The sequence below is a fragment of the Tympanuchus pallidicinctus genome, unplaced genomic scaffold (genome assembly GCF_026119805.1).
Source record: "Tympanuchus pallidicinctus isolate F22 unplaced genomic scaffold, pur_lepc_1.0 scaffold26, whole genome shotgun sequence".
NCBI classification, from domain to species: domain Eukaryota; kingdom Metazoa; phylum Chordata; class Aves; order Galliformes; family Phasianidae; genus Tympanuchus; species Tympanuchus pallidicinctus.
Window position 1 is genome coordinate 13,257,024 of NW_026294743.1, and position 72,089 is coordinate 13,329,112.

The 72,089-nt window shown below is 42.2% G+C and overlaps 1 protein-coding gene and 1 long non-coding RNA gene across 2 annotated transcripts; one reads left to right on the top strand and one right to left on the bottom strand.

Annotated features, from left to right (window-relative positions):
* Window positions 1-13,075: 13,075 nt before the first annotated feature.
* On the bottom strand, window positions 13,076-52,342 carry LOC128084403 (uncharacterized). Its single transcript, XR_008208519.1, has 3 exons — window positions 50,097-52,342; window positions 16,970-17,143; window positions 13,076-15,240 (listed from the first exon to the last, which is right to left on the bottom strand). It is a non-coding gene; the product is annotated as an uncharacterized LOC128084403 (long non-coding RNA).
* A 2,185-nt stretch (window positions 52,343-54,527) lies between these two features.
* SFRP2 (secreted frizzled related protein 2) lies at window positions 54,528-59,058 on the top strand. The gene is made up of 3 exons (XM_052690402.1): window positions 54,528-55,308; window positions 55,861-55,941; window positions 57,424-59,058. Exons 1-3 carry the CDS (start codon window positions 54,543-54,545, stop codon window positions 57,726-57,728), a joined length of 1,152 nt encoding a protein of 383 aa, XP_052546362.1. The 5' UTR covers window positions 54,528-54,542; the 3' UTR covers window positions 57,729-59,058.
* Window positions 59,059-72,089: the final 13,031 nt, after the last annotated feature.

Here is a 72,089-nt window from a genome sequence, read left to right on the forward strand (position 1 = left end):
CACCAGGGCTGCTGTCATCCACTCAGGCACAAGCCCTCAGGGACAGGGACAGGATGATTGCCGGGATACATTTCTCCAAGCATTTAATGGCATAGCACCAGACTCAGAAATCTCACTTTTTTTTAGTTCTTCAGAAAAGTTATGAGTTTTTCTCCCAGTTCTGACTCAACTTTCTGATCTTCAGCTCATTTTCATACTAGTCTGTCTTTTCCATCTCTTGAGCCTTGCCCCTTTTGCCACAACAAGCAAATAGTGTCTCCAACTAAAGACCTCAGGGTCCTATGTGGGGGAGATGTTTCCCAGCCCAGTTGAGGCTGGACACTTGATCAACCCTCAAGGCTTCTCCCTCATCCATCCTTCTCTTCCTCTTGGTTTCCCTGCCCTCATGCTTCTATTCTCAACCGTCTCAGATTCATCTCCTTGCACAAGAGGTTCCAGCACTCACTCATGCCGGTGGTACTTAGCTCTCTGTCTGTGTGCAGCCATGAATATGTCTTGCAGAAGTAAGAAGAAATATCAGAAGTATTTCTATCAGAGTGATGACTGTACAAGATATACAGTGACTGTACTTTGCAGGGATATACATTCCAAGTATTACTCTCCCAGATGGTCTCATGCATATATAATTTTTTCATCTGGGAGATGCTCTGTCACTGATGTTCACATGAAAGAAGGCAGATGACCCTACAGAAATTCAGTGTGGGATCTAAGGGACACTCTGGAAGGATTTCTGAGTTCAGACACAAACACCATAAAAACTAATGTAAGTTGTCTACCAGCAAGGACTTCCCCACAGTGGCTTGTGATTCATTACCTAGCTATGGTAGGCAGAGGAGCATTCCTGCAATGCTCTATAAGCCTCCCGGGGCTACTGCAAAGCAAGAGAATGAAATTGCTTCACAGCAAAATGCATTTTAGGAATTAAATAACTTATGCCCGTGACCACAGTATAAATATTCTCCCTTCTTTCATTTCCCCATGGTAAGGACAGAGCCAGTAAAATGAAGAGGTCTGTTCAGAGGGTCCACTCCTATGTCGGAAGAGGATGGGATGAGAGCAGACAGCGATGATGGAGAGGTCATGCCCAGTGAAGTGACATGGGAGGACCAGAGGAAGAAAGTGATAGATAACAGGAAACAAAGTGAATTGGACTGGTGATGTTCTGAGTGAACAACCACTTTAACCACAGATGGTCAAACAACTGACTAAGTTAGAAACACTTTGATGAACACCTCTAATATCTGATGTTTAACAAATACTTGCTGAGTATCTATATTCCATATAGCTGGTTTCCACCATCCCCTCTGAGTCACTGTTATCTTTGCAATTCCAATGACAACTACTGAGTATCTTCTGAACATCTGAGCTGCTGAGTCTCACTTTACTCACTCCTATAAGCTGGGTAAAGTCTCACTGTGTTTGGTGTTGGGTGCTATCTCCCCTATTAATGTCTCTTACAGACTCCACTTTTTCTCTAGCCATTAATAATAATGATCATAAACACAAGAATTGGCTCAAGCACCATTCACAGATGGCCTCAGCTCTGGAAGTTGTTCCCTAGCTCTGCTCCATGCCCAAATGCATTCCCAGGCAGCATCAGTAGGGGGTTGAGAATCTTTACAGACAGAATCTCTGTGTAACAGGAGTGACTTTTATTTAATGAAATAATCAGTATTCCCTAACTTAAAAAGGACTTCACTATTCTTTTTTTTTTTTTTTTTTAAATTAGAATGTTATATGTTACCTGTTTCTTTGTACACTGGACCCTTCAGATGTACATACTACCATCTGCAGGTTTTTGTAACGACTATTTACATGGGTTGCTGTTGATCAGACAAGGGGGAATGGTTTTAAACTGAGACAGGGGAGTTTTAGGTTGGATATGAGGAGGAAGTTTTTCACCCAGAGGGTGGTGAGGCACTGGCACAGGTTGCCCAAGGAGGCTGTGGATGCCCCATCCCTGCAGGCATGCAAGGCCAGGCTGGATGTGGCTCTGGGCAGCCTGGGCTGCTGGTTGGTGACCCTGCACACAGCATGGGGTTGGAACTGGATGAGCACTGTGCTCCTTTCAATCCAGGCCATTCTGTGATTCTATGATTTTTAAGACCTCTTGGCTCTGAGATATCTTCTTTCTGTCTTAATCACTAGATGCTTTACTGGTTATAATTACGTCTGAAAACCCCTATGTGCATGTTAGCATAGTTTGAAAACCAACATAGTTTGGTTTTAACTTACTGTCCTCTCAGTGATTATCAAGCTATTTTCACTTGCCCACAACTCCACTAATCTACTTGTAAATGCTCCTCCATATCCTCCATATTGCTTTGCCTTGCCTAGCTTTAACTCATCATGGCTTTCTACTCTCATTTTTTCCTGCTAGCAGTAACTAAGAGAATGTTGTTGTGTAGCTGCCACCTCTGTTTTCCATTTCCAGAACTGGTCATTTGTTAACCTCAGATTTTTAGAGTAGTTCCTTGTGAAGCCACATGTTTTTGCTGTTGGTGTTTTTTTTCTCCTAAAAAAATTTTGATCTGTTGCACCCTAAATTCACATTTCTTACTACTATTCTCCAGCTTGTTTTCACACTCACTGCATTGAGCCCACTAAGATTCTGATTTACTTGTTGCCTTCAGGCTTTTTTCAATCACTGAGGTTTTTTTACATCCTCTATAAAGAAGTAACTTCATGATTTATCATACTGGCATGACAAGCTCTCACACTCTTGCAAAGCAAGACTCTGTACACAGTAGGCAAATTAAAGCTGACTGATAGAGTTTGCATTTGTGGAAGAATCAACTTTAAAGGCCCAAATTTGCATGTTTGTAAGGTTTTGTGTGGACAGAGAGACTTTCCAGAGCCTGTGTGCTCCGACATTGGATACTGCCTTGTTTCTGCACTTAGGTGGATTTTCACCCTCATTAGAAAGTGACACCTACCATGCACACAGAAACATGTTCCCCTGAGATGAAGGAGCTGGCAGAGGCCACATGAGCTGCAAAGATGATGGCCCAGGTTTCCATGCTACCACTCACTGCTCCGCGGGGTGATCTGTTGCCTCCTTTTTTTGAGAGTCAAATGAGCTGTCCTAAAAGAGCAAAGTTCTGATTTGATAGTATAATACTGCGCCAGTGAATTTTTATTTTCACCCCAAACTTTTAAAAAGAGTCATGTTTGCTCTAGTAACAAAATGCAAATTGAGAAGGAATGAAAAGGAAGTGGCAGGACAGGCAGCAAGTCTTTTTATGAGAGAACTTTGCCTTAACAATCAAAGCTGACAAAGTAAGGATAACACTCCAGACTTTTGCACCTTCAGGTAATCAAGGAAGTCTGAGTCCTCACACTCAGTTGCATTCAGTGCTTACAGCTTCTCTCACTGTCTCCTATTAATGTTTTTCTTCTTGGCTAGCTGTTGACTTTGGGTGGAACATGATTTCCAGGCAAGCAGCAGAACAGAATACAGATCTGTTTGAATCTTGGCTTGGCTTGGTATCTTGCTTTTGGCTTGCACAAAGCTTCAGTTTAAATTATTTGGGATTTTTTTGTTGTTGGATTTTTGGGGGAAAGTGTAACTTTGCCTCCTGTTTCAGTATTATCTGTTTAAAATATTGTTCAGCTTGATGCTATCACGCACACTCCAACAGCACTTTAGCACTTTATCATTTAATCCCTTTCAACCAGAAGAGGAACTTTTGTTGGTGTTAATGGAAATGCAGTCAAGGGCTGCACAGGAGAAGAGAGAAGCATGGAGAGGTCAGTCTAAATCAGATCTTGGGTGTAGATTTTTTTTTAAACAAAACTAAAAGACTTTATTAACGGAGGAAATGATTCAGAAGAATCTGCAGGCTATGAAGCAGAGTAATAACCCTCAGATAGGACAATTACCCAGACGATTGGAAAGCCTTTCCCTGTACAATTTAGGATTAGCACTGAAGAGCTGATAACAGTATAGAAGATTACAGATAGGCATGGCACTTCTAGGGAATAAAGAGCAAGCATGTTGCTATCAGCAGACAAACTTGGATAAAGCAATATGTAACATACTAAATAAAGATGTTTAATGTTTCTTCTTAATAAAGCAGAGAAGTCATAAATCACGAAGTACTGAATCCTTCGGGTAGCACAATTCTGCAAGTTTAAAGACAAAGAAAAGATCAAGTTTCATTCTTGTCCTCATTATAATGTGTAGTAACCCTAAGGTCAGAGAGAGAGGTGAGAGCCTATGGAGATAAGCCTCCAGTGGGAAGAAGTGATTTTGGTTTAGATTGCTTTGATTTTTTAGAAGAAGATCCTTCTGAATAATTTTGGAGCATGTTGCCTCAGAGGTCTGAAAGAACAGAGAAATTGTTATGACATTAAGTCATTTGGGGATGATTTTGTAACGGAGAACGCTCTTTAAATTTATCCACTTTCGCTGTAAAACGTTCCTTTCCAAGAACTAATTACTGAGTCATTCTGTTCCCGTGTCATGTAAGTACTCTTTCTTTCCATTGTCAGGGTTTTGGTGTTTGCACAAACCACACGTTCCTCCACACTAACGTGCTTTAGCTGCTAAGAAAAAGGTAGATGGGACGACTCAGTGGCTGGCTATCTTGCGCAAGAAGGGAACTAACAAACTGCAGATAAATGTCCATTTGCTATCTGCTACCTGATCATTTCAAGGTACTTTTGAGCTATTAAAGCTTTACAACATCTCATGTGGTTGGTATTTTTAACCTTCCATATAAAAGATGAACAAACAGCTCAGCAACTGTGCTATAGGTCACACAGGCAGCAGGAGCCCTGAGGCTGATATGGCTGCAGCATTCCAGCCTCTAGACAACATCACCTCCTTCTGCAATGAGAGGTCACCAACAAGATTTTCTGAGGCAGGAAAAAAAATATTTATATATTTAATTAGTGCAATTCTCAATCACAATTGCAACACAGCCTCCTTCTCTGAGAACCAGAAAACATGAACTGAGTTGGGAAATTCACCTCATGAACCCCATGCTGCATATTTCTACATTAAAATGTAAATGATGTGTTTACAAGCTGTTCTAAAAGGTGGGTTCTAAAAGGGACATGTGACAGAAACACTCAGCGTTTGCAGCAGGATCACCGTGAGAAAATGGGTGAGCACATGAGCAAGTTTGGGGCCATTTGTCCACTTGCTGATTTGGTTTCACTGCTCACGGGGCTGCCTCTGCTACCAAGGCCAGCCAGTGTGGCTGTACTGAAGGACACGTGTGTCCTTCCACCTGATGTAAGCCATGGTGAAAAAGGATTTCTGAGAGCACAAACTGAAGGCTGCTTTTGAAGCTTGTATGGGGAGAGAGAAGCCCATCCAAGCATACTGCATCCAGAACCCATGTGTGGAGCTGAGATCATTATAGTGTCGTTCCTATGGTGAAAGGAGTCCAGGCTGTTATTGCATAAGAGTCAAGCATTTTCCTGGCAGTGACTGCAAAGAATATGAAAATGTTGAAACTGAATTTATTCTCAGTTTCAACATCATCTCTGTGAAAGAATCAACCAGCAATGGAATTTCGCAGGGGAAAATGTCCTACAAAACTAATAGCTTTTCACTCTCTCTCTGTCAGCAGATGATTAATTCCTGGTGCTGGAGGTACATTTGAGTGACTTAGAAGAGCTCTGGAAGTCATGAAGAAGCAAGAAAGGTTTTGACAAAGGCTTAATCATTCTATTCTCAGGCCTTGCTCCATCCAAATCTCCACTGAGTGGAAGCCAGCAGGAATTTTTCCTTAATAAAGGCAAAGGAAAATGTCAAGATAATCTGTTTGCCTCTTGGGATCTCACATGAATAAGAAACTAAAGAAAGACAGATTAAAAGTAAATTATTTCTTTTCAAAGTCAGATGTCTGATGTTAAGCACCTAAGTATGTTTTATTGAAATGTGTGTGTGTACTCCCAGTGCCAGAAGGACCTGGCTGACTGGAGCCTCTGAAACATAGGCCACAGCCTGACATATTAATTTAGAGTCATGAGTTAATTAAACTTAAGTTAGTGACTTAAGTTAAAAGGCTTTTGTTAAATAAGTCCTTGGTGATAATGGGAAGAAAAAAAAAAGAAGAAAAAAAGGAGTCCTATTTCTCCCATCTCTCCCTGTTCCTAAGTTCTGAACACAACAGCCAAACATAAAGCCCTTCTGAAACTTCAGCCAATTGCAGCACTTCTGAAAATGCATTTCTCAGCCCTATGTTCACTTGTGGTGGTGGTGACTACGAAGTAGCTTTCAGTATTTGCAATATCCTCCTAAAATACAAAGCTAGAGCAGAGTAACAGAAAGAAGCTGATTCAAACATACTTCCAAAGCAATCAGTGACTTAAAGTACCGTCTAAAAGCATCCTTTGCTAGGGCTGAGAATAAATAAATATAATGCTTTATCACCTTTTTCTTTAAAAATATTAAGAATACAACAGAGATCCAGCACGTATGGACATCAGTGGGATTACTGTGAATTTTTATTATATTTAAATTTTTTTACCATTTTTATTCAACTCCACTTCAAACATCTGGAAATTTTCATTAAAAAAAAAAAAATAGCCATCTTTTTAGCAAGCAGTAGAACAGCCAAAGCTTTCTTGCCAATCAAAACATTCTCAAATACTGATTCAATATTTTCCAAAATTTCATAAATATTTTTGAAAAATCCTCATCATCTTTCTATTTTTTTTCTCCCTCAAATGGAAAAGTTTGGTTTAAGCAACACAGCCATTACAGACAAAGAAAATCCTGTTCATGAGGGATATATTCAGCAGCGTTTCTATGCATTAACCACCACTTTCTGCATTCAAGCACCCTCTGTGTGCTTGAATTTCACAGAACAAAAAGTGGCTCAGAATATGTTATCTAGAGCACGTATGATCAGCTGCATGTGAAATCCAATCTATACATGCCATAACCTGGTTGATATGCTATGGAAAAAATTAACCTAATTAAAGACTGCATAACCATGCGAGCAAACTTCACTCAATGCAGGAGGTTATACTAGCATGGTTTGTCAAAAGTATTTGTCTCCTTTCTTCACCGTGCCATTTGTTGCTATATTTAGTCCGATTTCTGCCCTTCCATCTGCCAGAGCCGCCTGTTTCCCCCACTATATTTCCCAAAAATGATTCTTCAGTCCTACTCTCTGCAAGATAGTGCCTCCAGCTTGTTTCACCAGCCTGTGCTTTTAGCACTCTGTAACTTCAGATGACAAAGCTATCAGCAGGATTACTTAGTGGGAACACTTTGCAGATAGTGCAGGAGCAATGCCACAACTCTTCCTCCAGCTCAGCCCTTGATCTGCAATTTCCTGTATCATATCTCAGACTGTTAAGAGATAAACATCATCCAGACACTATTCCACCAGAAACATTCTCATTTGCACTTGCATATAGCTACTCCTATCTACTTTTGTCTCTATAGTCTACCTTGTAACATATAGCCTCACTGTAAAAGGAAAGTTCTTTAATTTGACGTCACATTCAGACTACCTTGATCTTCATTTCTTCTTTATTTAGTGGGAGGAGAATATTTGGCACCAGCTTCTAGCCAGGTTCAACAGGCATATTTACTTCGGAAACAGTCTTGTCTTCAATGACAGATGTCAGTGCATGTATTTAAAGGCTTCAGGGAGGCCACTGACAGCAAGGCCGTAGCTCATGTCATGTTATGTGGCAGAAAGATCCTGCTACTTAAAAGTGCTCAAATTTTAAGCTTCTTTACACTGAAACTGTATTTTCTGATAAAACAATAATCATATAAAATAAAATTTGATCTGAAAGATAAAGGAAAATCATTCAAACTCTGATTTCAGCTACTAATACATTTATCATTTTGAGTATCTATGTCAATAAAGATTGACCAGAAACGAATTCAATGATTATCCCTACCTTACACTCTGTAGCATCCCCAGCAGATCTCTATCTGAGCAGAACAGCCTGGCTGGCTGATGTGCATGATATAAAACACTGTGTTTCTTCAAACTCAACTAGAGACAGCACTGTCTCTAGAACATATGTCATCTAGAACATAGAACACTATGGGCACACCCTACCCTTCCTGCAAGCCATACAGCCTAGACTTGCCCACCACTCAGCAGGCAGAACACGTGCATACCTCAAATACAGGAAAAGCATGGACAATGTAATGATTATTATGTGCTTCTCATGGAGTCAACCATTCATAACTCCCTAAGAACAATTCCATATCCTTCTGCTATGTGAGGAAGATGCTCCTTTCTCTGTCTCAAACTCCTTCCATTTTCATCATGCCAAAGCCACAGCTCAAGTCTTGGTGAAGCAATGTACAAGGGCAATTTCAATCCACATAACACATGTAACCAAATAGTGTACTGCTCAGTGTATTCCAGAGTTTGGGAATGCTGATGAAGCTTCCACATTGCTTTCAATATGCTGTAGAGCTCAGAGCTGCCAAAGAAACTGGAGGTTCTTGCCATTAAATTGGGGTCCAGTGTGTCACAGAGCGCATCTTGTTTTTGACTAATTTGAAACTTGAAATAGTATCCATGCTTTTTTCAGAGCTGGTGAGTAATCAATGGGAGGCCAGATTCATGTCTCTATGTTAGCACTGAAAGAGATTTTCACAGTGGGTTTGGATCTCTAAGAAACTTCTGCCCTATGATACCACCTCCTCTCCTAATTTCCATATATTAAATTTCATTTTGAAACAACTGAACTGCTTTTTCCCCCTCACTGCACTCCTATGAGGAACCCATTGCTTTAAGCTCCATAAGGATTTTATGAAAGACTAACAGAGCAAAATTTACCCATAATAACCTCTGTAATTCTAGTCAAAATGGCAGATTTTTAGCCAGTGTCCAGCACATTCCACATTTTAACGCCACAGCAAGCCTGTGAATGATATTTCCCTGCCAGATGCCTAATTTTGCAGTTATCTGACAGCATTCCCACGTATTACATGCTGCAGTAGAGTTGGGAGAAGATCTCTGCATCAGGACTGTCTTGGCACCATCAAGCCTGTGTTCCATCCCTTAATAAGTTTTGTTGCCTTTCTCTGCATCTTTTCTAACTTCACAACGTCCTTCTTGAACAGAGCTACACAGTGCACTTGAGATGTGACATCAAGTGAGACTTTGGTAAGAGCATGTAACACGATGGGCAGTGCAACAATGAAAGCAGAGTAAAAAAGGCCTAGGATGCAGCAAGTGAGAGTTTGCTCAAATGCAACAGCCATGGGCACAGAAATAACAGAAATAACAGAAATAACCTGTTTATCTTCAGAAGACCTCAGGTAGGCAAGGATCTTTAGCAAGATATCCTCACCTCTACTGCCAACCTTCAAATGAGGTCTGGGAAGGAGTGAATGAATACACACATACTACTTAGAAGTGAATTGCTACAAAATGATACTGACAGATGTCCTCAGAAATGGCCCATGGTGGAGAGCTGGCTAGTCATACAGAGCTGGCTCTCCTTAGTCCTTAGTTAACAGTTGTTAAGTCATTTTAAAGCTAAAACTACATGGAATAGTTTCCAAACTTTTCCATGTGTTTAATAACAATCCACACCACAAGTGCGTTTCAAAATTGCAAAATGGAAAGAGGAGATACACAGAAGACATGGAATTAAAATGTGATCCATGGTATGAAAAACAAATGAGAACCCTGGATAAAACCTAGTGAAGTTATTTCAAGTCATAATAGAACAACAATGATGAATTTGTTAAATCTGGAGTACATGTGGAACTCATCTGAAACACAGAGCCCCAAAATAAATACACTGATTTTGAAAGTGATGCAATGAGACATTGGTCCATAAGCAACTAGCAGAGGACATTCTAGCCTGCAATTATAATTTTATAGACAGAAGTTTAGTAACTTTTTAATGTGTATTAATATTTCTTGTTTATGTAATTGTTCAGTCGGACAGCGTTCTCCTCCTCAGTTTAGTGACTCTGGAAATCACACTGCTGGGTAGAGTGAAGTATCTACCAAACCTAGAAGATGAGTACAAATAGTGTATGAGTCTTCAAGCTTTGAAGAAAGCCAAAGGCAAAAGTGTGCTTTCATATACATGACAATAATTTTGAATCAATCAAGATTTTCTAACACTGGTGTTTTTCAAAAAACGGCTCAATCCAATTTGTACTGTAAATGTGTTGCCAACATGTCCACAACAGGACTAATGTAGTTAATCTTCTGAAATCTTTTCCAGCACTGCATTTCTAGTATTTGATCCCATTTAGCATGTGCTGCCTCATTCTGAATTAAGCTCCAGTGTGCCCAGCATGTCCTTCATAGATTCTGTCTAATCTCTACTTGAAAGATCTCACTGATGATGATTCAGCTACTTCCCAATAGAGGCTGTTCCAAAATTTAAGCCTTCTGGATATGACTACAGAATAACTCTGTTTTCCATCTACTACATGTTTTGTATTTGTAGTTCTTTGTAGTTCTTAGCAATTTTTCATTACTTGCTGTTATGGACATGATTTTGCAATAGTTTAGCCCATTTTCATGTGCTGATTTCTGTCTATTCACTGGGTAAGGAACTTAGTCTCTAAGATGGCTTTCTTTACTCCATTCCCAGAGCTAGGAGCTTACAAGCCAAGAGATGCTGAACACTGAAGGACGCTGATAGACCTGGATGTATGTGTGCCTCCAGTTTATGAGACTTATCTAATTATAAAAGTTATTTCAGAAGATGGTAGAGCTTGAACTGAAAGCAGGAATAATTCTCTGATAAGTTTATGAACAGTTGTCCACTTAAGTTAACCAACAACTGCTCTCATTGCAGTCAGCAGTTGAAATATATGTATTGTCATTTAATATAAATAATGTCTAAAGTAAAATCATCTTCTCTTCTGCAGTTTTGCTCTGTTTCTGGTGCATCATTCCTTTTCTTTCTCCTAAACTAATACTAAAGAATCAGGTTAGAGTTAAGATGTCCTTTCATGCCAAACATGAATAATTTATCAACAAGGGGGAAGAATATGAATTCACCAGGAGACAGCTGACTTGTGACTCCAAAGTAGAGACAAATAAAGGATTCCAAATTTCCAATGACTTTTTAGATGGTTCAATGCAAGGAGAAATCAGGAAGCTACAGACATGCTACAGTGCAGCCTTTCATATACAATAAAGCACAGTGCAGTACAACACAACACAATGCAACAGCTTGAGAGGTATGAGAAGATTTTCACACCACTGAAATTGTTTGTGAATCCTATGGTAAAATAATCCATGTCAGGACAACAGTCTCGCTCCTTGGCCTCTGCTGATTCATACTCTTCGATGTCATTAATGAAGACAAAACATCTGAAAGCAAAGTTTTGACCAGTATTTTGATGCAAAAAAATAATAATCTGATGTGCAAATTATATTTCTCCCCATACAAAGACTGCTTTAACTTGCTGGAAGAGTACAAAGTGAACCCAGTAAAGGAAAACCTGCTCAGCATGTGTACATGAAGTATAAGGGTCTCCTTTCCTCTTGTCAATAGGACAAAGCTTATGAATAACCCCTTAAGACATACATTGTCATGACACGAAGCCCACACATACATTTATCTTTATATAGTTGTGTGCATTTCTATTATTTTGACATATATAGGGGTAGGAGTCTATGTCTCATGTGCAAACACTGACTTTGCATATTTGGATACAACATTGCATGTTAAAAACACGCCTGGGCACAGTATTACCCCTGCATCTCCACAATCATTACGTCATCATTCTAAAATACTTCACTGTATAACGTCTCCATAGCTTCATATAACAATACACATACACCAAAGAAAAAAACTGAGAGGACATAAATAGGCTCACATTTGTTTAAATTTTGTAGGCATTTTCAGCAAAATAAGCAAACTCCTCTTGAAGTTCAGAAAGCACAGAGTGCCCTGCAGCAAGACTTCTACCCAGCAAAGTGCACCACCTTCCCCATGGGTGAGATTAGGTCCTCCAGACATGACCTCTTGCAAGAGGCTCATTGCAGAGGTGCTGCGTTCTGCCTCACAGTCACAGACACGGAAAGGTGGACAGATTTTGCATGTCTCATTTGTCAGCATGATGATGGGAAAAAGTCACCCAATGCCAAGAGCTCCAGCAATACTGTATAACACTTCATTTATGAGCTAAAAGCTCAACAGGGATTTAAATGAATTAGATCCTTGTGCACGAGAGAAAATTAACCCTTACTGAGTAAACATTTTTTATTAGTGGGTCAGAATTAGATAGGACATGTTGCTTACAACTCAGTACAATTTGAATTAAATGAAATTAAAATTAAATGAATGGCAAACAGTGTCTTTGAACGTTTCTTTTCCATAATTGTTTTTTTCTTTTTTTGTTTTATGATCAGAGAGTTACACCAGCTCCTCTTTTCCATGTGGGTAGCAAAAACAAAGATAACTTCTGAAAACAGAAGAAATAAATCATATTTCAACACACACAAATACAAGGCTCTCTCTCTGGTTTCACTTGAAACAAAAACAAACCTCCCCAAAAACCCACATTATGAAGCACAGTAAAAGTTTGCCAAGTCTCTTCAATGACCCAGAAACTGATTATGATGTACTGAATTCTGCAAGTTAACAAATCTGTCCACATGCATGATAGCAAAACAAAATGTTAGGGCTCTGTCACCGACTGGATTTATTATTCAAAATTACTCAGCTCCAATGGCAGAGTGATTTCTAGGGAAAATTTCTGGTGGATAATTGGATGACATCAACAGGCATGTAAAGATGTTATTTGCAGACACCAGCAGATGCTTTTTCAGTGCAAGACTTCAGCCAGCTATGCTGCAGAGGACTACATGGTAACCCCTGACTCTGAAAATGCCATGGTGACACTGGAGGGCTGAAGTCAGTTCTCCATCCTGGCATTTGCACCTTCTTTTTTCTCCTCCTCCTCTTGTCTCTATATTCATCAGCATAATCACATGTGAACTAGCTGTGCTGTGTTTCATGCTCCCTTATGGAGCAGTGGGGACAGAGCCATGGAAGTTTCTCTCAGATATGTCACCCCCATAGCACAAGGCATAAGCAAGACCTGACCCAAAGTTATCCCAAGCCAATCGAAATCCCTCTCCTCATGGCATGTGGCACAAAACACAGTACCATTATTTTCACAAAAATGTAGACTGACAAGAGGTTCCTACCATTTTAAATGCGTGTGTGCTGCACCTAGCAAAGCCAAGGGGTCTTAACTATATGATACTGAATTTGCATACGTGAGGAGGCAGGTCAGAAAATGAAATTACATTTGCTGTTCAAAATCCACCTTTGCTAGCCAAGTAGTTCTGCCTTTCTTATTCAACTGTTTTGAGTTTCCATTGTCAGGGAGCACTTGGGAACTTAGTCTTGGGTGGACTCGTGGTTTGTGCCATTATTTATTCCTTCAGCCTTCATGTGTCTTCTTGAGAAAGCTGTGTCTGAAAGCTGTGTTCCTTTCTGAAAGAAACATGCTTATAAGCCACATGTGCTTACAGAGGCTTACAAATATCTCATCAAATCAAACAAGTCCAAGTGGGTGAAAGGCAGTTTTGTTTTCCTGCTATGAATTTTTCAATCACACCTATTTTTATGTTAGCAAAGGAAATCCCCATGATTAAATAACTACAAGCCATTTAACAAACATGAACTCAAACAAGTACTTATAAAGAACAAAAACAAATGCTTCACTCCAAAAGGTATGTTTTCCTTTTCAACACTTCTTCCGTTAAAAGAGAAACATAAATTTAACTGATTTTTGCGTGTTTTTATTTTTTCTAAGCAAAAAAGTTATTCCCTTCCCCCATCCCAGATGGCTCGATGTTGACTCAGAGCAAGGAACATGGGAGGTTATACAAACAAGAGCCTAGTTTGACAACCCATTTTGACTTGGCTAATACCCCTCCACTGCCATAACCAAGTCTCTGCTAACACTTTCATTCCTTTCTTATTTTCTCTGAGTACATTGCACTCCACTCAGCTGAATCACCAGGATTTCTTTTCTTTCCTTTCAATGAGGTCCTTTCTTTCCAAGCCTAGAAGGGAGAAATACTTATTTCTCAAATGCAGCACTTGATGGGGTATGCTTCTTGCAGGTGAATTGCAGAAATATTAATTTTCACAGCGGCAGCAGGCATGCTTTTCCCTCTGCTCCCCCATTTCAAAGTGGCAGCACTGCACAGCTGAGTGCCCAGCTGTGGCACCCAGATGTATACATCTGCCCCCCAGCACTACTTGATCAAAAATATCAAATTGTAAGCTGATCTTAACACAAATGCCAAAGCTCTGAGTCTGTCCCATACATACAGCCTCAGTCCTGGAGGAAAATCTCCAAACAAAATGATCCTGTTAATTCAGACTTCCTTATAGGCTTCTTTATGGAGGCCTGAAATACAACTTTTAAAGGGGTATCGGGGTGGTTTTTTTGATTTGCAAGGCAGTGGGCAGTGTCAGCCTGCTGGTTCAACTCCTCCACAACACGAATCCAGGTTCTGCTGGGGGAAGTCATGGGATCCCATCCAGATGCGTGGTGGCACAGTGGCACAACAGTCCGGCATAAGTCGTGTGGGCTCCTGCAGAAAACACTCCATGGCATCCACCTGTCTGCCAGACCACGTGGTTCCAGAGAGGTTTTGGCATGGCTGCCCCAAGAAGGGATGCAAAGGACAGGTTCTCAGGGTCTGACACCCTATGAGTTGCATCTGCAAAGTATCCCAGCAAAATCCAGCCCTGTGGTTTGGAAACCTCCAGATCAGGCTCTCTGAACATATGGTGTTATTTTCACAGCACTTGACTTTCTTCTAGGATAGTTCAGATGGTACAATCACACTCCCAAAATTACGTCACTGCTTTCTGAGTTTAATGGCTACAGCTAATCATTGCTCACAGCTCTCCCATTTTCCTCTTCCCCTGAGAGATGCCTCCAGCTGCATGTACTTCACTCACGGCTGCTTTGCACACTTTCTTTGCTCCCACTCTTGTGCCACTCCAAGGGGCTTGGAATCCATGAACCACACGGTGGCAGGGGCGTGCATGTCCTGCTCCTTCCAGTTGATGAGTTTTCCCTGGCCAGTCTCCAAAACATGTTGGAACCATGCATCTATCAGCATGCCTCACCACACACTGGGCTAAGGTAAGTAAAGCTTGGCAGGTTTGCATTTTCTTGCACAGCATTGCTACTGCAAGCAGGATTTCCTCCCTGATGAATGGGGCCCTCTGATTTCTCTCAGTGAGGTCTCTTTGACGGAGTAGAGCAGGACTGAGCAAATAAACTCGCCCCTGTAGGAATCAAAACACTGTTGAGAGTTTTGTAATCTGAAGTTGAATACAGGAGTGAGGAGAACATTTTGAAGAGATCCTAGATGTCTGAGGGTGGAAACTTTATTTAACAATGAAGTGGCTCAGGAGATCTGTAGCTTATTCCCACCAAAACTCTCAGAGGTAGGGTTTTAAATCACTTAAATCTCTGCAGACTGTGCAGCAAGGAGGGGCAGCTGCCAGACATGCCAGTAGGGACCATGCTCTGTGAGGCTCTTGGCTGGACAGAATGTGCTCCTACCTGCAAGGCTGGGTGTGGGCAGAACGAGCACAGCTCTCACACAAAATAGCACCAAAACGACCTACTTTGTGAGGCACTCCTGAGTGCTGTGGAGATGGAGAGGGGCCGAGCCTTGGACAGCGGGAGCATCCTAAACAGTAAAGCAAGGGTGAAGCCAAGCACTCAGGGAGCCAGGAGATGTGGAGGGAGCCAGCAAAGCACACAGCACACAATTCAGAGAACCCCTTAAGCATGTATTTAAGTGCTGAGCTAATTCAGGACCACAGGATGTCCACTCAGTTGGCCGTGGTGGATCTCAGCCTATCAGCTAGCATCCCACAGAGAGAAGAGGGGCAGCTCAGTCCCCTACAACTACAGATGGCAGAGGTGAAGACAGCACAGGGATGTGGGCAGAGGTTCACCCTGTTGTAGCAGAGACTGCCTGCATACAGAGGGATGGTCCTCAGAGTAGTGCACTTCTCTGGGCAGTCACACTGAGTTATTACCATACAGTATCTTCTCCCTTTTACCATGTTGTTTTTTTTTTTTTTTTTTTTTTTTTTTGTTTCTTTTGCTGTTATTTTGTTTTTGGGGTGGTTTTCTTTGGGGTTTTTTTTGTTTTTTTGGTTTTTTGGGTGGCTTTATTTCCCCCCCCCCAAGCTTCTTTCTTTCAAAATTTCCCATCTTCATTCTTAATGGCGGAAAAGTCACAGCCTACATGTGTTGTGCAGATCTCTGGGCCCACCTCCCTCTCTGAGGGTTTCAACAATTGGTTGTTTTCTGCGCAACAAGACGGATTACAGCCCTGTGGTATCCTTCTGCATTCTTTGAAATCTTCCCCTCTCTCAGGGGAAGAATCTGTTTCTGATGTTAATGTAGTGCTACGTGTTTGTAAAGTATTACGGTCCGGCATGCTGTCACCACAACATGGTGATAAATTAAGAGTTTAATTTCAGTTTTATTTACACATGCAGATTAATAAAGGCAGAGGACAAGGCGGGGAAGGACTACAGCAGTGCTAATATCTCTGCCTCACTCGCTTCACTCGTGTGTTTCCAGGGGCTGTAATTGCTTTGTCCTGGTGTCGATACACAAAAAGCAAGAAAATTGAAGATTTAGTAGAATCAGTAGTATTTTGACTTGTATTATAGAAAGAGAGAGTTTAAGAAAGACTCCTGGGAAGCAGAGCTAACTTCAATCCTTCTCATTTGCTTTAAGTTTCTCCTCTTCACTCTAATTGCTGCAAGAAAGAACTTTGCCCCATGTTTCTGAAGCACACCCTCGAAGTTGTAGGACAGCAGAGAAATGGTTGTGCCAGCACTTGGAGCAGACAGGAGCACAGGTGTCAGCAGGCCCTCCCAATGCAGGCACCAGCCCACCCAACGCACCCAGCAGCTGACAAAGGCACAATGGCCAGCAACCGATGGGGAGGTGGGCAGGATGTGGTACTCCAGCCACAGTCACACTCACTGCTACCTCATGGGTCTTCTCAGGCACAACCTTTGTGGAGGCATGGGTGGATGAGAGCCAGGACGAGGTCCTGCAGGAAGTCCTGTGGAACATAGCTTCATATGTCCACTTGCCACACACAGGAAATCCCACGCTCGTGTCCTCCACACCTCACAGCCATCCCGTATCTCATCCCTGTGAAAGAAAAAGACATGGTCAGAAAATGCCAAGGAAAGGACCAGAATGGAGACCCCTTGGATCTTAGCATGACATTTTAAGTGGACTGAAGTGTTACAAATAGAGGAACCACATTTCGGCTGTAATACATAAAAATTGTGCTACACATCAGAAATGTTTCAAAGAGTGTTAATTTATAGATGCTTTTATAAGGAGGACAAGTGCGTATATTACTTTTTCTTAAAAGTGCAGCTGTAACAGCAAACCACACACACACTCTGTAGGTTTTATAACCTTGCTAATTTTCCATAAGTCTTAGGAGCTATTCGTGGTAACTGTAAAGCTGTTTTGTTTCAAGCTAAGAAAAAGAAAATTAAAAACAAAAGTCTTTGTTTTCAGAATACAACTAATAGCTGAATTTAAAAAAAAAAAAAAAAGAAAGAAAACCAGCAAAAAAAGAAAAGAAAAAAAGAAAAGCCAGCAATGTCAAGGAGAATATTTCATAAAATTTACTCTGTATTCAGGCAATTAAGTTGGGTTCTTATTCTTATTCCTATCCATATCAATGGAAAAATTGCACATAAAACTTGCAGAGATAGATGACAACCTAAGGAAATGTTGGATGAATCAGTAACAGTTTTGGCTGTGTACAGGAAATACACAGTCATCAGAACAAAGATCCTGGGAGTATTGCACTGGATGAGGTGCTTGTATGGAGAGGAATGAAATCCCAGCTCTGCAACAGATTTCCTTCCATATTCCCATGTGTGAAATAGGCATCTACAATGCTAGTTTAGGGAGATGTGCAGGAAGGTCAAATACTGCAGTAAGGAGGATCATTTAGGAACCAGGACTGAAATCCTCATCTGTTCCCATCACCAGTAAGGCATCCACCAGCCGTTTTATTTTATAGCAACTCTCAAGGCTTGGAATGATATTTTTCTCCCATAAGAGAAGGAAACAAAGTTTTGCATGGCATCATTTCAGAATAGCTCAGTATCAGGGTACAGTGCAGAAGACTTGAGTTCATCCTCCCAGCTTTTTTATTTAAGCAAGGACAAGCAGAGCTCTGACTGCAGGTTTGCCCAACTACCTGTGCAGAAGAGATAGAAACAGCATTCTCTGTAACAAAACAGTTGCAGCAGGCATAAAAGGAAAATCTTCTGCCAGAGCTCTAACCACAGTCCACAGTTTTTAGCAAAATATTTTAGCTGTGTCTTAATATCAGGTGGGAGGGGAGGGTCTGCACAGAAATGTTTGTATTTGCCTTTAACAGCCTAAAAATGGGACTGAACTTTTTCATTCTTCCACTTCTCTGCACATTTGTCTCTGTTCAATGGTTTCAGAGAAAAAAAAAATCACTTTCAAATCCATAAGGAGGTCCAAAATGCTGCTCACATTCCAAAATCACTGGGAGAGTTCCCATAATAAAATATTTGTTGGAAAGGCACCAGGCCATATTAAGTATACAGAGGCAGACCTAACTCTCACTTTGATGGGCCTGCGACAGAACACGAACATTATTTGAACTATACACAGATTTCATACTTAACTTAAAGCATTTCTTCACCTGTTGAACAGCATTTTATTTACTCCCATGTGTTATTATTTCATTAGTTGCTCTACTTTAGCTGCACTTAGGTGATACTGCCAATCTGTTTCATAGACATAAAAGTATGTATCTGTGTATTGCCGTTGGAGATTTCAGGTGCTAACGGTGCTAATTCCACTATCTCAAGATATATTTTACCAGCTGAAGAGTGCACTACTAAGCTTTTCATTAACTTAATAAAAATGAAATTCTCTGAGCAGAAAATCATAGATTTTTGTATCCTATTCTCTTTTTTTTTTTTTTTTTTTTCAATATTACTCTAATTTTCATTTGCTTGTGATTCTTTACATCGTAATGAGAAAACATCATATGAGAGACTTAAAACTAAATGCTCTGGAAACAAGAAAAGGAGTTAAGAAAGTTCATAATGGCACCTAGAGATTCACCAAAACAGTTATTATACTCCAGCTGGACTGCCCAAGTCCATGGGGCAGGATGGCTTTCACCCAAGAGTGCTGAGGGAACTGGTGGAGGCAATAGCCAAACTGCTCGCCATTATCTATCAGTGCTCTTTGTTGACTGGTGAGGTCCCAGAAGACTGTAGGCTTGCCAGCATGACTCCCATCTACAGGAAGGGTTGTAAGGAGGATCCGGGGAACTACAGGCCTGTTAGCCTGACCTCAGTGCCAGGGAAGGTTATATATATAAGGCTCAGGGGAGACCTTATCGCTCTCTATAACTACCTGAAGGGAGGTTGCAGTGAGCTGGGGGTCTGTCTCTTCTCTCGTGTAACAATGATAGAACCAGAGGGAATGGCTTCAAGCCACCTTAGGGAAGAGTTAGGCTGGATGTTATGAACTTTTCTGAAAGAGTGGTCAGGCACTGGGCACAGGGCACCAGGAAGGTGGTGGAGTCACTGACCCTGCAGGTGTTCAAGGAATGTTGGGATTTTGTGCTGAGGGATATTGTTTAGTGAGATCTATTAGTGATAGGTGGATGGTTGGACTGGATGATCTTGCAGATCTTTTCCAACCTTGGCGTTTCTGTGATTCTGTGATTCTGTAAAATGTTCCCATCCAAGCTATAAAAAGCTGTGGCTAGCTATACTCATCAGTACACAGCAATGGTATCATCAGCTTGCTGATATATCTTAGAGTCATAGAATGGGTTGGAAGGGACCACAAGGATCATCAAATTCCAAACACCCTGTCACAGGCAGGACCTTCCACCTCCTGATCTGGCACTAGATCAGGTTGTCCAGGACCCTGTCCAACCTGGTCTTGAAAACCTCCAGGGATGGAGTATCCACAGCCTCTCTGGGCAACCTGTTCCAGCACCTCATCACTCTCTCTGTGAAGAACTTCTCCCTGACATCCACTCTAAACCTTCCCTCCATGAGCTTAAATATTCCAGCGGCCACCACCAGACAAACAGAAGATTCAGCTTGTCCATTTTGTTCCATAAATAGAAAGAGAACCTAAATGAATGAGGGAAGAACATTAATATCCAGGAATGCTGCAGTGAAATAGCAGCAACAGAAAGAAGCGCTATACACTGTTTTGTCCTTAAGCCAAGAGAACAGCTTGTGGCTCACAGGGAACAAACAGCCCTTGAAATGAGACTCCTGGTAAAGCTCTTGATAGTCTCCTGCGCTAAAAGACACCAGGATTTCCACCTCTAAGTATTGCCTCTACTTCTTGTGCAGGGAATACTTTGTGCAAGTATTCCTTGTAAAATGTGTTGACACTGAGGTATTTCAAATAAATATGCTGTTTTATTGCATGCTAAGATTTGTTAAATTATTATTATTGTTCTGAATCCAAGTCTTTTCAAGTGAATTTTGCATAAAATCTCAGAATACACAAAGAGAAAGTCAGAAACATGCACAATGAAAGTTGAGAGTGCTGTCTGGAACCTTTGTAGTCATTCACCAAATTCACAGAAAAAAATTGTTTTCTTATTAGACTTCAACAAATGAAAACTTTCATATTAAACGTGGAAAGTCTTCTCAACTATTTTTATCCCCTCCATCTTAAACTGAGTTCTGCTGTAGTACACATGAAATAGGTCTCTCAGACTACAACATTCTCTCTATATTAAAAAAAACACAACTAGTTGATAAGGGAAGACAAAATAATACCAGGTGACACAGCAAGCGATGGATTTGCCAGAGAACAAGATTTTCAGTATGCCTCATTGCTGAATTCTCAGTTTTAGCTAATTCATTTAATAGGACTAAAGAAATTATAAGCAAAACCATATAAGCTCCTTTTCTTCTGTGTAGGATGCACAGACAAATCACACTTTGCACCATCCCTGTGAGAAGTGACAGCAAGAGTAAGCCAGACTGAATTCAGCAAAGATCAAAGAACAATTAAGAAGCAATTATCTTGCAGCTTTGGAGTTTAAAGTGGAGGAAGGGAGGCTGTGTTTCAAATAATTTGAAATGAGACACTGGTCTTAAAAAATGTGAGTCAAGTCTACTAACTCAGCTTTGCTGAACAATAACTGATCAAACAGGGTCTTGGAGTTAGCAGCAGCTAAATTCAGGAACTTATTTCTGCCCTAATGCACTCAAAGTACAGACTGTGTACTGGAGACTGCATATCAACACCACCACCCACAGCTGCACACAGCATACCTCCTTCCAAAGCAGGAAGCAAAAACGGCTTTTCTTCTATTTCCATCAGAGATACATAGCTTAAAATCAGCATGCCTATGGTTCATAGGAAAACAGTCACAACAAGCTTAACTCTGCTCCCCAAATGCGCTGTTCCACCAGCAGTATCATCTCCAGTCTCCAGAAGGTCCAACCAAAAGCAGAGAAAAATTTTTTTTTTTACCAAAAGCAGAGAAAATTCAGCAATTATCCCTGAGTGACCAAAAAGACAATGCACGTGCATTCCTTAAATGCAACGAGAAACAGTTTAATGCAAAAGTTAAGCACGGTGACTTCACTCAAAGTCTGTATTCGACTTCCCTATGGATAGATTGTGTGATCTACAGTACCCAATTTTTCTAGTGTCTGGAAATGGAGGATACAGATATCAACTATACACTGAAACATACAGGAGTTGAGTGTTACCAGCTGTTTTGTACTCAGAATACAAATCTTAAACACTGAGAGTTCCATGGCTCTAACCATGCTTCTCTGCAAATCCTAACTTTCATTAATAAGGCTTGGAATTACAGTCTGTGTCTGGGTGTGAAAGTCCCATTAGAATCCTACATTTCTGTAACTTACAGGCCACGCCAAAAGAGAAGAATTTGTTGGCAATCTCTTCTCAGTGATCATTCTTCAATTCTTCTTACTACAACTAATATTCAGCATCACTTGGCCGGACATTTCAGAGCAATAAATTTCTCAAAATGAAGTTTATCCCATAAAAGCCTGGTGAGGTGCAGCTCATTAATGCCAAGTACCTTGTACTGTCTGAGAGAGAATTAGCTATTTGACCTTGTAATACTCTTTGATTATATATTTAACTCAACATCCAACTGTTTAATGAATAAGTAAAAAAAAAATCAGATATTGCATAGTATCTTAGCATGACCTGCCACATAAATTAAGATTGCTCTGTTCCACAAGCACTGTAATCTAGAGTTGAACTATTCCTCAAGACTAGGTCAACTGAAGAAATGCTTTCTTAGGAAGACGGACATAGGATAATGCTCTCTTTCATCTGCTTCTGCTACTGCAGTCATCTCCCAGGTAATATGGCATGAGAAATTACTTCTGAGAAAGGATGCTGTAATATAAGAAATGAACGCTGGGAATTATTTAAAAGTGAAATTAAAGTGTAGCTACCGCATTCCTCAAAGGCATGGGCTTCAGCTAAGGCTGGTCAAAAGCCCACTAAAATTAATGTGATTTCACTGAGTGGCTTTAAGAGCTGCCCTCCATAACCACTGTGCATGTAACATGAGTACAAGCACATCTTGCATTCTGTGGCATATACACCATTTCTCTTACCAGTTCCAGGAAAGCATCGGAGAGACTGCAGAAAAAATATGCTTCACTTAGCTGCAATTCCATTGTCCCTCCATTCCTGCTGCCTTGTGGATTGTGTAGCAAAAGCTGGCTTCCATGAGGAACAATTCAAAATGAGCAGAGAAAAAAAACAAAATAATTGTTCTTAAATTCAGTGTAGATTCATAGGACTATTGTTTCTATCTAGTTCCTTGGATATTCTGGTTCAGCAGACACCCCTAACATGTAATCAGACTGACTTTTCAGTCCAGACGGAAGACACTACCATTCATATAATTGGGTTAAGTGTCACTGAATTGTCCTAGGGCAGCGTGCTCTATAGATTTATTATACAGCTTTGTACATTCTACCAGGTTATTACCAAGAAATACATCAATCACCATGACAAACACAGAGCAGCACTATTCACAATCTCTGAACTGAGGCATCAAGTAGATCCATTGCCAATTAGGATGATGACAGCCAGGAATTACAATTAAAAGCCTCTGTTTACTTCTCACTCCTTAAGATTATTCATCTCTGTTCCATCCTTTTCCTCCTCATGAATCTGGTGGCAAATTAGGCAGACCCTCCTGTGATTTGGTTGAATAGTTCCTTGTTAGCAGACACACACTAACGATGATAAATGATAGACAAGAAAGCAGACACAAAGCTACAAGACCTGGAGGTCTTTGTTTACACACAGCACTCATCTAGCATTAGCTGGCTTTCTTACACCACAAAAACCAAATGATACAGACCAGAAAATGTGGATCATGCATGAGGTAATAGCGACCTGGGTGATGCTTCAGAAGTGCTTAAACATACATTAAAAAAAAGGGGGAAAGGACAAAAAAACATGCTTCTACAGTGATTTGTCATGGGAATTTGGCACAATCTTGCATAAGAAACTTGTCTAACGGTGTATAAAGTCATTTGGGATGACTGGCATTTGGATCACTGAAAAGAGCATGAAGATGACAACGAACTGAACACATCTGTATCTGCAGGCCACAGACCCTGAGACCAAGTTACAGGAGAGAGGTTACTGGAGCTGTGAATGCTGAAGGAGAGGAGAAGCAGGCAGAGCTGCCTGCAAAAACATAATATTGAGAAGGAATGGGCAAATCCAGAAACAGTCAAAGTGGAGCTCTTTCTACAGATAGCTCCCTTCCTGCCTTGTTGACTAGATGAACATGCTGATAGGCAGCAATGATAAATTTCTTTAAAAGTCCTTACTGGGGAAAAATGAGAATATCAAATTCTTTCCCATTTTCTAAAGTCTAAAGCTTGTGTGTCTGTGAAGTCCTGCCTTGAAATAGTCTTTCATCAGAACTGGCTGTAGATTTTTATTTTTGTTTTTAGTCAAAACATTTTGATAACATGCTTTGAGTATGTTTCAGTAATCACTTCAGCACAAACCGTCACTGACATGTCCAGGAGTTTAAGTGTTGGAGAAGTCCATCTTTTCCACAAGTATTTTTTTGCTTCAGAAGAAGTCCATGGTGGAATGAAAACATTTTTCTTACCAGGCTTCCAAACAATTACCTGACAATCCTGGAGATTCTCCTACTTGAGATGGTGATGCTCTAGTGCAAAGAAGAAGCATTCAAACAGAAAAGCTATTTCACAAACAAAAACAAAACAAAACCATGCACCTTAGAGGTAATTTGCAGCAGTGATTTTCCTATCTGAGTCCTACCTGAGCTAAATGCTCAGAGGACATCCTCTCTTTCAGCCCTTTTTTTGACCAAAGGCAGCACCTGTGTAGAAATCAATGCACAGTGTATCTTCTTAGAACAAGTAGTTGTTTCTCACACCTTCTCAGGCTGAAACTGGACTGCTTACATTTCGCAGCTTTCTTATACCTTCTTTCAGTAGCTGGGTATAAAAGAGTTACAGCATAGCTTCATCTATTATTTCATTTAACCTCCCTGTTATTTTTATGTGTTAATATTAAATTAACTTCAGGCTGACAAAAATACATAAAGGAAGAATTTATCTGCCTTAAGTTAACTTAATATATAATTAGAACAATAGAATGAGAAAGAAATGGCACTTTACAATGAAAACATTCAAATAGTTAAAAAAAACAATACATACATTTCTGCATGAAGAAACTAAACCAGGTAATCTTGGATCAAACCTGTGAGCATAGGGCAGATAAGTGAGAATATCCACTGCCAGGATATTAGTAACAAAGGAAGCTCAGTTTTAAAAGAGCCACAAGAAGAAAAACATTAATAGCTCTTAATGCTTCTCATAGCAATGAAACAGCCACTTAAAGGGAAAATGGAAATTTGAAAAACAAATGGAGTGTAACTTTGATTAAGGATTTGTTTTTCAAAGGCTATCTATGTTACATGATTGGTAGACTTCAGTCCCTGTAGTGCAACATACTCATACTGGAGCTCAGATTTTAGCAAGTACATGATGTTTTGATTGGAAACTGGATGTAAGGAGATTCCTTCAAACAATAACCAAAATGAAGACATTGACATGAGGAATTCAGCTGTGGTTTCCCATGCAGCTGAGGCTGTCTAGAAGTTCAAAGAGCATGGCAAGAATGCTGCTCTCGTCCCTCCAAAATTCTCCACTGATGCCCCAGCACAGCCTTGCCCCATTGCTCTGCCACAATTAGTTGTAGAGAAAAGCATCACTTGATAACCTACTGAAAGCCCCGACAAGCTTCCTATCTCCCTTCAGAATGTCATTTAATGAGCAGAACCATTTAGCTTGATCCCCAGTTGCCTGGATGGTCAGGTAAGGATCTTGAGGTACAGCAAAAGTTTAGCATATTTAATTCAGGCCAGAGCAGCCCAGCTGAAACCAGAACCCATCTTTCATTTCATGCAGAATTTCAAGCTATGCGAGGTTAATTTTGGACAGCAGAAAGGTGCAAATGAACAGCAGTGGCACCCGTCAAGATGCAAGCTGTGCCAGATTTATAAACAGGTTCTGTATTCAACTAATGCTTTCACCTCTGGCATGCAGAACAAGTTTGCTCAAGAGCAGAAAAAGACTGACTAATACAAAGCTGCACACTGCAGTGCTTTATTCATTTTTTCACATTGAACTGACAGCCTAATTAGTAACATTAGTGCAGAACTAATAGCACATTAGTTATAGTGGCTATTTCTTTCCTAAATGTTTTATCTAAGGCTCAGAGGTTTGATACTGCAGTTCACTAAAAAAAAAAGAAGGGATTTTTTTTCCCTTTTTCCCTGCCCTTGATAAATCTTGGTCTGTTTCAGTTGTTTATTTTTCTGATCAGATGCTAAGCTAGAATGATTTTTTCTTGGTTAGAATAAAAGATATCAGGTATATTCGTTCTTCTATTTATGAAGGTGTTCAGGAACAAATCCTTTCTAATCGCCAATGCTGTAACATTAGAGCAACAGTGACTGTACTTCAGTTAGCCACACCACAGTTGTTTGTAGAGCCAAGAACATTAAACAAGACACAAATGTGCTCAGTGGTTTAAAGAAATTCATGAGCCTAGGGGGAAAAACCTCAGACAATAATACTCAAGTGATGATGAGTATTAATTACAGGAATAATTACAAAGCACAGACCCCGGTGTTCCAGGTCTCTCTTCCATACGTTGCTTGGTGTGTGGTTTATACCATCAAGACTGTAGCTGAAAAAACCTAGCAAGGGATCTAGGGGTGGGGCTTACTTGCTCTCTTAAACTGTGATATATGAGCATTTGCTGCTGGTAAGGAGATGTCCATTTCTGCAGACCCATCTCCTCACAGCTCCCTGCAGCCACAGAGGGCAGCTGTACAGTACGTAACACACGCACAGCTCTTGCTTAGCCCAAAGCTCCAGATTTACTGAGCACAGTCATTGATGCTAGTAACAGATTTGTCCAAAACTTCCAGCAATATGCTGGTGTGGTTTCAGGAAGAAGACATGTTGCTGATCATGCAGCAATCAACAACTGTTAATGTAAACTTCACCAGCCCCTGTTTACATATGGCTGTGAACATCCAGCAGGGATGAAGTAGTTAGTTCACACCAAGCCCCTGTGAGCCAGGTGGAGAGTCTACTACTATGCAGAAGCATCCCAAGCCCTTCTTTAAGTTACACTACTGGTGCTGTCTGAGTGTACCTGAGGCATGTGAAGCACTAGCTTCTGCTTCAGGCAGGAATTTATAGCCAAACAGGACAAAAAACCAGCCACATGCCCAAAACCACCTGCAGGACCAAGTGCCACAAAGGAACGCCTTACCTGGGCACTGCAAGGATGTGGCAGAATCCCAACCAGGTTGGCAGCACTGAGTAGCTGTGTACAGCCTGCAGCTGCAAGCACGGAAATTAAGGTTTGGGCCTCTGAAATAATATTTTAGATCAAAAACATATAGATACATCTTGACTAAAAAACTTTATCTTAGAGCAGTTAATTTGTTCTTTCTGTATCCATACATGAACAGGGCATTTGTTTAGGAACCAGAAAAATCTGTTTCCTATAAGCAGCTTGGCATTCTGACTTTATTGTCTACAACAGTCGTAGAGAAAACATTGTGCTATCAAAAAGAACCATTACCACTTCAACTTCATCACACTGGATTAATCTCACACTGAGATATCAGAGGCTAATTTGAGACGAACCACAGGGAAAGGGGAAGTGGACCTAGAAGTTAATCAGTTTGCCTGTACTTAATACAGCCCTGGCTCTCTTGCCTGATGTTGAACAAACCCGTTAGAAGAGTTTGTTCCTGATCTTTATCAAAGAGTATAGATGGAACTCTACATACTGAAATGTGAAAATCCCAGCAAGGACTTCATGGGGAATGGTCAGCTGGGACCTTTATTTCAGCCTGGCTGTGCATTAGGAAGTGCTTGGAGGCCTATTTTTTCCAAAATGACTCTCAGAAAATTCTCTTAGTGGGTTGTTTCTTTTCCCAGAAAAAAATGTAAGTTCAGTGCGTGAAATAAGCTATTACCAATAAAAGCATTTTTATGGTAGGATAAGGGAAATTTATGCTAGCGCTTTCGCTTGTTTGGCACGTTGGCTAAGGCAACAATGGAAAAACAGCTTTTGCTCCATCTGTGCGAGGCAGCTCCTTCCTGCTCCCTCTGGTGGTACGGCTTTGGGTTTGCAGGAGCATGGGCGCCCCAGCTCAGCTGCGGGCTGCTGCCCAGAGCCTGCCACCGGAGAGGCGCTTACCGGCCATTTGCGCGCCCTCCCAAGCGCTGACCAAAATCCTTTGAAAGCCAGGATGACCGTGTTTCCACTCCGACCTCATCAGCTTCGCCTGGTAGACTTCACCAAGGCAGAAACCAAGGACTCCCGCATTCGAGACCCCAGTCCCAGGTAGCTCGCACCTGCAGAAAGAGCCCTCCTCCGTGTGTGCCTGCTGCCTATGGGCACCACTGGATTTCACTGGCTGACTGCAGTAGGCATAAAGACAAGAGGAGTGAGGGCATGGACAGAAATGCAGGTGCTAGACATACTGACGCTTGGCAACTGCCCCATCTCTGCTTTCTTGCTTCCTATTTAATTCACTCTTCAGGGGAGTTTATTGCTGATCTATGCTAGAAAATAACTCATATAATTGAAATGTCAGTGAGATGTTGTTTTGCCCAATATAACATTTCATTTGGAAATTTCTGGATGCAATTATCCCTTGTGAGTAATAAAAACAATGGCCTAGATGATGTGTGAATATAAAACGCTAGTTGTCTCAGCATTTCAGATCAAACAGGCTATGTCCTTCTTGGGAGCAGCTGCAGGAATTCAAGCAGTGAAACAGGCAGGGCATCTTGCACTTATTTTTTTTTATGAGCACCAGGCGCCTCCATCACCACAATCCTCACCCATTTTCCTTCCATTCAAGGGAGAGGAGGAGGAGGAGGACAACCAACATGGAGCAGCCATGGGAACTGCTCAGCATTTCACAGAATCACAGAATCACAGAACTGTAGGGGTTGGAAGGGACCTCCAGAGATCATCGAGTCCAACCCCCTGCCAAAGCAGGTTCCCTACAGCAGGTCGCACAGGTAGGTGTCCAGGCAGGTCTTGAACATCTCCAGAGAAGGAGACTCCACAACCTCCCTGGGCAGCCTGTTCCAGTGTTCCAGTTTGCCCCCCAGTGTTTCAGTGGCTAATAACGGGCAATGATACCTCCCAGAAAAAAACACTGTGTAAGGATTTGGTCAGGAAATTTCCAATTTGCAAATTTTTGGATGAATATTATGTATTCATGCACGTATCCCAAAAATTCTGCCGACACAGCAATTTCAAGACAAGGAGGAAAGGGAGAGAAAATATTTGGGTTTCGATCCCTATAAATCCCCAAACTTGCTTCTTTTAAAATACACACATTCCCTTAAAAAGAAGAAAACTATTCTACAGTCCCATTTTTTGAGAAATAAGAGCTACTGGCAAGACATAACTGAAGCTTAGTTTTCAAATCTGGTACAATCTGAACAACTTCACTACCAAGCAACTATAGTTAAGATATTAATAACTTCTTTACAGAATAATTTAGAGTTCAGACAATTCCAGGGAGTGGCCTGAAACTGGAAAGGTAGGGTGCTCAGGGTACTCAGCCTTTAGCACTAAATGTGAAGGTCCTTAACTCACAGAGTGAACAAATCATACATTTCTGTTTCAGTCAACATGAAAGCAGATTCAGTATGAATCACATAACACCGCACATTCACTGAAGTGAATTCCCACATTATGTCATCAGTGTGTTTCTTCATTAGTTTACAGAATTTGAACATAATCCACGACACCAATATTAAGATAGAAAAAGAAAGTAAAAAATAAAAGTCAGATATCCGATTCAAACAACCGCTATAAACTTCCTCCATTCTGTGAAATATACACCTAAAGGGCAAGGCTGCTCTTTTCTTCTAACAAGCCAAGGCACAATCAGACTATATGAGAAGCAGAAGAAAACTTGCATCTCAGTTCTTGTGCCCACACTTACAAATAGTTCCTGTCTTCACAACAGAAAAAAAGACATGTCCTGGATCTGGAGACCACAAACCCTGAGGAAGTCCAGATCCATCCTGAAACTTCACAGCTGATACTTTTCTTTTAATTTATCACACAGTGAATTCACTGGGTTTTGAAAGATTTACTGCAAATTAGATTACAGATTAGCTGTACTGAAGCTGAAATCAATATATTACCACTTCCTGAAACAACTTCAGCTTTTTGTTAGTTTGCAGACAACATCACTGTAAGCACTGGCACCCACTTGGCCATCAGCAGAATGTATACATTGATAAATATTCTAAATTAAGCACATATGAGAGCCTGAGAACCACAATGACATGCACCTTGGAATGAGACTCGGAATATTTCGTCTGGCAGAGTTCAAAAGGCTTTTCATCTGGGAGCAGCTGCAGCGTGGTTAGCACAAGAATGGATTGATTGTAATTTATAACACAGAATATGGATTAATGCAATATTCATGGAAAACCATGTGTGCAGAGCTCCATCTGTCCAGTGGAGTTCTGAAAGCATTTTAATTTGGGAAAGAATGACGAAACCAGAAAGCATTTGCCTTCACTGCATCCAAGCTGAGAACAAAGGTATTTTCCTTGCTTTGGTGGTATACAAACAGGTAGTAAAGTCTCAGATGACTCCCTTCAAACCTTATCCAAAGAGGGCTGGAACAGCTCTGGTGGTCTTCAAGGGTCTGTGATTCAGCTGCCTTCTTGTTTTTGCCTGCAAAATTACAGAGACTACAAGATGCATTGGGTCTATATGGAATATCCTCACAAAACTTCTGCTCTTGAGATCAAAGCTAGTGGCCATATAGACAAGGACCCATGCACAGCCAAGAGGGGCTATAAATAGGAGGAAGGCCAGTACATCAAAGCCAGCAGTCTTGTACAGTATTAATAAACACTTAGGTGACTGAATAAGCCACTGCAGTGGAAATGCTAAGCCATGGCCTGAAACAGTGCTTGAGCACCTGGTGGGAAGGCAGGGCCAACTCGGGAGCTCAGGTGCACGCAGTGCATCTGAGTGACTGGAAGGGGTGGAGCCAGGATTCACCCCTGCCCAGGCCTCATTTAAGGGTTGGCAGGGGAAATGAGGGTATCTGTTGTTGGAGATCCCTGCCTACTTGAGGCTTTCCAAAGGTAAGCAGCTCTTTTCCTTCATTTCTGCAGCTGCTGTGTTTGGGCTTATTCTCATTTACTGCAGCCAAAGACTTTTCTACCCTGCTATTATCATGATACTTTCCATCCTATTATGGCATTACAACCACCAAGAACAATCAGACATGCTCAGGCAGAGGCGATGAAGATAATGGACAGACCACAGGACTCATTCTTCTATCAAAGGCTGAATAGACTATTGCAGTCTCTGCTATATTGTGCATGATGAAGAGGCCAGCCAAACTTCCACACTAAGGTATTTGGCTTGTATTCTTGTTGCTCTCATGCAATTGAAGACCGTTGAGTCAAGACTGAAAAGTATATTTGGCAAATCTTACCTGGAGAGGCAAAAAAATTCTGTGTCAAACTGCACTCTTAGATAGGTCCACATACATTCTTCACATGGTTTTGTTTCAAAGTACATCAGAAAAATATTAAGAAACAGAATTTATCCTAAATCACAAAACTACCGAGGCTGGCTCAGGGTCCATCAAGCCCAACCCTGGCTGCATCAGGGCCACCCAACAGCAGCTGCCTGGGCCCATGTTCGAGTGGCTTTGGGAGATCTCCAAGGAGATCAACAGCCTGTATTAGTGTTCTATCACGCTCGATAGAAAAAAAGAGCCATTAAAAACAGCCTGGCTCTCTATTCTTTGCACTCTTCAGGTATTTTGTACATATTGATGAAAAGCCTTCTCTTCTGCAGGCTGAACAGTCCCAGCTCTCACTGCCTCTCCTCATGGAAGAGGGGCTCCAGTTTCTTTGTCATCTTTGTTCCCGCTTTTACTGAACTCTTTTTCCAATACATCCATGCCTCCCAGAAATAGACACAGCAGACAAGCTGTGGCCTCACCAGCACTGAGTACAAGAGAAGGATCTTCCTTTTTGACCTGCTGGCAACACTCCTCCTAATGCAGCCTAGGACATTGTTAGCCTTCTTTGCTCCAAGGGCTCATTGCTGGCTCCTGCTCAACTTGGTGTTCATCAGGATCTCAGGTCCTTTTCTGGCAAGCTGCTTTCCAGCTGGTTGGCCTGCAGCCTGTACTGTTACACAGAGGGTTGTTCCTCTGCAGGAACTTTGCTCTTGAGCTTCATGAGGTTCCTGGATAATAGATGCTGTACACATATGCTGCTGTTGGAATGAGTAACACTCATTCCCTTTGCAAATTGGAATCGTTATGGTGGATTTTATGCACAGAAATCATTCTTTTTCCAATAAGATGAAATTCTGCAGCTGCTTTAATACATGAGGCATCAATTTAAGATTTGAAGTAAATAATAAGCTCCTGAAGAGGAATACACTTCTACCAAGTGAGCTTGCAAAAAAGGGAGAGTGCAGTTACCCGAGTTTGAATTGAGCCAGGATACTGGAGCATGTCAAAGGTTACGATCCTCATCCAGGAGAGATCACAGATAATTAGAGCAATTAAAAATGCCTTGGGGAGATAACTTGACCAGTTAAGGCCGCTTATCACTGCTTGGCATGGGGATACCATAGCATCCACAGTTTTCTTGGTGCTTGTGTATGGCCAAACTGGGAATCCCAGCCTTTCCAAGAGACATCATCTCCAGAAGATCTGACCAAAGAGGCATGGCAAGAGGAGAAAACAATTACAGTGGCATGGAGACACCTAACATAACTTCCTAGACACATATTCATGGGAAGACTTAAGCAAACCACAACCTATTTGAAAACATGCCCATAGATTCCGTTCTGTCAGGAGAGTTGTATTCAGCACACTTTCAAAGCCTGATTATAGGCATTTATACCACATAACCTGCAATCCCTTTTAATGACTTGACTTCCCTTTACACTGTTATGGCTGCTTATCTTTTCCCTAAGTCAGTTTTACAAAATGCATGATGCACCTTCACACCTTTCTTGGGTGTCATTTAGTCTCTTTCTACTCTTCTATTATTTCTGGTGTTTTGTTTTGGTTTGGTTTTTTTGGTTTTTTTGTTTTTTTTTGGTTTTTTTGGTTTTTTTTTTTTGTTTGTTTGTTTGTTTTTTTATGAAGATTTAGCACACTGGGATAACCCACTTGATTCAGAGGGAACTGTGATTTTAATCCAAATTGCCAATAAAACCATAGTGAAGCTCAGGGAAACATGATTGTACTTACAGCAGCTTGTGAGTTTGTTAGAAATCACCCAGCTATTACATAGAGGAAGGGATAATTACTGCACACAGTTATCTGATTTTTTGATTGAAGGAGTGGTGCTAGAAGTGAAACTAAGTTAGTGAAAGATCCCCTGCTATTTCAAAAGGTCTTCAGTGTTCAGGGTTGATGATCCCCTGAAGTTTTTCTCCAGAAACTTAAGGAGTTTGAAAGAAAATAAATATCTCAGATTCTAGAACTCCTGCTACTCCTCAGTTTTGAAGAGCAGCCTTCATGGGACAGCAAATCTTCAGTGGTTTAGTGGTTTCCAGTAAATGGAAAGGAAGAACTGACTACAACAGACATGGAGAAAGTTGAAGTACTCAAGTTCTTTGCTTCAGCCTTCAATATCTCTTAGGCTTCCCAGTTCTCTTCCAACCCTAAAGCTTTGGGTGGGAGTTGGGGAGCAGAGCACCTCCTTCTGCAAGAGAAGAGCAAGTCTGAGACCACCTTATGAGGCTGAATGTGTACAAGTCTATGGAGCTGGATGACATGCATCCCAGAGTCCTGAAGGAACTGGCTGACATGGTTGCCAAGCTGCTCTCCCTCATATCTGCTAAGTCATGGCTGTCATGTGAAGCAACTGATGTTGTCTACCTGGACTTGTACAAGGCCTTTGACATGGTCCCGCATCACATTTTGTCTCTAAACTGGAAAGAAATGGTTTTGAAGGCTGGACTATTCAACAGAATGATGCAGCTGATACAACAGAAGGCAGGCAGGCAGAAGGGACTGGGAGTTTAAGAAGTAGGTCCGCATAGACTTGATGAGATTCAACAAGGCCAAGTGCAAGGTTGTCTTCCTGTTTTCTTATCTGTCACATGCTGGTCCTTAAGACCCCTTTCAAACCAAGCCATTCTATGAATTTTCTTGTGATGTTCCTGAAATCATACTTCTTCCTTGTTTGTTCCAACATGCCAGGCTGGTGAGATTGTGTTAACATATCAGATCACTTTGTTGTGCTTTCTATGCTGAGTACATGTTTTATTTGTATCACATCCTATAAGACATACTGAAATAATCTAGAATATGACACATTTGATTTTGAAAAAGTCATCAGAGTTGATGCTACACTGTATTCCGGTTTGTGCATTTTCTCACTCTTCGTATGCCATCATTTAAAAGCATTTTCAAAAACCAAGGTCTCTCTCAGATCCATGAATAAAGAAACATTGTATATTGTCTTCTCAGGGCTATTCTACAACTAGCCTTCTACAAGCACCACTTCATGCAGGAATATTATACAAATAATCAAACTTTCTATCAGTCAAAGTTGTCCTCCCCATCACCATTTTTATAGTGTTCCAGACTGCACATTTTCTTGCCATTATTTTCCTTGCACTCATATAATTCTTCCTGTAAGGACTTCTGTGGTTTCCTGTACAGCAATCAATCTTCCAACTACTTTTCTTTCCTAACAGCCTGAAAGTTCTTGAGGTGAGTAAAGGCCATGTGACACTGTGGCAGAAGATCCAGAGAGGAGAAGCACAAAATAGATGAGTATTGGTGAAGGAAAAAGCACTGGAAACCACTGGGAGGAAACTGGGGTGAAAATACAAGTAAGAATATCTGATTCCCATCTACAAATAGAGAGTGGGGAAATGTTACATTTCCTTCAAGTACCTAAACCTCTGCTTGTCTATACCACTCCTGTGGTGTGAACACCCAGCTCAGAAGTCATAGGGCTACCAAAAGGCACCCTCACACAAGGCAAACACCAGTGCAGCCTGAAGCACTCTCCTCTCTACCACCCAGCATTTCAGCTAAATGAAAAGCAAAGAGTTCCCTCCAGGATAACCAAACAAAAGCTATGTGTCTTGAACTCTCATTGCATCCAAACAGGCGAAGGGAGCTTGCCAGAGCAAAAAAGCTCCAGAGTCAAAGGATTTCCCCTGAGAATACTCTGCAACAGGTCCTCTGAGGATTGGCCCCCACTTCCCAGCCAGTTCTTACTGCTGCAGCTGAGATGAGGAGCCTCCCATTGCAATGATGCATTTGACAGTTTTGCCAAGAGCACTGGGTGAGGTGTCGAGGAAAGAATCACTGCACTTTCCTGAAAAAAAGGAGATGTGCTGAGGAAGAATGCTTGAAATGCTCTTTCTAGCAAACCTGGCTGGCAAAGACCCTCTGTGGAAAAACACCAAGGGGTGTTGATACTTTGGTTGTGTCCCAGGGGAGAAGGAAGTACTCGTTCTCCCTAGCTTCTAACTCTCCAGACATTGTTCACCCAATGTCAGTAACGTTCAAGGCATCTGCACTGAAGAACAAACATCTTTTTTTGTGCTCAGGCTCACTTTGAAGACATTTTTACACTCTGAATTTAAAGCTAATTAATGCCCTGTGTTTGCCTTGCCTCAATTAGCAGACTTCAGAGCCTCAGTGCTCAACATAGGGCTTTCATCAGGTCTCTTCATTACCCAAGAGGAAGCCCCAGTCCTGGCCTCAGCAACTCCCACAGCAAGGAGTGCCAAACCCACCAGGCTCTTGTAACTCACAACAAAAAGTGCCACAAGAAAGCTGAAGAGGCTTCTGAGAGAACACAGCATATTTTGGGCAGTGCCATCAGGGAGATTTCACTATGCTGAATGACAAAAGGATTCACTCATTCAGCTTCAAAGCAGGTGCTGCATCAAAGCACCAACTCAGAGTAAGGGGAAAACAATTCACAATAATTATGCTTTTACAAATCTAAACAGAAGGAGAAGCCACAGTCTTATTCAGGTTTTCTTGCTGGAGAGAAACCTCAAGGAGCAATCAGTGCAGTAACAGTTGTTAGAGCCCACAATAAAGAAAGCCTTCCAGAGGCAAAATTTTAAGGGACTTACAGAGCAAAGTGGAACACACCTCTGATGACAGCAAGCTGAGCAATGTGGTTGATACAACAAGAGGAAGGAAAGCCATCCAGAGGGACCTTGACAAACTCGAAAGGTGGGACCTTGTGGACCTAATGAGGTTCAACAAAGCAAAGTGCAAGGTTTTGCTCCTGGGTCATGTACACAAACGGAGAATTCCTTGGGAGCGGTCCTGCTGAAAATGACATAGGAGCCCGGTTGATGAAAAACTGAACATGTGCCAGCGGTTTGTGCTTGCAGCCCAGAAGGCCAGTGGTATCCTGGGCTCCATCAGAAGAGGGGTGGCCAGCAGGGACAGGCAGGTGACTATCCCCTTCTACTCTGCCCTTGCGAGGCCTCAGTTGGAGTACTGCATCCAGGTCTGGAGCCCCCAACACAGGAAGGATGCGGAGCTATTGGAGACGGTCCAGAAGAAGGCTATGAAAATGATCGGAGAGCTGGAGCATCTCTTCTGTGAAGACAGGATGAAGGAACCAGGAAAGAAAAGGCTGCAGGGAGACCTCATTATGGCCTTCCAGTATTTAAGGGAGTTCATAAACATGAAGGAAATCAGCCTTTTACAAGGGCAGATTGTGACAGGACAAGGGAGAATAGCTTTAAACTAAAGAGGGGAGATTTAGATTAGATGTAGGGGAAGGTTTTTTTTACTGAGGGAGTGGTGAGGTGCTGGAACAGGTTACCCAGGGAGGCTATGGAAGTTCCATCCCTGAAGATATTTAAGGCCAGGTTGGATGGGGCCCTGGACAATCTGATCTAGTACTTGATCTAGTGGTTGGGCTGTGGCAGGGGGTTTGGAACTTGATGATCCTTGGGGTCCCTTCCAATCCAAGCCATTCTATAAGTCTATGAAATGCCCATATACCTCTGCAGGTGTATGGAATGGGTATAAAAAACATGTATGTAATAAAATCTTCACAACAGCTACCTGAGACTACTCCTGAACTTATCTTGGTGGAAGGTTTTAATAGCATGGCATCACCTAAGCCATGTCTTTATTCCATTTTTAAGACAGTTGACTTCTGTTTGATTTACTTTACACCCTCTGACTTTAAACAGAGGCTTTTCTTCCATTACTTTTATACGTCATATCCTTTCTTTCTGTTTCTTCTTTAAAACATATTGTTTAATTTATGTAATGCAAGGTGATGCATCCAGAACTTTGCAAATGGAATGCATAACTGAACATTATATTTTATTCTGGAGAGACACACCATAGAATTAGGATTTGAACAATATTCTTGTGGATCTAGGGGAAGGGAACAGAGTAACACAAATAAAAAATTATAAAGCAATTTGTGGTGTATCTACAGAATATTTTCCAGATATTTGCATAGTAAGAGAAAGACTTAACATTAATAAAAGGTTGGTTTAATAATTCACAAGCTGTGTTATACTATGCTTAATTCCTTTAGCTAATTTTGCATATAAGGAGCGTGCATGAACAGAGGTTGGGGTGATAGTGAGAATGGAGGATGAGAAAAGCAGCATATTTCAGATAGTTCTCTTGTATACATCCTTCTCACTCCTAACTCTCCCCAGAAATCTGTGCAGTGGGAAAACACAGAGCAGAAGACTGCTAGAGCTCAAACCACATTGCAAATGAAACCACAGTGTGGTCAGAATTTCACACCTGCAGAGGTATAGGGGCACTTCATAGACTGTCTCTGTGAAAGGCATTTGAAATGCTGAGGACAAAAGATTATGAGTAACATTTGATGCAGTACTACTGTAAAATCAAACAGGAGAGAAAACAAAGTATAGTCAAGAAAGAATAAGGGCCAGGGAAAAGAGAAAGAGGATTGCCTTTGCTAATCAGCTACTTTAGTCATTATCATAGGCATGAAAAAACTAAGATATGAATTTGGAGTGAAAAGTACATCATAGGGAGCTGCTTTGCCCTGGGATACTGATGTAAACAGAGAGATGTCAAATTATTGAAGTTTGAGCTGATGCCAGATAGTGTCAGACTGCAGAGTTTCTGCTTCTGTCTAAAACACAAACAGTGGGAATACTGAATTTGAACTTCATCACATGAACACTGATCTTTATATCTATTGGCTCCCAAAAACATCTGAGTTCCATACAAACCCTAGTTTGTGCATTGCTAGGGCTCCATTTTTTCATTTTCCCCAGATGTGAGGGTTTTTCTTATTTAAAATATTATGATCTGGTATTTGTGGCTGTAGAAATACATGTTTAAAAGCATACAGTAGGCAAATAGTATCATTCTGCACTTGTAAATTTGCAGCTCAAAATTGGGGTTCCAACAGAAGTTTGCCTTTCTTTTTTTCTTTAACTGGTCTGGCATCTCTGCATCAAGGAGAAAAGAAAAGGTGCATTACCACAATCAGCAATCATCAGTAATTAATACTAGAAAAGATCCAAGGCAACAGGTACACTTACACCACCACATTTGCAGTTCATGTTTATTAGTCACTACTAGATGCTAGAAAGTCTTATACTTGGCAGGGCTTTACTCCCTCTGATCTCAGGAAGTCTACAATTGGGAGGGCCATAGACACAACACAAATGTCCACTTGTCCCATGCACTGCAATATGTAAAGCAGGGTGGCAATGAATGCAAAGCAGCTCAGCTCCCTGCTTCAGCACCCCAAAGTGAAGATGGGATATCCATCCCATCAACGCAAAGCACAGTAGGCCAGGATGCCCAAGCTGTTTGGTGCATGGGCTTCTAACCCGCTAGCAGTGCTGGCCACACACAGAGACACAGGGGGACGGAGCCGCTTGTCACTGCCACCTCATCATATGCCTCACTTCCCTGGCCACTGTATCCAGGGAAAAAGCACTCTCTGTTGCGATGCCAGGCAAGTTCTGGGAGAAGACATTCCCAGAGAGCTGCACATTTGAGGAGGCACTTTAAAAGCCCAGACCTCTTTGTTTAAACTCCAGTTGAAGACAGACTCATAAACTCTGTGTATTTTTTATTGGTTATTGTCTCATTTAATCCCCTTTGGAAAGGCAACAATAGAGGATTTAGTTATAGTGTTTTTGTTTTTTTTGTTTTTGTTTTTTTTTTCCCAAGCTAGAGAGGTTATTCCTTCACTCTGAAATTCAAAGCAGAGTGTACCATACGTCTAGCTACGAGCACAGCCAGGATACATCAGCCCACCCCATTTGTCCTGTTTCTGACTCAACAATGAGCACCATTAGCCAGAGCATCGCTTGAGAACAGAAGTCTTTGCCCAAATACCAGAGCTCAAAGGAGTGGATCCTCACCCTCACCCAAAAGTGTGCCTTGTCTGAACTCCTGTGAAGCCTGTTTGAATTTCTCTCCTGCTGGATGTGAGCCAGCAGTGTGCACTTGCAGCCAACTCTGGCCAACTGTGTTCTGGGCTGCATGAAAAAGGGGCGGCCAGCAGGAGAGGGAGGTGATTGTCCCCCTCTGCTCAGCTCTTGTGAGGCCCCATCTGCAGCGCTGCGTCCAGGCCTGGGGCCCCCAGAACAAGAGAGAGATGGAGCTCTTGGTCCAGAGGAGAGGCACTGAGATGAGCAGAGGGCTGGAGCAGCTCTCCTATGAAAAAAGGTTGAGGGAACTGGGCTTGTTTAGCTTGGAGAAGAGAAGGCTCTGGTGAGACCTCATTGTGGCCTGCCAATATTTGAAGGGAGCTTATGAACAGGAGGGGAAAGAGCTGTTTACAAGGATGGATAGTGATAGCATAAGGGGGAGTGGTTTTAAACTGAGACAGGGGTGGTTTACGTTGGATATTAGGAGGCAGTTTTTCACCCAGAGGGTGGTGAGGCACTGGCACAGGTTGCCCAAGGAGGCTGTGGATGCCCCATCCCTGCAGGCATTCAAGGCCAGGCTGGATGTGGCTCTGGGCAGCCTGGTCTGCTGGTTGGTGACCCTGCACATAGCAGGAGTTGAAGCTAGGTGATCACTGTTCATCCTTTTCAACCCAGGCCATTCTATGATTCTACAGGTGGAAACGTGGAGTAGAGAACAAAGGGGCACTTCCAGAGGACAGAAAAAGCTTCTCACTAGCTTAAGTGTGGTCTAGTCACTGCCTCCCAAAACAAGCACCAAAACTCCCACTGGCATCAGATACATCACTGGGTTATCCATGACAGCAAGAGGACACCTCTGTTTTTCACAGAATAGCTTGAGTTGGAAGAGACCTTAAAGATCATCTGTTCCAACTCCCTGCTATTGGCAAGGTTGCCATCAACTAGACCAAGTTGCCCAGAGCCCATCCAGTCTGGCCTTGAATACCTCCAGGAGGAGCCAAAGTTTCTCACTATCTTGTCTTCAAAAACAGGAACAAAACAAAACAAAACACAAAAAACCATCACTCTCTCATGCTAGACAAAAACCTATTAATGAAGTAAGAAAATCAGCAGACTCCCACCATCCCTTCTGCAGACTACAGCAAACTGCCCTCAGACACAAACGCTAGTTTTCCAACAGCTGCCAGCATTTTTGTTTAGAAGAGACATTTGTTAAGAAGGAAGAGGTGCGTAAAAGTAAGGCTGCACCCTGAAATCCAATTTCACTCCTTTAATGGTGGATGTGGGCATCTGGAGTGTGTATGCGCAAAAGCCAGCTTCCAGTTCAGCTTGTAAAATCTTTTGTGGGGGGTAGAGACTTTCCCAGTATTTTTCATGTTAGAATAAATTAACTTAAGTTTTCATGGAAGGTAGGAATACATCTGACTGAAATGAAAAGTCAGGCTAAAAATAGCACTAAACCAATTGCATTGTTCATAGTGAGGGAAAGGAAACCTGGGGGGGAAAGAAAGAAATATATTTAACAGCTGTCTCAACATAATGTCAGATTTATTCAAGATTTCTAAAATGGTCTTTGACAAGCCTTGACTCACTGTGTAGGGCTGGAAAGGGTATTGAGGGTGGACTATTTCTTGTGATTTATAGGAGACCACTGTGACTAGTTTGAAAAACCTGCATACAAGTGCAGTAAATTAAAACAGAACCCTACGTAAGACGTGTACCTTGCAGACAAAAGGCTTAAAGTATTCTTCAGTCTTAATCACCAGTGTGAGGTTTGCAAAGAGAAATGGGCTTCAAGAATTTCAACTAGCCAAATATGTTTTCTCCAATATTTAGAACTTGTTTACTCCATTAGCACCTTTTGGAAATGAAAATCAAAACCCATGCAGCTAGATCAAGCTTCCAAAGGCACTTGAACTGTGTATCAGAAAATGCAGGAGTTTTCAGTGGTTCATTAACACCAGATTGTGTAGTTTCATTTACTGAAAAGCTTGCTCTATGTGCCATGCAATCTCTACACAAGTACAACTTAAAAATCACTAAATCTTGTGTGTGCAGCACAGCGGAAAATAAAAGCATGTGTATTTGATCAAAGATGGATGTGTTGGCCTTTCCTTTAGCTCTGAGAGATAATTGCACACATTTTCATACAAAATTCAAACATTACCTAATCCATCAGCGAAACTTTGTACATACTGTACCATAGAGAAAACACTTCAAACATCTTCACTGGAAGCAAGCGGAAACTGAAAAGCCTACAGCTAGAGGTTGCTCTGCATAAGTGTATTATTTTCACAGACTGAAGAGAAATCAGATTGTGATCTTCCTTAAAAACCTAGCTTTCTTTCTCCCTCCAGGCAGATACACACATTCCCTTGCAGAGTCCAAGAAATTACTGAGCTGAGGTTCCCGCCAGCTCCCACAGCCCTCGCCCAAGCCCCGCTAGTAAATCAATATAGGCAGCCCCTTTGGCTACTAGCACAGGTCTGCAAAGGTACATGATCTTCACCACATAGTTTTGGAAAGGCACAGTGTCTTCAGAGGCTCCGGCACTGGTTTGGACGGCCAGCACAACTGGATATGCAGCAGGGCCACTTCTGGGGAGTGGGAGGCAGAATCAGAGATGATGGCCTTAGCAATCACACACCATCTTGGGTATGCTAGAGCAACCGGTGACTGGAGAATAAACTGAGGAGAGGATAGAGGCAAATGGTGTCCTATGGATATGCTTTGCTCCCCATTGCATTGTCATTATGCCATCGTACATAGTAGCTGGTTATTTGCACAACACTCACTACAAATCACTTATGAGATTCAGGACTGCAAATCTTACCATGACAGCTAATGCCCAGCCTACACAGTGGACCTGCAGCCTCTGTGTCACTATGCAAATTTTGGGACAGAAAACAAGCAAGCCTCCCAGAAACTTCTGCTTCTGTATTAAAGACAAAGGGTTGAAGTAAGAAAAAGAAGGAAGTCACAGACAAGTGCAGGAGCAGAGCATTCCATCATCTGCTTTTTATGCAGCTCACAACCAGATCGCCACATTTCAAAAACTGTTTGTCTGATGTGACTGTTGCTATGGGTAGTGGATATTGAGTGCACCTGCTCCAACTTGCCTCGTGAAACTAAAGTCAATAAGATTTCTGTTTTAAACCTTAGTAGAAAAGGCTCCTGCGCAGTACTAAGTCATCCACAGCTCCTGCCTTATTCCATAGAAGCCATCAAAAACAGTACTTCCAAGCTTCAGGAGTTACACTTGTTTGTAGCAACTTCTCTCTTCCTTAGGTGTGAGCTAAAATAAAGGAGCCTGATTTGGATTTCACAGATGTACCCATGTTTTACATGGCTTCCAGTCAGTGCAGAAGAACTGCTTCAAGGGATTATAATCAGATGCAAAGCATCTTTTATCTGTCGGACATCCTACACACTTCTATGAAATCATGGGCCAATTATCCCAGTAAATCGTTCTTCCTGGGATGAACGAGCATCTCATCAATCACTCCAACATGTACTGCTCATGCAGGGAGAATTGTTATGGCAATATGACGGTGAAACCCAAGTGCACAGTAACTGAGCAGATACATTCCAAAAGTTTGGGATGTTCTTGCAATGGAAACAATGATGAATTACAAAAAAAAAAAAAAAAAAAAAAAAAAAAAAAAAAGCCACCTATTTAACCTCTTGATTTTCATTGCAAGGACAAGCATACAAATCTCAGGAAAAAGAAAAGGGGAAATAAGAAAAAAAAAAACCTTCCTTCTATTCCAGAACACTTTCTGCATCAGTGTACACTTGCACTGCCTGGAACTACTGATTACTGCAGGGGACACAGGCTGTTTGGTAAGGAAGTCAGATACACTGCTTATGAACAGTTGTCTATGCATTTTTGCACTAATATACACATATATATATTTGCCTTCCTAAATAAAAGAGAAAAAACTGTAAAGATGCACTACAACCGTGCTGAGCATGCTTTTTCTTTAGCTGCATAAAATGGAAAAGAAAGCAACTTCTGCATTCAATCTGTCTTCTGTGTGTACTTGCACACAATCAGAATGTGAATATACAGAGAGAGTATGTCTGTACACAGATACATTCACATACACACACAGGGGAACAGTTAAATACAGAATTATTACAAGTGTATCCATGCACATGCACACAGACAAAGCCTCGGATTTCCAGCAAAGCTTGAGCAATTCAGTGCAATAAAAAAGAGCTCCTCACAGCAAAGCGCTTAACCAATGGCAGACTGTGTCCAAAGAGTGCCATTACCCCCAGGAACTGGGGGATTTGGCTGGAGTGTGCACTATGAACAAATGGCCTGAAATTTGTTAGGGGAAGGATGGGATTCAGCACAGTCAGGAGGCTTCATCTCCTCTGAAACCCTATATGTTTCATCCCCAGAGCAGATGAAAATGCAGTGTTTTTCCATACTTTAGAAGCTGGGTTGGTTTTTTTTTGTTTTATTTTTTAAGAATCCAATTCCTGAAAATTATTGTATCCTCCCAGCATTTTCAGAGTCAAATTCTCCTCTCAGGGCCACTAGCAAAGAATAACACTTTTCATTACTGATCTTGTTCTTGTATATAGACCAGCCAAAATTGAAAAACCTGATCAGAGAGCACTTCAGTGTGCTATTCTAGGTGCCCACTAGGGATTAATGATGGCTCTCATATTGGCTATCTTCTGGAAATCATCTTTTCACTTTCCCCTAGAACCCATAATTTGAAGTATTTGCAACTCCTCTCACCTTGAATTTAATATTTACAGCATGTTTTCTATTCTGGGATCTCAGAATTCCTCCTTGACTCCTGCTCATACATCACTTTTGTGTCAAACTCTGACCTCAGCTCTACTTGCATTCCCTACTCTGATGGAGCAGCTATTTCTGATTACAGACTGGCAAAATAAATCACAGAAAATTGGAGTTTCAAGGAAAGGAACATTTCATGTTTCATTGTGCTGTTGTTATGAGACAGGCAGGCTTTCTTTGTTTGATTTATTTTTACCAGAGGATGTTCCATTTTACATGCTTCCACAATATGAGTCTGTGTATTTGCGGTATTCCAGAGTCTCAAAAACCAGGCAGTTAAAATGCTCATGAATGGTGACTCTAGACTTCTGAGAACCAGTTTCTCCTAAGGCACTGCTGGCTCCAACTGCCCCACACAGCCATACTTCTCATGGCTTCAGAAATGCACCGAAGCCCAGAACGGTTGAGGTGGGGAGACCGACCACTGGAGACCACCTGGTCCAAGACTTCTCACCAAACAGGGCCATGTAGAGCCCAGGACTATCAGATCATCACCTCTCAGTATCTCTTCCATCGTCTGTATCAGGTTTTATATTATCATCAGAATCTCATGAAGCAGGGCATAAGACCTGCAGGAGGCTTTGTTATCCATTCAGCAGATACAAGGCCAGCTCATGTTTCCCACAGAGACCAGGGTCTGTGCATGGCTGGCTCCTTCCAGCCATCTGAGAGCCTCATCTACTTCTTCCTTATATGGTGTTCAGAGCCAAAAATTAGTTACTCCATACTAGCTTGTAATATTTCCCTAAGTGTTTTTATGTGATGGTTCTTAACGATAATGCAAAACATAGAGGAAATTTCTTATCTATGTGTAGTCAGTACCATTCTCTTTTTTTTGTTAGAGAGGGAGGCAGGAGATTCACTCCATCAGTGGGACTTGCAACTGCCAGAGGACACAAGAACATACTGCACTGAAATCAATACAGAAAAAATCATAATCAGGGATATCAGATTTACGTCTTCAAAAGCAGTGCTTGATTAATGGATGCCAGTCTGAAAGACATTTTGAGTTTAAGCTCCCAGCTACAACAAGAGGCTCAGTGTGCAAGGTCCCCTCTGCAAATGGTTCTGTGTAAATTTAAACAGAAAAGTAGCACAGCTACGTATTTCTGTCACCTCCAAGTACAAACAGAAGGGCAAAGTAACAGATACACTGCCTCTTCTGACCATCTGTGATGCCAACAATACGATGCTTCCAGTGGGTGACCCAAGTTCAAGAGTACGTTATGATGTAAATGCTCTAAACCAGCTCCTAAATCAGACCTGTGTTAAGTAGTCAGCATTTGCCCTCTCCTTATGAAATATGTATTTCATATGCAAAACCCCAAGTATGTTTAGAAATCTGTAAGCAGCAAGATGCAAGCTTTCCTCATAGGCTGAAGATACATTGTCCTAAAAAAGCACAACCGAGGATTTTGTTTTACCTGTGACCATTCATCCGGCCCAAACAGAGCTTCGCTTAGACTGATAACAGGGCTGAATATCTCCCCCATGCTGGGCTAAATAATAAGGTAAGTTCCAGAGCTCAGTACTGCAGGAGACTGAAAGGGCCTTGGGGTAGGAATTAGTGAACTGAGTCTAACAATGTCCCTCTGGGGCAAGCAGATTTTCTTAAGCCCCTTTAATAGAAAACAAAACATATGCAGAGAGATACAATGATTTGTTCAAAATCACACTGAATTAAGCAAAGTTGAAAATGGAAGCCAGGTTTTTCCCAGCCTTGAGCCTCTTCCTCGAGCCATTCTTCTGCTTTTCCAGAACAAAGCAAATTAAATGGGGAGACTGCTATATAGCAGAGAAAAGTAGCTGGGATTTGCCACCATTAAATCAGTGAGATATCATCTGCTTAATATATGAGGAAACATAAGGAGGGAAACCTCAAGTAACTGCTCAATAGTCATTCTCTGCAGTTAAACAGTCCAGGGAAAATCTTCTGATCATGCTCAATAAAAGTATTCATGGACACATTGCAGATGCAGTAAATAATATTATTAGGCCCTCTACAACTATAAATAGGTCAGAGATGCCAGATGCTTTTCTCCCTTCTTAACAAAATCAAGAAGGCTAGCAAAAAGCTGAATTCAGAGACACATCCCAAAAATAACAGCAGGCGTTTCAAGTATGTGGATAGCTCCTATAGCTAGAGACACAGCCACGCACAGCACAGCATTACAGAATTAAAGCTGTTACCTGCACACATTTGCGTGCATGGCCAGCATTAATGACACAGGCCATCTAGGAAGGATTAAGGATTACTTATCATTTCAACCCAATGAAAGAAGATCTACATTTCTCTTTCAGACACGTAATTCACAGGAGAATTGTGCTTGCCAACACTCTGAAAAAATAATCTTTCAGAATTCTTGCAAACCCGCTGTGTTATGATTTCATCTCATGAAATACAACACCTTTACATTAAACCTCATAAAACTAAATCCTGCTGGATCTCTTCCAGGCTCAGAGAATAAACAGCTATATCAGTAATGCCTAGAACAGTAAAATCCGGCCCACTGTCGCATGGCACGTTCCCATTTACAGAGGGAAGCAGGTCTGCAAACAGCTAATTCACTTTGCTATTACAAAATCCTCACATATAATGAATTTCTCACCTAACTGGTCTAAGAAATACTTCAAGGGGGAAAAAGAATGCTTTGAACACCATAATGCATATTTATGTCTACTAGCCTTTTACCCAGTCCCTGCCTTCTCCCTAATGAAATATGTACTGCAGACCAGCTCTGGTTTCTAGCGAGAAGTGAGCTCAGTTGTGTCTGGAACTCTGGGAGATAGCAAGGGGGATGAAATCTGTTGTCAAAACAGTTCAAAGCACAGATGAGTATGTCCAATGAGATTACTTTTTAAAGCCTGATTATTTTGGCTTTGCAGTCTGAAGAGCTAAACCTTTCGGTTTTGCCAGTCCCACTCAGAGCATGAGTAAGGATATTAAAATAACCTGCACAAGTGCACTGGGAGACACAGACCTAGTGCAAAAGCCATCCAGGGGAACTTGCAACCAAATACCGGCCAAATGTTCTCCATACATAGCATATGGCCGAAGAACAAAAGCAATTTTCTATTTCAATTAGGCTCTTCCCTGCTCTTCACAGAGAAGAACGGTTCAATCCCTAAATCTGGGCAGCCTAAACGTGGGAACAGCAATCACAGATATGCACATCTTGCACATTCCTGGAGCCTCTCAGATCACTTTGGAGGCTAATTACACCTCAGGTGAACCACAATGAGATAATCTTCAGGGCTGAAGATCACTCTGCACAACACACGAGCCAAGGCTAACATCACTCAATATCATGCCTCACCCTAAGATTTCCTTCCTCACTTTTTCCATTTGTGTCGGAGCACACCAAATTTTAATAGCCAAGACTGGAAGATGATATTTCTATAGTAAAAGAAAAAAAAAAAAAAGGCAAAAAAAAGTTGGGTAGGAGGGAAGGCAGACTGCCTTGAACCTTCCTGCCTGTGCTGGGGCCTGGGTTAATGGTGCTGTAAAATGCCCGTGGCTAGTGACACAAAGCAGAGGGAGGAATCCCAGGGCTGAGGCCCCCAGCGGGTGAGAGCTGCAATGGAGCGGACAAAGGTTTCCTGGGAACTGTCAGTGGGCTCTTTGTGAAGGAGGCAGAAGAGAAACGTCCCTATTAAGATGGGCAATGGGATGATGTAACAGCAGGGTGAGGTCGCTGACCCCAGTGCTGGGAATAATTGGAACGGGATGTGTGCTTGGAGCGCGGCTAATGGCACCCGGAGCCGCGCGCTGAGCAGAGCCCTGCGTGACGCTGTCACCACCTCTCCCCAGGGCAGAGAAGGTGGCTGCCCCAAGGACGGCTGCGCTTGGATTTGGGGCCGTCCCAGCCGGCACAGCGACTTTTGTCACTTTGGGGTGCACGACAGAAAGGATCAGCAGCTGTTCATATGCATGGCAACATAAGATGCCTGAGCTCGACCTAGCTGATGACCCAAGACCAGAATGAGCTGCTTTTGTTAGCTGCACTCCCTGGGTGCCTGTGCAATGCAGCACCAGCTGAAATCTAAAGGCCCACAGAGACATGTTGCACTTGAGGAAAGAAAGGGGGAAAAAAGACACAGGTGACAGAAATCCGAGTGAAAGAGAACCTATTATCTGATCTAACATTATCATTCTTAAGGTTTTAATTTGAAATTGCAAGGATCATTCTGGGCTGAACCACAATGGAGACTTGTTTCAGCTTGGTTCATCTTTTTCCACCAGGCACAATTTCAAGTTCCAAACGTGTAACTCTTAAGCAGCTAAGGATACAAGTGTGTAAACCAAGGTATCTGTATTTTCCATGTTACAGAATTTCACTAAACAATGTAATCTCTCTCTCTTCTCACAGGCCTAAGTATTTATCTTGAATCTAAAACATCCTCTGCGGCAACCTTACTTACAGCAACTACACAAACTTTTGTTTGCTCTGAAGCCTTACAGAGAGGAAATCTTAAACAAATAAACCAGAGAATTATGCTCTCACCTTTTCCATCCCAAACACAAATCTAAGTTTTCCCTAGCAGTAGTCAATCAAACCAGCTAAATATTGACTGGGAACATGGGTTGCAAGACACAGCTTCCTTCAAAACGACACAGTTTCAACCAGACAACCAAGCACCAACATGGACGCCAAGGTCAGATCCCTTGGCTAGGTTAATCTTACAGCCAAGTTTCAGCCCGCAGCACTTTCATATCACATAAAAACACACGTATCTGAATAAGAGTCTGCAATAAACCTAGCAAGCAAGATTTTTGCTCAGCAAAGCTGCTGCTCTAGCACACTGCAATTTCTTTAGAAGGAAATTAAGATAATGAGGTAAGAGAAAAACACACCACTTGTGTATCATATTTGTTTATGACAAGCAATTGAGAAACACACAGATCAAAGGAAACTTGTACGAGCAACTCAGCATTTGAAAATGAGCTAGCATCCCTCATCCCTTCTTCCTAAATTACCTGCACGCATCTGCATGTATCAAGAAATAAAAAGTACAGATGGGGAAGAAGAGTGTTCAAAATGCATGTCAGATGGGTTTCTCTACAAGCTTATTCAAGTTTACTTTTCTGTATGAAGTCCAGAAAGTTAAAACTGAATTTCAAACTTGCAAGGAGGCAAATAGTATAAGAAAGAAGAAATTGGAGACAATGACTAAAAGTTTGAATATATTCCTTGTTGATGAGTGCTCACTAAGTGACCGTTGCTGCTTTTTTTTTTTATAATTCCTGAAGTTCTTGAACGGTACTCATGTAAACACCATCATCAGCTATTTCACTCAAACTGGTCTTACATCAGGTTCTTCAGAATGGGCCTCAAACATCTGGAATTTTATAAAAACAAATATATGGAAATACCAATTTTACAGTCTCCAAATGCATTTTAATTACTGATGTATGTGCCTAATGGCTCGGTGATTTAAATCACTTTGTAATTTAACTACAATCTAACACAGGCTCATTTGCTGATTTGATTATGGCGTCAAATTGATCTGATTGTCCCACTGCTTTATTTTAAATCAGGTTTAATAATATTTTTTAAACAGCATAGCTTTAGGCAACAGCTTCTCTGGATTTTACTCGTGTAAGAATGTTTTGTTACAAGTTGTTCTTCAGGAGTTATTTCTCTCAACAACTAACACATGCCCAATCCTCGAGGCCATTAGACTATTCAGCTGTAAACGTGATCGTCTCCCTGACAGTAGGAATTGGTTCTTAAGATGGGTTTCTGTATCTGCCCCATTCCCACACTCATTTATAGATGTTTTCTCTGTTAAGCACCACAGAGGCAAAGAAGCAGCTTCTTCCCCACAAGCCTGTAGCACGACAAGATCCCCAGCCCTCAGATCAACACCAGAGCCCATCACGTGTCCACGGTGCAGACAAAGTCACCTGACAGGAATCAGCAAAAGCCACCTGTTGTCTGAAACACCTTGCTGAGCTCAAACATGGGGCTGGAGCTAAGAAACCCACACACTAGCACCCATAGGTGCTCCCAAGCAGTGGCAAGTCACTGATCAGGGGAATGCTACAGAGACCTACCTAAGACATAGGTGGCCAAAGCCTGCCCAATTCCTGATTTAAAGAGTGAAATTTGAAGCTAGACCCCTCATGGCTGGCAACAAGTACCAAAGTCTTACTGCAGACGATAAAGGTAGCATTCCTGCCCAATGCTGCCATGGGAAAGCAGCTACTTTCCTTTCTTCCCTCCTGTAGCATGAACGCCCTACCTGGAGCACAGGTCCCCTGCCATAAGCACTGTCTTTGCTCCAGCAGCAGGGCCCTGCTCGCCACTGAAGGCACTTGCTATTACCAGACTGCAGGAGGACAAGGAGGGGAGAGCAGAAAATACTGTGAAGAGAAAAGAAAAGATATATTACATTATAGCTTTTTAAAATAAAATACAGTAGGAACACCAGGTACCGTGCCATTGGAGCCATGTAGGCTGTGGTCTCTGCTATCTCTAATTGTCATCCAGCACATAGATGAGATAGATAATAACAGGAGCAGTAATCACAAACAGACATTCTGCGTGAGCAAAAAATGCTTACCACGACAAAAACTGTAGCCAGATATAGATGTATGTCAGATAAATTTGAAGGATCTTAACTTGCTAAAGCACTAGCACGCATATAGATCTAAATTTATATACAAATATATGTGTATGTGTGTATAGCACAGAATCCAAGTACCTACTTTTACCATTTAATGTGAGATGAGGAAAATAGAAAGCAACATTAAGAACACAAGGTGTGGAATAATATTTTATAATGTTCGTGTGGAAAACATTCAGAACTGGCAAAACTTGCCTGAGGATTTTAAGATACTAACTGCAAGGTGAACCATTGTGCTAAAATACAGATAGAAAAACTAGGAAATTTGCTGCGACTTGGGTTTGTTTTCAATTTGAAAGTAATCAGCCCCAGTCTGATCTGCACCCTTTGCAACATCAAACACAGATTACATACGGGCTAGTTCCAGTCCTCAGCTCAGTGCTTCTGGAGAACAGAACAGCCCAAGAACAGCGGGTAGAAACAGTGCATGCTCCACGTCGATACCTGGTGTCACTGGACAAAGAAATAACTACACAGCATGCACAATCACCACCACGAGGTTCTTCTTTCATACTGCCAGACAATCATTTCCCCTCAGGCACATAGCAACCTGCACTGCTTAGCACATCCTGGGCGCCCCAAGTGAGCTGCTTACTACACCATGCATGGCTGCTGCCTCCTCACTGAGAACTGTAAATGAAGAAAAGAAAGGCTAGGTGATTTCTTTAGGTTTCCTTTCAGGACAGGGAGGGGGAAGAAAAAAGATGAACTTACAGCACATGCAGTTTTTGACAACAGAGCTTTGAAACATTGCGGTAAGAGAAAATAAGACTGCTGCCCAATCCCAGATCTGGACAATGTTGAGTTCCACCTTATCAGCCCCTGAAACAGTCAGGAGTGATCTGCTGCTGAGCTGCCTCACGTCAAAACATGCGCAATAGTATTTCCCACCCCTCCCCAACAAATGCAACAGTGAAACTCAAGTAATAATAATCTTCAGATACTTTGACACTAGACATTTTTTAAGGAAAGCAAACATTTTCATCATATTTTTCTTCCACCATGGAAAGAAAACCAGCTTTCTTCCTCACCACTGCCATTTCACAGGTTGACAAGAATGAGCTAAAAAGCCACAGTTTTTCCACTCTGCTCTACAATATTACTAACCAAAGGGTAATTGCCTAAGAACCAAGTTTATGCTTACTGAGTCCCCAGGGCCAGGATCTCTCCAGCCTGCTTGGTCTGGCTACCCCAGATGCAAGCTGCAGCAGCTCACGGTACCCTGCAGCCACAGCTTATCCCATGATTTTGCAGCCAAAAAGCACGATACTGACTGTGCATCAGCAGTAAAGGAGCAGGGTTCAACCTAAGGAAAGCATCAGGCTTTTACTTCAAACTCATCACACCAGCAAAGCATGTCAGCAGGCCGTGGAGGACTGCAGAGTGGTCCTCACATGCACTGTATAGCCAGGTAAAGGATCTAAAAGTAAGTGATCTCAGGGAAGCAGATTTAGAAGAATATACAAAGAAGAGAATGACCAACAGTATTTCATGCTGCCTGCATTGGAGCAGGTCTTGTCCATTTTTTACTACACCAGCATCAGTGCATTTTCCCCAGCCACTTCTCAACTACCAGGACAGGCCGGAAAGAGGTACAGAAGATCTGAGCTCACACTAAGGCTTGAGACAGAGAAAGTGGCACCATGACTTTGATATCGATGACACAGACCACACGTGCTGTTTAGACAGCAGAGATCGCTCTCAAGAACAAAGGAGTCAATTCATTTTCCCCACAGTTAATTCATTTTCATTAGTATCCATCAGACTATTCCTTCACAGTTTGTTTTCTAGGATGGGGACCCCAGGCTATCCACTCACGGCCTCCATGAGTCTTGTTTTGCTCCTGAAGAGGAAGGCAAACATAGGGGAAGACAGCAGCCATCTCACCGGGGATCACTCGAGCCTCCTGTGTAATTTTGAGCCCCCAAACAGCATTTGGCTTTGCAGACCCAGGGAGCCCTACCCCAGTTGCATGGACAAGAACAGAGCTCAGCCTCCTACTTCAGCACTTTCCTTGCAAGAGGGCAAAGCGAGGGTAACAGGGATTGCCTGGTTCTGGCAAGCTTGGGCTGGTCGTGTTTACATGATCTCAGGTCATTTCAAATTTATAGTAAATGAGTTTGCCGAAGTTGATTAGAAGTGGAAATAGGGAGTTCTCATAAAACCTCATCTGAAATCAAAGCTTAACCCAAGAAAAAATGCAGGAAAGAAAGGTGTGCAAGGAAACAAACAAGCAAGCAAACACTTAAGTGGAAAAAACTGAGCAGATTTCTGTCAGAAATGTCTTATCCTCCGGTGTAGAAAGCAATTATTATCTGTAGTCTAAACAGTCTCTTCAGATCTTGGGTGCTTGCTTGCAGTCTGCACAGCTAGCTGGATCTGTAGACAGTAGCATAGGCAGCTGGCAAGTTGCCTTCTGACCACACTGACTTCCACCTGAAGGGCTGTCAGTGGCACACAAAAAAACGTCAGGAAATAAAAAAAAGGAGAGAGATTAAAAATTACCAAAAAAAGGTCATTTTAATAAATATCCCTGTCATTCATTTAGAGTAAGAGTAAACACGCTAGTAGATCCTCTTTCCTGAAGAGGACTTTGGGGACCAAGGCTTGTGGGACCACCTTCAGGAGGTGACATCTCCTGCAAGCAGCAACGGCGACAACCTCTGGCATTCCTCAGGACTTGGCAAAACAGGCTTAAAATGGACACCAGAAGTCCATTTGGTGGGGCTCAGTGCCATGGAAGATGACTGAGGCTGAGATCTGTTGCTTAAAGAAATGAATTGAACACAGATAGACGGCAAGAATATGTGGAGCTGTAGGAAATTGACTGCTTTTAAGCACTTTCACAAAGGGTGCTGGACATCCATGGTATTTGTTTTCAGTGTTTGAGAGGCTGGTCTACAGGGAAGTCACACCCATGAGCATGCCCTATAGGAAAGATCCTCCAAACCCTCCCTGAAATGACTGGCACTGGCTTCAAACAGGTACCAGCTGCTAGCCCACGGCAGCAATGCAGCCACTAGGCAAGCATGGCTGCCCCTTGCCCTCTCGGTGGATGCTGCACGTCTCCTCCCTTTCTTATGCCACAGACAGTGACCAAAACTGGATGTATAGGGACTCTGCAATTTACAGAAGTTATAAGGGTTTTATGGGAAGGGCTGGTTTCCCATAAAACATCTCTATAAGAAGATATATTCAGTAGCTGATTAATGAATGTGGTTTACCACAAAATGATACTACACAGGCCTACTCTCTTCAATAATAATCCCATAAATAATATTATTAAAAATGCCAGAAATATCCAAGCAATAGAGCTGCTCTGGGATCTCAGTGCTTTGTCTGCTGCTTCTCTCTTTGTGACAAATCAGCACAAACATAATTCTTTGAGGGAGCTTCTAGGTGAAGACAGAAGGGAAAGGGATGTGCCTGCATAGCATGGGGCCAGTCTCATGCGGAAGAATGTGCCAAGAAATGGAATGTCAAAAACCCTTGGACACTCAGAGCTGAGGAAAAATCCCTGATCTAGAGAGGACTGTCGGTCCAGAAGCTTCACATCCAGCGTTTGCCTACCTCTGTCTTCAGCACCTCGCAGGAGTAGGCTGGGCAGGAGGGTTTGGTGCAGGTTTGGAGCTTCTCCATAGGGGTCCATCCTCAGACCCTCAAACACAGCTGCGGGACAGCCCCGTCGGCAGGGAGGTGCCTCCATCAGGGGTAAGGAGCACGCTTGTGGTTCACATTTTCTTCCCCCCCCCCCCCCCCCCCCCCCCTTGCCCTTCGCTGCCCTGGATGCTACAAGTGGGGGTACTCTGCACTCTCCCACAGTGAGGTGGCTTACACCTCCTGCTCCCACGTCCAAGACTGGGGAAGTGAGCCGGCAACATCACTTCACCGTCGGCGGTGAACGGACCAAGCGTGGACACGGGGGGACGAGGAGAGAGGAGCGTCCAGCCGCTCCGCAGCGGCTCGGGGAGCTGCACAGCTCATCGCGGAGCAGCCGCGACCCCGAAGCGGCCCCGCAGCCCCTGCTCGGACAAGGGGCTCCGGGGGTTTTTGTTCGCGGGGATGTTTCCGCCCCTTCCCCACGCACACACTTTTAAGGATTTCCTGCCAAAAGACAATCCCCCCGAGCCGAAGCAGAGCAAGAAAGTAGTGACCAATCCTTTCCGGATGGCTGTCACCAAGCTCCTCCCAGCCCCCCGCTCCCCCTGCCATTTGCATACAAAACATCCAGAGAACTCCCGTTGGCCCCCGCACCTCTCAGAGCCTCCGTCCGTCAGGCAGCAGAGCAGCCTGAGCTGGGGCCGCTCGGCACTCCGCTCAGCCCACCGCCCCGCCATGCCGCGCCGCCTCTGCGCCCTGCTCCTGCTGGCCTCCCAGTGCCTGGCTTCGGCCGCCGGGCTCTTCCCCTTCGGGGAGCCCGACTTCTCCTACAAGCGCTCCAACTGCAAACCCATCCCCGCCCCGATGCTCCTGTGCCGAGGCATCGAGTACCAGAGCATGCGGCTGCCCAACCTGCTGGGGCACGAGACGGTGCAGGAGGTACTGGAGCAGGCCTCCACCTGGATCCCGCTGGTGCAGAAGCAGTGTCACCCCGACACCAGGAAATTCCTCTGCTCCCTCTTTGCCCCCGTCTGCATCGATGACCTGGACGAGATCATCCAGCCCTGCCACTCGCTCTGTGAGGAGGTGAAGGAGAGCTGCGCGCCAGTGATGTCTGCTTTTGGCTTCCCCTGGCCCGACATGCTGGACTGCAGCCGCTTCCCCAAGGACAATGACCTCTGCATCCCGCTGGCCAGCAGTGACCACATTCTCCCAGTCACCAGGGAAGGTAAGAGCTGGCTGCCCCAATGCTGGGTCCGCTGCTCGGTCAGGCTCGAGGAGGTTCCCTCCATGGCACCCCAGCCCTGGGAACCGCTGCCTTTCCCCACAGCTCTGAAACGAAGTTCTGGGCTCGGCTCTGCAGAGCTGCTCACGTCCCCTCAGGTGTGCCAGGTGGTGAGGCTGGCAGCAGTCACCTCCTCGTGGAGAATATCTGTGACCCCCAGCTGGAGCTACATGGTTCCCTGAGACAGTAATGGGGGCATCCCCCTCTTGCAGCAATCATTGCTGAAGCATGGGGTTGGGGAGCTCCCCCCACCCGCTTTTGCTCTTTTTGCAATAGGGGAAAAAAAAAGTAAGAAAGAAAAATGTTGGTTTAGCGTGACCCTAAGAGCACCTTCTGTGCTCTCCTCCAGTGGCTTGTGACCAAAGTGAGGGAAAGGGAGAAGGCGCACGGTCAGGCTGTCCGGCTGGAAAAGTCGTGTTTCCCCGAAGGGTTCCCAACGCCACCTGCTGTTCCTTTCTCCTTGAGCCTGACAAGGACTGTCCCTTGTATTTCTAGCACCCAAAGTCTGTGATGCGTGCAAGAACAAAAATGAGGACGATAATGACATCATGGAAAACCTCTGCAAAAATGACTTTGGTAAGTGGCAGCAGAGCCCCTCGATTAAAACTTGAGGGATTAGGAGCAGGTAAAACTCCCAGTGGAGTCAGAGAGACATGCCTGAATAAAGGCAGGGCTTTGTCTCATCTGCAGATGGACTTGTCCATCCTGTTGCATCTGACCATTCTGGTCATGAAACACAGAATTGCATCTCTGAGAAAAAATCGGCTCTTTTATAGTCCTTTCCTGTGTGCTGTTTCAAAGTAGTACTCTTTTATGTGGACACTGCAACCAAGCCGAATAGAAAATAGTGAAAAAAGGAATCTTTCATCTGGACTATTGCCTGGGGAGAAGTACAGCAAAGCTTCACATAGACATATGAGAAAGAGCTGCATGGCATATAGTAAGAAAGAAAGACTTTCTCCACAGATTAAGAATGAAGCTCTATGTATTATCTGACAGAGAACGTAATGCACAGAAAATTGGGGATGTAAACTTAATGTGAAGATCTGGGGTTAGAAGAGGATGAGAAAGCCCATTCAACACAGGCAGCTGAAGGGTACATTATCTGCATATTAGCATTTCAAGAGAAAAGGGGAACGAGGAGGGGAATCATAGCAGGGCAGTATTTATATATATATAAAGATTTTATAATAACTAAATAATTTATATATATTTATATACCTGGAAACAGATCTGTACTAGAAATATCTGCAAGAATTCAAAAGCGTCTCTTAAAATGAACAATAACAACAACAAAACAAACAAACAAAAAAACCCCACAACCTGTGGAACTCTGATTGCAGGACATAACTGCTAAAACAACCAATAGCTTTGGCCTGGCAAACTGCACTCAGATAAATCCTCCTAAAGCTAAATGTGCCCCACAGATTCTTAAAGCGTCTTGTATCCCCCTCCTCATTTTTTTTTCACCAAATCAAATGCAGCTGTTGGACCAATTTGCCCTCTATGGGATCTATTCTTTCAAAGAAACAACAATGTATGTGAAATATCATTTCCTTGCAGGTTTGCCTAAAATCCTCTCCAGCCTAATAAATTAAGCTTAGAACTTTTCAGCTGCAGTAGAGATCAGGTTTCAGATTAGGTTTAGGTATTCACCTCCCCACCACCCCTTCATATTCTAGGGTTTCAGGAATACATCCCATCCCAGCAAAAACTGGAGTGCTGCTTAACATAGCAAAGCTGCCCTCCCTCTGTTTGCAAACAGGAGAAAAGCTGAAGAAAATATTAATGTAGGAAGGAAGGAAAAAGAGGGGGAGGGGGAAGAGGAGAAAAGAAACCCCAAAACCCTCAGTCCTAAGGTTGATTCAAACTGAAATGACTTGCATGCCCTTTCTGGCTTTAGAAATGGAGCCACCTGCTGCCTCCTCTGTCAGCCCTGACAGTTTAATTAGCAATAGAGCACCTCCCTCCCCAGGTCCTCTTTATGTGCACTAATGGGAAAAAAACTCTTAATCTCTCTCCCTCTCACCCCCCTCCCTCCTCCCCTTGCTCTATTAGCCTTGAAGATAAAAGTGAAGGAGATTGCCTACATCAATGGGGATACCAAGATCACCCCTGAAACAAAGAGCAAGACCATCTACAAGCTGAATGGGCTGACCGAAAGAGATCTGAGAAAGATCGTGCTCTGGCTGAAAGGTGGCCTCCAGTGTACCTGTGACGAGATGAACGACATCAACGTCCCCTACTTGGTGATGGGGCAAAAGCAAGCTGGGGAACTGGTGATCACCTCGCTGAAGCGGTGGCAGAAAGGGCAGCGGGCTTTCAAGCGGTTCTCCCGCAGCATCCGCAAACTGCAGTGTTAGTGGCTTTGGCTGTGTTGGCTTCCAGCGGCCTCCTCTGTCCCAAGCTCTCCAGACCTCCCCAGCCTTCTTTCTTCAGCCTCTCTGCGCCTTGAGATGCCCTGGCCAGGAGACACAGCAACCAATCTCCAAGATGGGGAGAGCCCTCCGTTTCTGTACATAGGTTAAATGTAATAAAAATATATATATCATGACTATTTTGGGGAAGTATTAAACTATCTCACTTAACAGTTGGGTTTTTTTTTTTTTGTTTGTTTGTTTGTTTGTTTGTTTGTTCTAAATGGTTGCAAATGTGACTCTTCCCTGAGGCTTTTCCTTCTTCGTTTTGGTATTGCTGGTTCATTTAATTGCTGCCTCTCTGTATACATGCGTGTTTGTTGTGCAAAAGTAGGAGACGGGAAGACAGATGTGTGCGCCTGGCCCGCCACAAGGGGTACGACTCTTTCACTGAGGTGAAATGGCTTGCCATCTATATTAAATTTATAAAGGTCATGTTACAACTCTTGCATGTGATACATAGGCACCAATAAGGGTATATTAGCCATTCTCAAGTTTTGTTTTCCACAAGACTGAGCCCTTTTCTTAGGAGAAAAAAAAACAAAAAAACAAAAAACAAAAAGGTTTTGGAACTGGTTTATCTGAATGCAACTTTTTTCTTCTTATTTTGCAAATTAAACATCTGCAGCCTAACTGTAACATACCTAGTGGTTAACCTGAGAGAGTTGTAAAATATTGCTTTAATTAGCCTTGTAAATACTCCAGATAAATGTTATATTCTTGTATATAAACTTTACATCATAGTTTTCCTATTGTCTTGACTTGTTCTTGGACAAATTCACTTTAATCTGTTTTGGGAAAAAGGTGTCCAACTGCGCCTTGTCATGGCAAAACAAGATTCACCCTTCTACCCCAAATGACCAACGGTCACCAACAGTGAAACTGCTGATGCTGGCTGCAATTAAGAAAACCATGCAGTACCTCATTTCCCCAAAGACCAACCCATGTAACATGAAGGTTGGGGTACACTTACCTCATTTTAATAGATTTCTGTTGAGCACTTCGAGATGAAAACTTCTCTGTGGTTTCTTTGACTGCCTACAGTTTCATCCCATCTCAGAAGACTCTGCTGATGTGGAATAGCAATGAAATCACTTGCTTAAAAATCATACCCATTTATCCATTTCTTACACTTGTCCAAGAGTAGACAAAAACCTGATTTGTTACCAACAGTTCAGAATAATTTAAATGGTAGAATAAAGTATGTTTTGTGTGCACTTTCAGTATTCCTATTTAGAAAATAAACCGTTTGCACTACCCTAATAGTGTAACTAGAGCAATGTCTTTCAGCATTTTTCCTGCAAATATTTTCTATGGAAAAGCATTTCCTGCTAGAGTTTTATTATACTTATCCTGGATGGGCCTCTGAGCATCTTCTAGAGAAAGATACCCATGGTGGGGAGCTAGAACTAGATGATCTTTAATGTCACTTCCAACCAAAGTGGACTATGTGGTTCTGTGAAAAATAATCTTACCTGCCACTGCTGCCACCTGCCACATATAAAGTTCCTTTCACCCTCATTAAGAGGATGACAAACCCAGTATTTACAAGGACAGTGCTTTATGTTAGCCATTCACTGAGAGAATGCAAATCCAACCCCAGATTTTTTTTAGAAGTAAATAATCATAATCATTTCATGTATTTGGTGTGATTTTTCACCTATGAGTATTGAAAGAAAAAATCGAAATTTAATTTGTTTCAGAAAAATTCTTATCTGCCATCTTCCCGAATCTTCATGCGTTTACTATATCCCATACAAACAATGGTAGGACGTTGAGCAAGTAAGACAAGATCAGTCCTCATAAGCATCCTCAGAAATATAGCAATAACAATAAAAAAAAAAAAAAAAAACAAACAAAAAAAACCCAAAGCACCTCAATTCCAAACTGGTTTTTCACATTTTGTGAAACAGTTTAAAGTCCAATACTTTGCTTTAAAATTTTTCTTCTGAATGGACATAGCTTCCCGGAACAGATTTGAGTCTTCTCACGCTTGGGAGTAATTACTTTCATATCAGTACTGTGTCCATCATCATCCAGATGTCACATAACTCTACCCATCTCCCTCAGCACATCACCTAACACCTGTCACTAAATGGGTCTTGGATATATTAGAGGGAACTAGCTCGCAGAAAAAGGGCCGGCGGGTGGAGGCAAGCCTGCAGAAAAATGGGATTGTGCTGCTTGGTGAAGGAAAGTGCTTTGAAGAGGCAGCAGTTGCAATGCAGGCTCTGGGGACCAAAACCAACAACAAGGACTGCTCCACACAGCCTGCCTAGCTGACACTAAGTCCTCTTCTAAGAGAGCAACCATAAAATTATCTTAATTGGGCTATCCTAGAAGGTAGCAGTAGTGATGCTGATGAAGACAGACAGGTCACAAGTTATTCACTCTGGGGTCATACCGAGGGCAAGACTACACAAGAGATCTTTACTTAAGTGGTGTGGATGTACGAAAAGAAACCATGACATCACTCTGTCTTAAAAAAAAAATAAAAAAATCTCCTTCCACCACAAAATAAACACTGTTACACCAGCAAAACCATGGAAGAGAACAAGAATAAACCAGATCTGCCAACATTTGAATCCGGTCGTGTAACTGGTGACCAGGATTAGCAGCATTCTGTCCTTACATATAAAGCCTTCTGCATGTGTCCGTGGATGGACTTACTGGGACCATCCAGCCTCAGAGTGAGCTGGTAGAGGTGGAATTACCTTTCACATAAACAGGGCTTGGGCAAACATGAAGAGTAATAGGAGTCACACTTCCTGAGTTGAGCTGTTCTAACAGCATTGTGGAAAAAGATGGGTACCATTCTCCACACTGAGGAAAGAGAACATCGGGGTTGATGTTATACAACCCATTTCCAAAGGTGTATAAGCCAGACATTGCGAACTCTTCAAACAAAAATCAGAATTTCAGAGTCACAGCCTGAGGAAACTTCATTTGGCAGATGCTGGTAAAGAAGTAAACACATACATTTTTCACATTTTTATCCTTAGTCTTATTCACTAAACAACTGAAAATCTTTGTGTCATGCAAAGAGTGAAACCAACATGTAAAAAGTGATCAGGACTTGCTACTCCTGATCAGTGTTTTGCATTTAGTGTGGAGTAAATTCATTACCTGATACAGCATGATTCAGTTATGGCAGAAATTTGTTTCCAACTGATGAAAAAACACAACTTGCTGTTGCATTTTTTAGACACTTTTTGTCTTCCTCTAATTAAAAAAAAAACACTGTTAAGCAGCCAACTGTGTAGCTCCATTGTATTTGCTTTCATAAAAACTATGAAAGCAGTCGACTACAATGGATTAGTTTAAGAGCAATAATCATACTTGACATTTATACAGAAGTTTCCATTTAAGTTTCTCAGACTGCCTTCAAAAAACAGGCACTAATGTCCCTGTTTTGTAGATCAGGAAAATGAGGCACAGTGAGGTAAAGTAACTCGCCCAGAAGCCACCCAGCAGGTTCCTCTGCAGTCATGAAAAGAAGCATGTCTTTCTACTCCAAGTTTTATGTCCTCATCACTAGACCACAGCAATCAGAACGGTGTATTGTTGTGGTTTCGCGATTTTTCGTTGTCACTATTCCACATCAGAACATCACGTGGACCGCTGGGAGTTAATGAGTTAATGTTTCGGTTCTGTTCACGGCCTTTTGTGGACTCTGTGAGTGTCCTGATGGAGGGGAGTGGGCGGCATCCCTGCAGGACCTGGCGGGCAGAGGCAGTGGGGTGAAGCCGCGGACGGGACCCGAGCGTCCGCCTCCCTCCGTCCGGCCCCTGGCCACTCGTCTCATCTTGCCGCGGAGCAAAGCGCGTGCCTTCCATCACACCATCGTGGTTTGTCTGGCATTTTGGATACTCTCGTGTCTCTCATTTCGTTTGATTTGGTTAAATTCAGTAAATTACCATTCCTCCTCAGATCGTTGCCATTGTGTTTTCTCCTGGTTAAAACTATCTGCCAGCTTTCTGCCCTTCCCCCTCTCCCAGAGCTCACTTTCATACCCCTTCCTTTTTTCTCCTTCCCGGGCCTGTGTCCCTCTGTCACAGACTTACATCCAAGGATAACCCCGTGATGTATATAATCAAGGCAGCACAATGATTATAATCCAAGGCTCCCCCCAACTTCTCATTTTCCCCAAGCGTGCAAGAAATATTAAAAAAAAAGTTTGTCCAAATTCAAATTTTAAATCTATCAGCACCATTCCTTGCAGTCTTTTCCTTTCTTCCTTATTTATCATCTCTATTCGTCTGTTACTTCTTAATCCTTTCCTTTCTTTCTTGCTTCTCATTCACTTCAGACATTCACAGAGAAGCTATTCAGCCTCTCTCTCATCCCCTCTTGTACAGACACTCTCACTTAGTATGTTTTATTAAAGGACTCATGCAGTATGACTGTGCATAAGTCACAACAATTCTAATAGCCAAGCTTTAAGAAATGAAAAGGCCTGTGTGAGAAATTCAGCAAGAGACATTTAAATTAATTAAATACATTAATGATTTTCTCTGAGGACTGGAGGGGGAGTTAAGTGCAACAAAGAGCACCACAGACACACACCAGTCATCCCAGGCACAGCCATTATTCTTATTATGCAACAGGAGAATAGAAAGACTTCTAGAGAGTATAGACAGCGTATAGAGCATACAGGTACAGCACTCCTTGGATTGGATTTTAGGAAAAACTTCTCAGAAAAAGTGGAGCAGACTGCTCAGGGAAGTGATGCAGTTACCATCAAGAACTGTGTGGATATGGCAGTGAGAGATGTAGAGCAATCACAGGCATGGGTTGATGGTTGGGCTGGATGCTCTTTCCAACCTTGACAATTCTATGATTCTGTGATGCCTTCCCTTGCATATCACCCACACATCTCAGTCCTACAATTCTAACTCCATGTTCCTCCACTGGGGTTAAGGAGCACCCATCTCAACCCTCTTCCTGACATTTTGCTACCTTCCACAGTCACCCAGCGTACTGGCCAAGAGTAGAGCTACCATGACTCTACCTCATCATCTCCTGGTGCCTGCTGTAGCATGAGAGATCTACAGGAAGGTGGCAGAACAGCCTTTTGTCTGCTGCCTCTGCTCTGCCCTCACCATCTACCAGTTTTGTGAGTCCTCATGACGTGGCCACTGCTGGTAACACCGAAGAAGGAGTGATGGCTTGATCACTTTCAGAACAGTAAGGGGTCTCCCTCAGGTTGGACAGCCAAAGCTTTTGTTTTTGGAGCCAGAAGCTCTTATTTCTAGGCTTCAGAGATATGTTCGTATGATTTATTTACACATTGCCTTCTTATCAACAGATGCAGAATCAGTACTGTCTGTCTGATGACACAACCGCAGGAATGGATCTTATTTGCCTCTAAACGAAGAGTGCAAGATATTCACACCACAGGAATGCAAGACCTCAAGCTGCCTTACAAACATTAATTAGCCCGTGCTACGTCCCTTTGGGGTAAGGTTCAATAGGGTAACATTTTCCAAATGCATCCAGCCCCTTCAGGGTGAGCTGCGAGCTCCTAAATCACCTGGATATCTTGGAAAATATGAGCCTTTATCTCTGAGCAGAGTTGCAGGCGACTGGTGGAGGTCAGCCAACAAGCCTATCTCCCAGCCAGGAGGAGCACCTCAGCAGTCAGTAAGCCAGCCCATTGTTCTCACAGCCATCAGAATAACCATCCAACACAGAAAGCTGCACAGCAATGCAGCTGGTCAAAAATAACCATCCAACACAGAAAACTGCACAGCAGCACAGCTGGTGGAGCTAACTTCAAAACCAGTTGCCGTAGGCACGGGAAAGCTGTCCAGAAAGACAAATCAACAAAGGTTAGGTGTTGTGCTCAATGTCTTACAGAACAGACATAACAAAGAATGTGTATGCCTACGATAAGGCGCTTTAGTGGCTGGAGGGTTCATACCACTGCACACACACTGAGCTATTAATCATTTCAATTTACTCTGAGGCACAAACCTGAATTAAGTTAGGCCACTTTACTAAGCAAAACAATAGTTTAGGTGTAATAGGTGAAGCAAAAGTGTTTAGAGAGGTATATTTTCAGAAACTAGGGCAAACCAAAAAATCAGAAAGACGTACTGTAATTTAAGAATTAGGGGTGAGGGGTATTAATTTGTTTTGAGAAAGGGAAGAAAACGATTTTGAAGAGAATCTTATACATTCTATGATCTATAACTCTGCAATATCCAGAGATATGAACAGTGCTCAGTGCTTCTTTTTTTTTTTTTCTTTTTTTTACTACTATGGGGGTTTTTGAAACAGAACATGGATTTTCAAGCATCCACATAACTGAAGCATAAGATCTATTCCCAACATATACTTAGCTTTTGATTTTCAAGTACGTTACACAACAGCAGGACTAAAAATTATTTTTGTTGGAGGCAGCATAATATAGTATCTAATGCTATTATATGCTCATAGAAGTTTATCCACTGCTTGAGATACCACATATGTCCTCAAAATATTTAATATACTTGGCATCCAAGAATTTTGGAAGCAAGATCTAGACTGCTGAAAATGTGAGCATATAGAGGTATCACAGTTTCACCAACAAGCTTGAAGTTTTAAAATTACCTTAACTCTTTTGTTCCAGCATTTCACTAGAATATATGACTTAACAGGAGACTGAAATAGAATGTCCTGACTTCTCCACAGAAGCAGACTTCAGATATTCATAAGAAAATGCTGCACTGAAATCAGTCCCTCAATCAAGAACTGAGAGCTCATGTCCAGCTTCTCGTCCACCAGGACCCCAAGTCCTTCTCTGCAAGGCTGCTCTCAAGGAGATCTTCCCCCAGTCTGTATCAATACCTGGGGTTGCCCCGACCCAATGCAGCACCCTGCACTTGGCCTCGTTGAACTCATTAGGTTCACATGGCCACTTCTCCATCCTGCCCAGGTCCCTCTGGATGCTTCCCTTCCCTCCAATGCATCGACTGCACCGCTCAGCTTGGGGCCATCTGCAAACTTGCTGAGGCTGCACTCGATGCCATCATCTGTCATTGATGAAGATGCTGAAGAGCACCGGTCCCAAGATCGACCCCTGAGGGACACCGCTTGTGACCGGCCTCCACCTGGCACAGAACAATTGATCACAGCCCTTTGGCTGCATCCAGCCAACATCCATCCAACAGTCCATCCTTCAAATCCACACCTCTCCAATTTAGAGAGAATGTGCTGAGGGACCATGTCAAAGGCTTTGCAGACGTCCAGGTAGATGACATCCTACTCCTTTCCCCCATCCACTGATGCCTCACTCCATCATAGAAGGCCACCAGATTGGTCAGGCACGATCTGCCCTTAGTGAAGCCATGCTGGCTATCTCGAATCACCTCTTTGTCTCATCTGTGCCTTAACATAGCTTCTAGGAGGATGTGCTCCATGATCTTCCCAGGCACAGAGCTGAGGCTCACCGGCCTGTAGTTCCCCGGGTAACTCTTTCTACCTTTCTCAAAAATGGGAGTAATTTTTCCCTTTTTCCAGACACTGGGGACCTTACCAGACAACCATGAGTTACCAAATATGATGGAGAAGGGCTCAGCAACTACACCAGCCATCTCTCTCAGAACCCTGGGATGCATGGACCATGGACTTATATATATTCAAATGCACAAGGAGGTCTTGGACTTGTTCCATTTTTACAGTGGAATGTAATCCACTCCTTTCACCCACACCCAGAACTTCAGGGTCCTGGCAGACATGGGGAGGAGCCTGACCACTAGTGAAGACTGAGGCAAAGCACTTATTGATTTTTTTTTAATATCAGCTTTTTCCATGTCTGAGGAAGCCAGTTTTCCATCCTCATTTATCACAGAGGGAACACTGTCCTTGGTCTGTCTCCTACTGGTTATGTATCTGAAGAACCCCTTGTTATTTTTCACATCCCTCATCAGGTTCATTATGAAGTCACCTACATAATGACATTTCTCAAAATGGAATGTGGAGCAAAGACTGAATGTGAAGCTCGAGAAGATCACGTGAAACATCTAGAACCACATCTCCTATGCTAGTACAGCTCTGCAACCTAGTTTAGGTTTGCCTACCAATAACTACTAACAATAACTTAACATGGGCATTTTGTGTCTAAATGTGAACTGCTCCATGGTTGCAGGTAAGTCAGAAAAAGAATATCCTAATAGCAGGACTTCAGTCCAGCCACCTTTTTTGCTTTTCAGTAACCTTGATAAGTGGAGCACCAAGGCCCAGGCTCACTGCATTTGCAGAACGAGCTCCCCTCCTGCTTGTCTGTCTCCCACACTCATTCTATCTTTGATCCTCTCAAGTAGAAAGAGAAACTAGAAGAGGTTGTGGAAAACTTAACACACAGAAACACTCAAAAAAAGAGATAAGAATAAGGTGCTGGTGAGTATTGTAACAGCATTATCTAACTCAGAGTGAGATTCTCATCTAGTTGATGTGCCATTTCTGACATACTACTGAAAAGATAGTGCACAAACAGCTTTAAATAAATAAATAAATAAATAAATGGAAAGGTAGAACCAGGGAGAAGAGCTGCACCTGCTCAAAATCCAATGAGAAGAGAAACATTTTGAGTAAACTTGATACTTCTCTACTGAAGCTACTGATCTACGGTAGTACTTTAAATAGCTGATAAAGTAGGAAGAAAACATGTACTTGCATAGAAATAAAACAGCAGAAGCTACCTTGAATTAAAAACAGTAACCCTGACTGTCAGTGCCTGAACACAGAAGTAGACAACAGACTGCAGTCAGGGTGCTGTCATTGTCACTGCACAGCATCAGGCAAATGGCTAAGTGCAGAGCCCAGTGACACGAGCGGCAGATGCTGAATGGCTGACAGCTGGAAATGTTGGGAGCACTTGTCATCAGGAGGTGGCAGGAAGCTTATGTCAGCTGGAAGAGAGCCTGGATGCATGTTGCTAAGGCAGCAGAGAGGGTTTTGACAGATAAAAGTGCTGGTGAGCAATAACTAGAGATAAGAGTGCAAATCCCTGGGAAAGCAGAGTAAGGCTGGCTCTTCAACTTTATCTTTAGAAACTGGTATGCAACAGATCACAGTGAACCCCCAGTTTGGGGAAAGGACTCGCCTCACCTTTAAGCTGCTACCTTAAACCCAGAACGCAGTTGTTAATCTGACATTTCTTGCTTATTCTCTCTGTTACAGTATAAATCCTACAGGTAGCATGGAGGTTGAAGGGGGGAAGGCAAGTGGGGGGGAAAGAAAATCTGGCTATTTGGGAATAGTCAGATTTGCTAGGCTTGACCTTGAGTGACCGAAGTTTGCATGCACTTAGGTCTGCACCTGAAGAAGCTTCCTCTTCTTGTATTTTGCTTGCTTCTGGGGGCATTTAGAGTTAAACAACAATGACATAGCAGATGCATCTTTAAATCAAGCCTGAAAAAAATGTCCTGAAAAAGATAGAGAGGAAAAAGAAATAAAGTTTATTAATTAAGAATGCTAAAATGCAGGAAGAATACCCAAGAGCGGTGCAAAATGCATGCAGTTTGGATAGACTGAAAAGTAATGCCTTGTTAGTAGCTAGGTTACTCCAGAGACAGAGACAGTGAAAATAGTATGGGGAGCTCCCCCATGCCCCCCAAGAAAAAAAAAAGCCAAAATAAAAGCAAAAAAACCCCAACAACTCAAAATAGCTTGTAAAGGGTTACTTTCTCTTTTTTAACACATTTTCCAAAATGTGCAGAATTGCTCACAGATTTCCTGATCAGAAGTCTCTTGGAAAAATGTTATAAAAATTAGGGTATTAATGGATGTTTCGGATAAAGAATAAATACACCATCTGTCTTTGTCAGTCTACGCACTAAGGGAATTTCCTTTAACCAAATATGAATTGCTAGACTTTTTTCATTGTTTATCAGTTTGGATCCCAATGGTAAGGCTTTCACTTGAGTGTTAGGTGACCCTTACCACAATCTCGAAGTACTTCAAAGTCTTGAATTTTAAGTTATTAGCATCCCAAGTAAGCTGCCTTACTCACTCAACCAGTAGATACAGCAGGAGAGCTGGAACTACTTCCCTCTCGTGTTTATGATCTCATCCTCTCCTTTCACTGAATGTACCTGAAAACCAAATGAAACAGTTTGCCAAGTGTTAAAAAAATAAATAAATAAGTAAATAAATAAATAAAAATTGAATAACCCCAAATCAATTATTGGTGATGTGCTGACAATTCTGAAGAAATGAAGTTTCCATTCAGTCTGTAACCATTTTTTTTCAGTTCAGCTGCCAAAATACTTTCAAACCCAGCAACTATTTCTGCAGCCCTATAAATGAAGTTTACTAAATGAAACAATTTGTGAGCTGTAGCCTACAGGAATTCCAATTGGTGCTGCGACAGTGCATCATTTAAGTAATAAGAAAATGATTCCAACTATATTCTAAGTATTTGCAACACAAATGCGGAGCACATTGATGTTATCCTACTAATAATGAGAACTATAAAAAGATTGAAAAGCCATTCTGCATAGGAGACCACATGCTTATTAATCTGATATATTCTTTTCATTGCTATTGAAATACAATATTAAAATAAAATCTAAGTGAACAGGGAAATGTGCCCCTCCACTGATAAATTTGGGGGAAATCAAAACATAGAGATGTGTTGCTTCACTTGAGCTTAAGCAGGTGAGCATCTGAATAAATATATGAATAGAACAATTAGTGAAATTAAAGTATATCACTGGGCTAGAGTACTGTTTGAAATACTGAACAGAGCTATCAGATTAGCAGCATAATATTGTGAAGCCAAAATGAGTTTCCAAATGATTATGCTTCCAAATGGAAATAGCATCAATCATAATTGTTGGTCTTAGAAAAACTGATTGAATAGGAAAAGTTAGAAGAGGTGTTCAAACCACGTCTTAATATATGCTATAATCTTGAAATGTCACTAATCTCCTGAAGACTGTAATATCTCCAAGTGGTACAGACTTACAAAATGTTCCACTTCAGATTTAGCTATGAAGTTTTAGAGATGAGCCAGCAGCCAGATGTTTATAAACTCTTTTCAGGTTACGATTTAGTTACGGTTACAGGGTTAGACAATACACTCTCATTTAGTCCTCCAACTGACTAGCTTCACCATTATTTGTCACTACACTGGGCATATGCACCCTGCTGGCTGCTGCTGCCCAATGCCGCGTCATCTATTTCCCTGCCGCTGCTGGGCTGAGGCTGTCCCATTCATCCCCTAGACAGCCTCCTTTCAGGGGAGCATTATGGATTCAACAGAGCTCTTTGTTGGAGCTCTATTTACACCACCATTTTTTGTTGCTCAGATTGTGAAGGGAAACGACGGAAGACGGAGAGTAGACGGACTGTTAACACAGTGGACCAGAAGTCATCAACTCTGGTTCTTTGAAGTGACACACGGAGTAAACACGGAAACGGCACTGATACATGAAGTAACCTGGTGGTCTACGTTCAGTTCCCACCAGGCACGTGTATCTATTTCTACAAAAAGTCACTGTCGTAATCAGCAGTAACTGGCAAATTTCCTTGCTATTCACAAAGATCTGCAGCATAATTATTCACCCGGCTCCTATTGACTATAATGGGATTTAGCTGGATAAATCCCCATGTAACTCTTTGAAAATTTGGGAGCTTTGGGACAGTCTGTTAGGAGATGCAGAACTGAGCAAGCACTAAGATGGAATGCACTCTCATTTGAATACAGCTAAAACATAGAGGCAAGGATTGTGAGCATTTGACTCAACTGCTGCTGTCCCAAAGCTATTTTAGAGGCAGAAATTCTCCTCCCTTCAGCAGAACAGCACAGAGGCTACGTGCCTCTCTGACACAGGCATTAGCCCTGAGGCTCACTTCTGTCCAGTAAAGCACTGGATGCAGCACATTGAAATTTGAAGACATTTAATTCCCTTCAATTCAACAAGACCTAAGCATGCGCATGGCTGCCCTGTTGCATGGATTTCAGCACGTGTGATGTTGGTCTGCAGAGCTTTGGGTTGTCTGTTGGGTTGTATCTGCAGGAGCTGTCTGCAGACACAACATGCTGCTCAGCAGCTGCCTCTCCACAAGTCATGGGCCTGCTCACAGCCTGCATTGCAAAGGCTTTTGCAGCCACACCACTTCACTTTGGTGAGTAACACTGTGTGTTTCATTAAGCTTTAGCAAGACCAAGGCTTAATATACCAAAGGGAAAGGTGCCATACACAGAGCTGCAAGCAAGGCAGGCATGAAGGGCTTGACCTCAGTGAACTCTGCTCCATTCTCAGGTAGCTTCCTACCCTGTACAACAGCTACTCATGAACATCATTCACTTCTTTGCTGCTCTCTTACTGGGATATGGCTGCTATCCTCCTGCCACATTATCTTCTTTGCTTCATGCCTCCCAGTTTCAGCTTCTTCTCCAGCCCTCAGCCATCTTCCCCTTCCCAAATTTTCCTGAAATCCAGCTCCATACCTCATAGGTTTCCAGATCCTAAGTTTGTAAGCAAATGGCACTCTGTTCCTGACCGACCAGTGTGTCCCAGCCTTCCTGGTGCCTTCCCATTCTGTTACCATTTTCTGAGGCATTGATACCTTTGTCAAGATGAACATAGCCAGAGGCAAAAGTGATGCTGTTCTTCTGTGATAATTATTTCCCATTTTTACAGTGGGACAGATGCCAAATAGCTCTGTTGTGTAAGACAGCTCTACCATGTCTCCACTGCAAGTCTTCCAAAAGATTTTATCATTCCCCATGTTCTGGTGTCCTGGAACTACTAAAATCGCACTGCTTTTATTTTATGAAATGAACATTTTTAGTTTTCCACTTCTACAGAAAAAAGAAAAAAAAAAAGAAAAAAAAAAAAAAGAAACCCCCAAACAACTCTAATAGCTGAAAAATTAAAAGCGACTGAGAAGAACTGATTATGTTTGTTGAATTATGTTATTGTTGAAATTTCCTATGTATAAATGAGTCACATCACTGGGGTAAGTAGAGGGATCAGCTCTTGGATTTTCGTTATTTCAAGTAAAGATATTTACTGAACTAATTTCTGCACACATGAGGAGAAACACATTTCCATGTCTTGCTTTACGACAGATTAACTTGCTATTTTGCCCTTGGCTGGTGTGCTTTGCTGCTTTTTAAGAGCACCTCCTTCGCAAAATAAAAACATTCCTCTTTTATATGACAATATCCAGAGGCTGGACATAAAATAGACAATCCACAGAGCACAGCATGTGCGTGCATATTTGTGTACACAGAAATTTGCACTTTTAATTTTAACCAGTGCAAATGACAATTAAAAGCAACAGCCTTTCAACTTCTGCTAGAAGAGATCCCATTTTTGCATTTTACGGGGTATTTAGAAATACAACATTTTATTGCTTAAACAGGGGAATGATTTTCAGTGATTCAAGCTTCTAGTGAAACCAGCTGATGTCCATCTTACTTTTTTCTTTGATCACAAATATATCCAATATTTCTATTTATTTTACTTTCTTGGTAAATTGTATGCATCATTAGATATAAAATGTTTGCTCATTACTATTATTTTCCTAATGGGTTTTCCTTTCCAGCATTGTATTACGGTTATTAACATGGAGAATTTGCTAAATTTATCTGACAGACCTGCTCTGGGGCTTCAATCATTCTGACATTCCCAGAGAACTTAAAGGAAAAAAAATGCATTATTTTTTGCTTCCCATGAGTCCCAGAAGCCAGCCTTGTCAACCAGGAGTTCCTTCCTTCTAAGGCCAAAGCAAGTCTTTTAAGCATATCAAGTTTATGAAAACACAGATGAATCCAGGAGTTCCAGTTTTTAGCTCAAAGAATAAAATTTAAAGCATTTGTTGTGTTCTGTTGAATGGCATGATAAAACACCAACCAACAGTGCTGTCTGGTTGTCAAGAGACTGAGAGACAAGGGCACAAGTGTTAATTGGACGCATCGTTGAAATTTGTATGATTCAGTTTACACTATCTTACACAGCTGCTTGGCTTTGATTAGATTTCTGTCAAGCACTCTGAAACTCTTGGTCAGTAAGGGTTATAAGAGGTAGGATGTTAGTATTGCACATAGGCACCATTAGCTAATGCAGAACATTCCTTTACTGCCTAGTCTCATTTCTGTCTGTGTAGCCACATTTATTGAATCAAAAAAGGAGAAGGAAAAATTAGGATAAAAATATATACAAATTTTCCCTTGAGTATTTCTGCTTTGGTAAAAGCTCTTTAGACTGCCAACTGTTGCAAAAAAAAAAAAAAAAAAAAAAAGAAAACAAAAAAAGAAAGCTGTTGTTTCATTTTAAAGAGCGCTTAGAAACATAAAGTAGGTACTTT

Coding starts and splice junctions, on each gene's coding strand:
- SFRP2 (XM_052690402.1), top strand. CDS start 54,543: ATGTTTCCGCCCCTTCCCCACGCACACACTTTTAAGGATTTCCTGCCA. Junction 55,309..55,860: donor TCTCCCAGTCACCAGGGAAG/GTAAGAGCTGGC, acceptor TTGTATTTCTAG/CACCCAAAGTCTGTGATGCG. Junction 55,942..57,423: donor CCTCTGCAAAAATGACTTTG/GTAAGTGGCAGC, acceptor TTGCTCTATTAG/CCTTGAAGATAAAAGTGAAG.